The following is a 70,466-nucleotide window of genomic DNA, read 5'->3' on the forward strand; positions in this document are numbered from 1 at the left end:
TCTGTTTTTTCCAAGAGCTCTTGCTTCAGCAAATCTGTCGGGAGAAACGCGCTTACTGCTCAGTGACAAAATGCATTCTTGAGATGGAAAAAGCTCTTTTCAAGGAAAACATGACATTTCGATGGAAAAGTTACTTTGCGTGCTGTTTCTAATTTTAAAGTTCTGCCTTGGAATGCTCCCTTGGACTTTGAAATCAGAGCTGGCTCTTATGCTTTCCAGGTTTTATCCACCTTTCACATATAATTTCAAATTGCTCCCTCTGTTAACGAGACAATATTAATTCTGCCTTGGTGGATTTTGCATAGATCACTTCCAAAGCGCATTTTCCCTTATCCCATCCCTTTTTTCTGTCTCCCCCTCTCCAGCTCTAGGCTATAAATACCTTTAGGCCAGACTCTGGGAACTGCTCAAAGCCCAGTACCTGGCTGATGCCTTCTGAATGGAAGAATGAATGAACGTGTTTCCCGGTATCGCTCCGTACTAAGATTAACTCTTACAGCCGCATGCTTCAAATTAACGCATCTGCTCATTCGTAAAGCATTTCATCTCTATTAAAGGTGCTAGCATTAATTTCCCCCTGTTAATCTGACCTGTGGCGTGAGGGAGAAATGCTGATGGGGGTTTTTTCCGCCTGGATTTTGCACAGTCCCGGTTTGGCCTCGCTGTGCTCTAACCTCTAAAGCAGAGGAGCAAACCCGGGTGTGAGTCAAGTGCTGCAGCTGGCTGGAGCCAGCAGAGGGGAGGCGAGAGCAGAGATTCCGCTTTTCTCCACTTCGCAATAAATTTCAGGAGAGGGGAAAAAATGGCTATTGGCTTATTTTTTTTTTTATTATTATTTCCCCAAATAAGAGTGATCTGGTTAAGCCGATAAAACCAGTGACCCCGTGTCATCCCAAGCGCAGCCCCCAAACCCCCGCAGCCCGCTCCTTGTCTCTCGGAGGGCGAATGGGGCAGACGCAGCGTTAAACCGTTGCGCCGGCGGCTGAACCTTCCCGGCTTGTGCGGGGGCCCAAGGCCGCATCCTTCCTGTCCCCTGTGGGACCACTGGCCCCGGCACCCCTCTCCTTGGCGGAGGTGCTGCTGGCGAGGTCCTGCGCTCCGGGAGAGCGGGGGAATATTTACACTGGAAGATGGTATCTTGGTGCTGCTCGAGCTGTCCTTTGAGGTGAAGCACAAACAGGTTCGTTTAAACAAGGTCATCCCTTTAACAGGTTTAAGTGGATTTCATTGTAAAATGAATTTATTTCAACAAACCCTTTTTTGATAAATTAAACCAGCACCGCTCTGTATATAATTTCTATAAACAATCTTCTCCAATGTTTACCTAACCTGGGCATGCAGAAACTCTCACACATTAAATATTAGATGAAAAGGGACTATGAAAGCTTCAATTTTTTTTTTTTTTTTTTTTTTTTAAAGCAAGAAAGCCAGTATGCCATGGGAAAAGACTTTGCTGCTTTGAGCTGGGGCTCTCCCAGCTCCTGGTGAAGATGAAGGGAGGGAGGCAGCCCCTCGTGTTGCCGTGGCTTCGTGTTGGGGTTTATTCGCAGGGCTGGAGCACGGGGCTTGCTGGGTGCCAGCACCCATCCACACACACTCTTGTGTAGCAGGAGGTTGGCGGTGCAATGGCTTATCTCTTCCTGCGTCACGTTTGCGGGGTCCTGGGAAGCCTGGGACTCTCGTTACTTTGTGAATTAATGGTAGATAATTCATTCATTAAAGGGCTGCAGCCCAGCCCTGCTCCAGGCACTGGTTTGGGAGAGCTGCGAACTGTGCGCGATTTGAAGCACTGCGGTGTTTCGGGCTGCGCTGCGTCCTCTGGCGAGCGATTCGGACACTTTCCCTCGATCACCCTGATTGCAGAGCACCGCTGGAAAAGATGGACATGACTTCAGCGAGAACAAACTGTCCGGCTCATAAAACATAGCTCTGGTGAGTGAGAGATCTTCTGCCTGCAACGAGACTGAAATTTGCCTGATAGGTTTGAGTGAGTTTGGGTGAATTGGTGCTGTTTGTCTCCAGAAAACAGGAAGGGGCGAGTGGGTCAGATGCGTTCCTGCTGAAAGCCCCAGCCTGGACAAAGCGGCTCCCTTCCAGCTTTGTTCCTCCAGGGCAGATCACTCCAGTGCCTCACCTCCTTCTTGAGCTGGACTCTTGGACTTGTAGGAAAAAATCATAATCTGAAGCAAAGTCCTCGCTGCAGCCGACTCCTTCCTAAGGCATCGCCGAACCAAGTCCCAGGTCCCACTGTTACGTTAAAATACGGGGAGCGTGCTTTGCGATTAAGCGTGTAGCATAACTGGATTGGAGGGAGGACAGTAGAAACATATCTGCTGAATAATTCAGTGTTTAGAGATGCCCTCACAACACATCCTGCTCAGCTGTTCAGATCCTTATCTCGAGTCTGCTAAGTCAATGATTTCATCATGAGGTACATTATTCAGTAATATATAGACTAAATCAGGCTCCTTTAGAGGTGCCAGAGTATTAATCCGTGCTGCACCATGGGGCTGTTTACTGAGCCATCGGCAGCTGCAGTGGCTCCTGTGGAGACCTGATGCCCTCAGGGGAGCACCCACCCCAAAACCAGCCCCTCTGCTCCGCTGGCACCCCTGAGCCAGTGACCCCCCAGCTGGGATGCCCGCAGCTCCATAGCGTTTTCTATTGCCTGCCAGTAAAAGTTTCCAAAAATGTTTTTTTGGGGCTATTGAGATGGTTTCCCATAGTCTGCTCTGGCAGGTGACAAATAACCTGAAACAATCGGTGAGATCGGCGCTGCTGTTCGGAGCATTAACGGTAGTGGCGGTGCGATGTACTGCGAGGCACGACTGCCTGCAGGAGAGAGGAGGGGTATAAAACGCCACGGGAGATAGGAACGATACAAAGCAGGTCCTGGCTGCAGGACTCGTGACCTGGGTGAAGTCCCCATCTCCTGGGGACAGGGTGGGACCCTGCACCCCCCCCCCCCCCCAGCCAGTGCTGGGACTTGGACGGGCTCAGAGTGGCTTTTGTGACCGTCTTCAGTGAAGGTGGGTCGAAACGCTTTCTCCTGCGGGCAGGGAGAGCCTGCAATGAGCTCATGTGTTTCTTCAAGGCTTTGTGGATACTGGGATTGCAGGATCTAAAACGTGTGTTAAAAATCAGCTTATCTTCCAAATAAACTCTCAGAAATTCCAGTATCTCCAAGATGTGCTTGGAAGCCATTTATTCTTTTTGCTTTTGGTGTTTCCCTGACACTTTGCAGCATTATTTTTAATGACACTGTGTTACTAGCGATCACTTTTGGTGGATAACACAATATTTATGGAGAAACCAACAGCTAAATCTGGTTATCATTGACGTTGCTTATAAAATATACATAGCAATCAAGATACTGACCATGGCAGTAAATTGAAAATATATTGAAAACATAAAGCATTTTTTCAATTTATTAGTAATATAAAAAATATTTGGGCATTTTTTTTCCCCTTGTTAAAAAGAAAGATATAGAAGCTGTTGTAAGGAAATCTGCAGTAGTGTTGGTCCAAATGCCGGCGTGGTGCGGAGGGTGAGCGGTGTGCTGGGTTTTGTGGGCTTTCAGATCGCAAACAGCCTGCTCCGGACACGCTACGGCAGCACCTGGGACGTGGTCCCGTCTATCAAAGGGCTGGTGGAGGGAGCCCAGTCCGGAGCAAATGCTGACTCGGGTTTAATGCTGACTGCCCCGGTCCTAAGGGCTCCTGGGAACAGGTTTAGGAGCTACTGGAAGGCTGGTGGCTTTGCAGCGGTGGCATTAAAATACGTGACTTTCCTTCCCCTGGCTGCAGCCCCCCTGTGCTGGATCAGGTCACCCGTCCTGCCCCCACTGCACAGCACAATTTGGGCACGTTGTTGAAGGGTTAACCCCGGCAACTGCTGGGTAAGTGTAAAAATATTAATAAGGCTGCTGCGGGTCGCCCTAAAATGGGAATTTACGGTGGTAGTCAAAGCTAATGTTTTGGATCAATGCAACATCCCTTCTCAGAATGAAAAAATAAATTAAACAGACTGTCATACGGAGGGTATGTAACCAAATCAATCATATTTATTGCATTTAATCAAAACTTGATTCAGTTAAATTTATTCCATATGATAGCATCGCGTGATGCACACCTAGCTGAGGTTGCTGATGTGGCTCAGCGAGCTCTGCGCCGCTCACCGGAGGGAGGGCTCAACCCCCCGTGTCGTTGCACGTTAATGAGATTAGGGGTATTAATTTGTGTACCGTGCTCTGAGCAACGGATGGGGGGTGGGGGCGTGTATATGTACCCGGGGCAACGATCACAGGGACTTTACTGTGGATAAATAATACGTATTTAGTAACTGATATAATTCCTGCTCCCTCTGCACTGCCCTGTTCGCTGCTGGCTGCACCTAGAGGGCGAGATGCAATGCCGCCGGTCTCACGCGCAACAGCCGCCCAGCGCACGCTGGCACCGTCTGGCACGGCCTTGCAGGTAGGTGTGATGGGGCAAAACCTGCCGAAAACCCCAGGTGGGACCAGAGGGGGGCTGAGGGACGCGGTGCGGGCACGCCGGTTTATGCTGTGCTAATATCCAGGCAATAGAAAGGGCAGCACGCGCGGCCGGCCTTCCCGCCCCAGCAGAGCCCCCTGCCCCTCGGCAGAGGTGTCCGTGCCTTCGGGAAGGCTCTTGCCGCCATCCCGGAGAAGCGGGTCCCTGGGAGCGAGGGGTGCTCGTACCTCCTCTGCCTGCCCGTACCCGCCAGGTGCTGCGTTCCCATCCTGGAAGGAGGATTCGATCACACAAACCTTCCTTCTCCTCCTGGAAGTTAAATATTAGAATGCTTCCTAGCTGCATATATAATTCACTACATTAATCTTCCCTTAAAACATGCTCCTTCCACAAAGCCCCTCTGTATTGATCCAACAAAGACAATTATATATTATGGGGGGAGGGGGAAACAGCTGAAATATTTGAGATTGGCCCTTCAGCGGGATTTATTACGTGTCTGAACTATAGTGTCTGCCTATTTTTTATTCTAAGCCTCTATGACAGGGGTCATGTCTTCCTCCATATACTGTACAGCGCTGTGCACTCCGATGGGGCTATATTAAATACTCAGGATGATTAATCACACTGTATAAATAACACACTTCTGTTGCGTTTGGAGGCGTGTACGCGTGGGTACATCAGCGGAACCTCTACACCGCGCAGCCGGAGCACCGTCTCCAGCGACAGGTACTGCTGCCCCACGCATGAAGCAGTTGTAGGGTCCTGAGCAGCATGGTCTGACTCTGAAGTGCTCCTTGGTGTGTGCAGAGGGTTGGTCTGGAGAACCCCAAGGTCCTTCCCAACCCAGCTTTCTTCTGGTTCTGTGTTTTTTCCCAGCTCAGTCGCTTGCAGTGACCTTTCCAAGCGGGATGCAGTCCTGAGGCATCTCCCGAAGGCGATGCAGAGCACGAGCCCAGGGGCTTTTCTGGTACCCTGCCTTGGGGTGCAGAGCCCCAGGTTGTGAGGGTGCAGGGTAGATGCCCTTTAGGAAAGGGATCATGTATTATCTCCATCCGTACCCCAAAATAAGGAGGCAAAGCAGACAAGCTGAGAGCATCTGCGAGCCTGACTGTGTAGGGAATGAGAAAATAATGAATTACCAGGATCGACTGTTTGTAAATGTGCGTGAGATTAATGAGCAAAGGCTTCTCCATAACACAGAAGGCATGAAATCAATCCCGCGCTCCGAGAATAATGAGGGAATCAATAGGATTACGAGGTTAAGGCTGGAGTAAACCTGAATGACAGCTGCAAAATAAATTTTATTTGGAGGACGTGGCTGGGGTTAAATGAAACATAATAAATAATGTAAAGCATTTAAGGGGTGGGGAAATGGTCCAGAGATGTAAGGAAGAACAGAAGGCCCCACAGTCGCTAAATCTGTCCAGTTTATATCCACGGCGTGTTTTTGCAGGCGTGCGATGAGGGTGACATACACCATGCCTGCGGCTGGGCTAGTGGCACTGCGAGGTTGTGCCCTCTCCCCTCGCTGTCTGGGGCAGGGGCAGGAGCGGGGTGGTGGCAGCAGGGACATCAGGCTGGAGCTGTGGCACCAAGGCAGGACAGCAACGGGCGTGTGTGAGCGGTGCATCGCGTATGAGCTGCAGGTCCGTGCATCCCTTTCCCCGTGCCTCTGGTGCCCTCACTCTGGGAAACTGTACTTCTCCTCTGGTGTCCGGAAAAGGGCTATTTCACATTAAAAAAAGCCAGCGTTGCCACCATCCCATTTCCCACTGGTCACAGACTGGCACGGAGACCTCCATCTGCAGAGCCCACAGCTGTACTCAGGGCTCACGCGTACCCCGCCACGCACCCATCCTCCCCGCTTGCGGGGGTGCGGACCCTCCTGGCCGCGAGCATCTGAAGCTGCTCTGCCTTCCCACCCGCAGTGGGGACATCCCGTTCTGCCCTGCGCTCCTCCAGGCACAGGGCAACGGGGAACCACGGGACCGCGACTGGAGGGCTTTGGTGTCCTGCTGACCTTGGCTTTGGGGATAAAGGCTGTGCAGGTGGGTGGAGGGCTGGGATTGCGGGTGCTCAACACCTTCTCCTGTGTGGCTTTGGTGGGACCGCTGTGGAAAAGCTCGGCATGGAGTCTGCTGCTCTTCGATTGCTCAGAGACTTTCAGTGCCTCAGTGAAAATTGAGCCGCTCTGAAAAACTGGCCGCAGGGGTGGGTGCCAAACTGGGCTGAACCCTGACGCTCAACTGGTTACACTGATTTTTCTAACGTGATTAACTCCCGGTCCTGCTCCACCCTGCTAGGAGTTCTGAGGGAAGGAGATCTGGAGTTCCTGGGACATGCTTGATGCCCAGCCCAGAGAGATGTCACCCACTTCTGTCCCCGAGGAAACACATTTCCCACTCCGGGAGGAGCAGCTCTGAGTCGGGACGGGACAGCAGACACTTTGCTCTTGAATCTCCGTGTAAAAAACCCTCCCGCTTCCTTCTGGGGCCAGTCCCACGGGAGCCCACAGGCCACTACTTGCCCCGGATGCTTTTCCATCAGGTTACCCTGCGCCGTGAGGGCTTGTCCTCCTGGAGCGGACCGTGCGCGTGCGGCTCAGCCCTGCTAATAACGGCTGCGTGTGTTTTTCCAGTCATTAAGTGTATGACTAATAGAGCTGTCCTGGCTGCATAATGCACGCTGACAACGAGGAGCCTCAGGGGAGGCATATATCCCCCGTCCAGTAGATGTGTTTTCCCTGTAGGTGTTATGTCCCGGCCGCGCTGGGGCGGGAGGCTGGGGAGCAGAGAGTTGCCTTCTGCCGCCCTTCCTGTTGGAGCTGCCTGGGGCCCTCTGTGTCCCTCTGTCCATCCCATTCGAGGCAGCACAGCAGCACTCCGTGCTGTGATCTGCCCCCCGAGCGGGGCATGCCGTGGGCTCGTCCCCGTGGGTGATGTCTGTGTGCGTCCTCCATCATGTGTTTGCTTTGGCTCCGGTGTCACCGGCACAGGCTGTCAATGGCAACACTGGCTGTCGGCAATTTATCCCGCTGCTGCGTGCTGAGCGTGTACAAGGAAGGGTTTGCAAACCTCTGCCTGCACAGGCAGGTCCCCGCTGCCTGCCTGCTGCCTGTGCCTTGCTGTGTGTCCCTGCACACACGTGCCTGGTCTGGGGCAGCACATCCCCACGGGGGTCCTGCAGACCCACCTGCCTCCCACATGAGACCTCTCTGCAACAGGATGCAGAAAAATGCCTTTAAGTTTCCTTTTAATGGCTCCTGTAAATCTTATTTTATGCTAAAGCTAAAGACACATTTATTATTGTCATAAAGGAGGAAGAACCAGTCAGTGCCTGGCTGGCCCCAGAGCGGGTGACTTGGGAAGAGCAGAGGCAGCACGTCGAGCGCCACGGTTATCCCTTGCCGTTTGGCACATTTGGGGCTGCATCAATGACACCAGGTGAAAACCTCCGGCTGCTTGTGGGGTGCAGTCCCCCATGCCCAGGATGGGCTCGAGGAGCCGAGGGACCTCAGCTGCAGCACGTGGAGCTGTGGGTCAGGGCTCGGGGACCAGGCAGGGGATGCACGTGTCCAAGCTCCTAGGCACTGGTTTTGCTCCAGCACCTTTTGTGCCATAGGAAGCCATGCAGGATATATTTCGGTTTTAATGGGTTTATTTAATATTTTTAAGCCATTGCACAGGCAATCTCTATCCCAAAGCCCAGCCCAGAGGTCAGTTGAGAATTGGCCCTGCACCTGCAACCTGAAACCAGCGCTGCCTGGCTGGCGAACCTCACGCTGCGCCGCTAATTGAAGGGTTCGGGGGGTTGTTTTTCTTTTCGGTTTTATTTTGAGACGCTGTTTTGAAGAGCATGGCCAAGAATGAGAATTTCATACGGTAAACAGAAGAGCTGTTCTGAAGTTATTTATTGGTTCTGTTTTCCAGCGCGTGGACTAGTATTGATTTGTTTTGCAGTGTCTCTAGAGGCTTCTTCAAGGTTAAAATGTAGACATCGCATGTTAGGCTGGACTAAATACTGGCAGGAAAATGCATTTGGCTCTTTTAATTGGAAAAACATACTCCTTTTATCACCCTGAGGCCAAGACTCTACCACAGCAGCACGGCGCAGCACACAGAGAGCGGGGGAACATATACAAGTGCGAGATGCTCTGCTTTATGCCTGCTCGGGGGATTTGGTGGGAGCACAGAGGTCCCCACAACCGCAGCTGGCTCTGGGGTCCTGCTGGGCCCCGAGAATAATTCTCGGGGGGGTGTTGGGGGCCAGCAGCTGTCCCAGGCGGGGAGGTTGGGTGTGAGCATCCTGCTGAATGCACGGGGTTTGGGAGCTGTCATGGCCAAGCTTGGTGCTGGCTCCATTTTTGCTGCTGTGAGCTCATCCCAATCGCCTTTGGGGGGACCGGGCTCCCACAGCCTGACGGGGATGGCTCGGTGCGGGTCCCCAGCAGTTGATGGCAGGGGCTCGTCTCAAGCAGAGATGCTGTGCACTGAGGAGGAGACACCCACACATGCCCACCTCGGGCCCCGCTGCCCCCCGTTTTCAATCCATACAGTTGCAATCATCATTCAGCTGGAGAAGGTGATGGGAAGAGAATTATTCATCCCTAAGAAGCACTCGATAGCCCCTTGTATCCTCAAAGTGCTTTCCAGCCCCCGTGCTGCTCCTGTACTGCTTGTGCCTCTTTCTTTGGCAAGGTAAGGGACTCGCTCTGGGCCATCGAAGGAGGCGGTGTCAGAGACAGGATGGCTGCTGCTGCCGCGGGTCCCCCCTTCTCCGTTGCTCCCGAGCCGGCGGTGAGCGCATGCGCCCGGGGCGGAGTTGGGGAGCTCTGCTGGGAAGGTACGAGCTGAGGTTTAGAAATCATGATGTGTGAATTGAAATGGGAAGCAACGGATCTCGGGAATCACCGCAACTGCTACAAGGTGTTCCTGAAGCTGTCAGCAAGCCATCTGCCCGCTCGCCCTAGGTAAACACCGCACCACGGCCAGCCTCCTTGGGAAGCCGTGGAGCAGAGGGGTCCCATGGGGTGAACCCTGCCGGGGCGGCAGTGCGGTCCCGAGCGGGAACGGGAGGAAAAGGGCTCTGGCGCGTGCATACACAGAGGGAGCCGTGCTGCCTCGCTCGTGTTGGGCTCTGGAGCAAAGCCCTGGCTCCGGCGCTCGCTCCTCGTAACTCATCCCAGGGACACCCGCGGTGGGGAAGCAGTGGGCGACCGCGCGAGGGCCGCCGGCCCCGGCATGCAATTTATGGCTCCGGGGGAGAAATAGCAGCCGGTTTGGGAGCAGAGCAGCGTGCAGGCGGAGCATGCCTGGGGTCAGGCTGCTGCCCGGTTTCTCTCATTCAGAGCTCGTTATTCAAGCGTTGACTCTGCCCGTCGCTCCCCTGCGTATGCCACAGCCACCCTGGCTGCACGGTGGGTGCAGCAGGGAAGGTGAGGAGCACGCGTGCAGCTCAGAGCACCGGGTGGAAAGCCTGCCATGCTCCTGTCCCACCGCACGTCACGGCTCCCAGCACAGCGTGGGCAGTGGGGATGTCACACCTCCCCCAGCCATGGGGACAGCTGATGCCCTTCACCGTTAAGCACCTGCGTGCACGGGTGCATGTGGTGAGCCAGCTCAGAGGCCACATGGAGCGATGACACGGCCATGGGCTGGCCCTGTCCTCAGCCCCGACGCAGCGAGGCAGGCAGGCGGCCCTGAAACAGCTGATCAAAAAGAGCTGGGTGACCTGGGACGACGCAGGCGGCTGGCGAGTCAGAAACGCACCCGATGGGTCGGGACTGCAGCATCACTGCCAGCCCCAAGGGCAGGAGCAGAAGGAAGGGCCCATGGCTGGTGCAGGAGGCCTGAGGGGGCTGCTCGTGCTTCCCCGCGGGGTTGGGGTGCAGCCCCGGCCAGTGCCCCCAGCCCTGTGCCTGCTGCATGCCCAGGACTGTTAGTCACGTCGTGCCTCAGTTTCCCCACTGCACGGGGGACAGCGGTGCCCCTGTCCCTGGGTGCTCAGTGTGGTGCGCTGAGCTTTGGTAAGTTCTGGGGCTAAGTGAGCTGGTGAAAAGCAAAACTGGGAAAGAACGAGTATTTTTGCAAAACTGGGCAAACAGATGCCAAGGTCCATGTGCGCCTGGCACAGCCACGCAGGGAGGAGTGCAGAAGGTCGTGATTTCGGGGCTGAGCCCCCTTGCCGAGGACGCCGGGGTCTGCATTAGCCTGAGGCTCCCCGCAGTGCCAGCAAGCACTCTGAGTCCTCCCATTCACTCACAATTCAAAATAAATACAGGGAGCGAACATGACCTTGAGTGTATGGTTTGAAGCTTTTAAAACTCTCTTCTAATTCTTTTAACTTCCCGCACATCTATCCTCTGCACCAACCTCCTCATTTCTCTTTCTCTACAGTAAACTTATACCCTTTCTAAAGTGCCCGGAGAGGACGCCATAGATGAAATGTTGCTTTAGTTTAATTTCCTATTCCTAACATACGCTTTAATTAATGTCATTTGCTTTGATTTGCTGCCAGCATGCCAGCGCGGCACTTCCTTCGTTTCCCAACCTTTACCATAACCTTGTGGGAATGAGTATCAGGTGTTCCCGGCTGATTTCATCTGTTTCAGGGCATTTATCTTGAGCTCCATGACTTTTCTGCGCTGCTTCGGTGGCACCAGCACAGAGGCAAAACCGCAGCGTCCTCCTTCGCTGGCAGTGCTGAGTACGTGTAGTACACCGGGAAGGATGCTTGTACATGGAGCACTGACCAACATTCCTTATCCATGCTTTTTACGCTTTCTAGGGCTGAAGGTTCAATCCAGAGCAGCGAGGAACCTGGCAAAGCAGAGGAGAAGAAGGATGGGACCGCCGGCTCCTGCTTTCTCTGCATCAGGATCAGAGAGGTGCCCCCGCCACCAGACCGGGCGCAGGCTCGTGGTGGTTGGGGTCCAGGGCAAAGTCTCCTTTGCCCCTTCCCGGAGCTGGCTCCCACCTAAGTGCAGGGAACAGCAGGGGCAGAAGCCCCTGGTCTCCCTCCGCAGCAGTGGTTGTGCTGAAGCTCGGTGATGCAAACCTTCTCTGTCCTGCTGCACCGAGCAAGAGGGCTCCATGGGCGAGAGCGGCATCATCCCACTGCTCCTGCTTCTCCCCACATTTCATCCTATTGGTTTACGATAGGTGCAGATGGACCAGGAGGACCAAGAAGTCCCTTTTCCATCCCTCTTGTTGTCCCCACTGCATGGTGAGCCGTGTGTGCCCACATCATTCAACGTGGCTGCGGACGTGCGATGCGCTCCCTCCGGCTGGAGCTGCCCCGGCCTCACTGCCCCGCCAGGTCAGTGCCCTGAGCTGCTGTCTGAGAAAGAAAACTGGGGATCTTTTTCCTTCCGTGCTCCTGATGGAGCCGGCTTGGTCTCCCATCCCAGGCAGAAAAGCACCATTGAGCTCCCCACGACTTTCTGTAACTTAAGCGTACGCTTGAGACCAGCTCCCTGCACAGCAGAGCCCAGAGGAATATTTAGCAATTGTCTGGTCTGGCACTCGCCTCCAGCAGGCCTGAAATGGCCCCTTTCCCAGACAGCTCCTTAAGCAAGTTTTCCTGTCTCTTTATTTAATGAATCTCAGCCATCCTTTCCCTCCTCGCTGGAGCCAGGGGCAGATGCAGGAGAGGGAGCGCACTCCGCTCCAGCACTTCATCTCTCCCCTCTCTCCAGTTTCCCCTCCTTCTACCTGCAGCATTTGGGGTCCGCAGTGAGTCATGTCCCACGAGGAGGAAATTCCCACCTTCCGGGCCCCATCCCAGTTGGCTATCGTTTGTCTTCCCATCTGGTCCTATTGAGAACCTCGCCCAGGAACAGAAGCGTGATGTCTTTTTGCAGCTCTTCCCCCCTTACTACGGGGGGCAGAGCCACCCCGAAGGCTGAACCCCGCTTTCAGAGCAACCCTGCTCGCTGGGTGAGGAGGAAAATGCCCAAAATGGAGAACAGCATTTGTCCCAAGCCTGGCCCTGCCCCGCTGCAGCCTGAGGAATGCGTTTCATCGCAGCATCCCGGGAGTGGGACGGAGGCGTGGGAGGGATATGACTGAGCAGGGATCAAGCCGCCACATCCCGGAGGCCGGCTGGCGATGCCGGGTGGCTTCCTGGTGAGCAGAATTACTGCGAACCAAACCCGGCCCGAGGGTTTGCCTCTTGATGGGAGATGCTCAGGGGAAATCCCATCCCAGCGTGTCCTGACAGCAGAGGGATGCGGTGGCGAATTTTGACGGGCTTTGCTGACCTGTTTCCTAGGAAGGACCTTTCATTCCCCTTTCCCTCCCTCCCCACTGCTAGCTCCCCAGCGGCTCCGCAGCCTCCCAGGGATGGGGCTGGCCCTACTCCCCCCGCATCTGCGGGGCAGAAACCTGAGGCCAGTGCACAAAGCAAAACCCCTCCCCGACGCAGCCCCTTCCCACCGCAGCCTCCTGCTCCCCAGACCCCCGAGCAGCTCTCTTCCTCCCCGCTCTCATCTGCCTCTCACCTCGCCTTCCTCCATCCCGTCTGGCCGCCTCCTCACCAGCAGCTCCACATCCGGATGCATGTTTGTGCCTCTCCGCTCCGGCCCGTGAGCCCCTACACTCAGAGGCCGGCTGCTCGCACTGCTCTGCTCCCCTCCACCCTTTTAAATCACAGCTGCCTTCCCGTGCCCCGAAAGCCTCACGCCCCTTAAATCTGCCCTGGGTGATTTAGCAAGGACCCAGGACGGGACTGACCCCCGGGAGCATGATCCACGGCTATTGCAGGCATCTGGCAAGTGTTTAAATCCCCAGGGTCCCTGTTTGCTCCCGGCTTAGTGTTTCCCGTGAGCCCAAAAGAGGGGGGTGTCCCCCCGCCTGTAGCTACAGTGCCGAGCCCTGCTTCGACCCGCTGCCGTGCGGCAGGGTCTGGCCCCAGCCCCGGGAGAAGGAGGAGGTTTCCCTCTGGGCAGCACCGTGGCGGAAAGGCACTGGTCAAGAAGAGCCGGGGGCTCTGGCGAGGAGCAAGGGCTTGTGTGCACGCGTCTGGGAGGTGGTGGCTTTGCCGATGGCTGAGATGACGCTTTTGGTTAAGTAGCAGCTGGGACGCTAAGGTAAAGAGCGAGAGCGTGGGCTGCAGCCTCCGTCCCAAAGCATGGCGGTGCTCGCCAGGCACTACTCGCACACGCTTGTGTGTTGCTGTTCTGCTTTGCTCGGGCTGTTGGTCAGCGGGGTCTGGCCCAGAGGTGAGGGTCCACATTGGGGTGTAACGTTTCAACGTGGCTGTTTGACCTGCCGTGGCGGAGCGGCGCGCTGTGCCACGTCGGGGGCTCGGACAGGGTCTGCGCCCAGCTGCAGGGCACAGACAGTGCTGGCAGCTGGCTGCCTTCATCCCTCCTGCTGGGAATTTCTCACCTAGACTATCATTTTCCTCTTCACCCTGGAGAACAGCGATTTCCCATAGCAGTAACCTCCTCCTCCTCCCCAGCACAAATTAAATAATCGCTTTGGGTAGGACTCGCCCTGAGCCCCTCATCCCCTGCGCAGTGATGGAAGGATGATGCCAAGTATGCCGTGCAGAGCCACGACGCATTGCTCTGAGAGCGCGCTGGTCTGATTTTGCAATACCTTAAGGCAATTTCTTGCTGTGTTGCAAGGCTTCTGAGACAAGCCTCTCCTCTTTTCTTCCTGCCTGGTGAGAAGTGACTTGCAGTGTTGTCACTTGGTGGATTTATGTGCGTCTCATTTTTGCTCGTAGCCTATGTGCTCCAGAGCAGCTTACCCAGGAGGTTCCATGAGTCCTCCTCCCACTCCACCAAGGTCCCCGCAAGACGCTGAGCTGCCCCGGGGCTGCTCTCCCCTCTCCACGCACACATCGGGCTGCCACCCTGACCCACGCCGCTGCCTGAGTCCCTTCTCTCCCAGGCTGTCGTCCAGGTCTTGGCCAAGGTTACCCCGCGGTGCCGGTGACCGCAGCACATCTAACCGGAGCCTTGTGCGACCAGAAGCACTGACCCGCTGACCTGCCGTAAATGGCGGCGGCGGCGTGCAGAGCGGTGATGGCAGGGCCTGCTCGGACCCCGTCCCGCCAGCACCATTTTGGCTTGGTGCAGGAAGCAGAGCGGAGCTGCGGCCGCCGTGGCGCTTGCAGCCAGGCTGCGTAAAAATCACAATGCGCTGAGTGCTGGGCATTGTTCTGCATTTATTTTTTAAAGCATTATTTCCATTTCGGCGTGGCCCCCTTTGCCTGCTCCTGTGCTCCTGCACGCTGTAGCTTTAGGCTTCTTTTCATTAAAAACCAAAAAAGTAATTGCAAAGCAAGTGGAGCAGTTTGTTTTTTGGTTTTTTTGTGGTTTTTTTTTTTTTTTTTTTTTTAATATATTGCAGTTAAATCAGACCTTTGGCTAGGAAAGACCATTGGGGACTATCTCAGTCTGACATTCGCCAGGGCAGTGATCTCTGGACTATTCGTTCCTACGCAGAGTGTTGCCGAGCTCACCGTTAAAGTCTCTTCCGTACAAAATGCGCGATGGACTTGAAATGTTATTTTTCTAGATGCTACTTTAAAAAAAAGCAAGGCAGCATATTCAAAAAATAAAAATCCAGAGCATGTAGAAAAAATTAGTGTTAGTTTTAAAAAATAAAACAATTCTATAATTGTCTGCTTTTGTTTGTAAAATACTTAAGTTTTCAAAAAACACCTAGATACATGAATATTCGTTCATAGTTTAATTATATTACTGGTTCCGTGGTGAACATTGCCTGTTTGCATCCTACGTAGCTTTGCTTGAAATTACGAGGGGTAAGTAACCTTGATAGGCTGGGACAAAATTATCAAATATCCCCGAAATATTTAAAAACAAATCGGAAGATGGTTGGTTGTTTGATTTTCCCAGTTTCGCTGGAGCTTGGTGCAAGACTGCGTAACGCATTAGTTTACAACGTTTTAAAACATTCGTTAAAATATTTACATAATCGTCTAAAACAAAGCCTTAGAGCCTACAAACGTGCCCAGGTCAGGCAAATTCATGCGGATAATTCGACTGAACGATTTAGAAGCAGAGAATCACTTGCATTTAAAACCGTGCATATTTTCGATACCCCCTTAGTCCATCTATTTTAGGCAGATGCTTAAGATTAAAGGGCCGCATGTCAGCCTGTATCTTACCCATGCTTCCTGTCATCGTTTCTTTGCAATTTAATTTTGTGTTTTCCTTTCAGCCTAGAAGTGTTTGGTACCAGTCTCTTGGCAAAAGAGCCTGAGGAATGGAAGGGTAAAGAAATATGACCCAGCTGCTATGCACAATGAGGTTTGTAAGTCCTTGTATGGTATAAATAAGCATATTACACAGTTATTAGAAATTTGGCACTGTCCCTGTTTAGAAGCCCGAATCTGATGCTGTGTAATTCCTCCCGAGTACATGCATAATTCGGTTTTAGCGCTCCGTTCCTCCAGCCTTATTACCGGCCAAATTCGGCAACTTTTGCTCAGTCCTCATCCATTCAAACCCTCCTCGGCAGCGTAAACCGGTGAGTTTCCGCTCAAGCCAATAAATCTATGCCAACCCAAGCGGCCGAAGCTCGGTCCTGACTTCACGGGAGCCGGGGCGGGAGCGGGGCCGGACCCCGCAGGGTTTCCCCCCCCCGCCGCCCTCCGCCTCGCACGGGGGCTCCGAGCCGCGGCCGCCGTCGGGGCCGCCCGGCCGCCGGGAACCGTCGGGTGCTTCTCCCCTCGTCTCCGGCGTGGCTGGCAGGTTTTCTTTGGGGAAGAGGAGCAGCTTTTCTTAGGGGGGGGAAGAAGAGGAGCGAGCCAAAGGGAAAAGCGCTGCCCGCCGCGGCTGGAAAAGCGGTGGAGCATCCCCGCAGATCTGAGCCCGCTGGGTTTTTTTTTTCCCGGCCCGCAGACTGAGTGTAATTATTGGAGAAAAGCGACAGTAAACTTTTATTAATCGCCGGTGTTTAGGGCCAAGGCATGAGCGAGCTCGGTGACAGTGATGAGTGGTTTGGAGCGCCGGTCCCTGAAAGCGGGGCTTATCCTCCCCCTGCCTGCTCCTTTGACTCGGCGATGATGAGCCGTGAATAGGAGCCACCCTGCCGTCGGGGATCCGGCCGTTTATCTACCGGGTGATGACAGTCGGGCTGGTTTCGAGCCTCGCCGTGAATTGCCGGAGCCTCCGGGAAACGCACGGCGATGCCGCAGCCGGGGGGGGGGGGCTCCGGCCGGCCGGAACGCTTCGCCCCTCGGCGATGATGAAACCGGCCGCAGCTTCCCCCGGCCCCGGCCGAGCCCCACCGGCACCGACCCCGCCGTCTCGGTGCGGGTGGTGGCTGGGGGGGGCCCCGGGCACCCCGCGGGCAGGTGCCGGTCGGTGTGCCGCCGAGCGCGGACAGCCTCAGCCGGGGCCACACGGCACGGAAAGGGCCCGACACCGCCGCTCCTCATAGACGGGGAGGGCCGCGGGCTGGCGGGAGGAGGGGGGAGGTTTCGGCTTTGCTTTAATTAAATCCTCCCCACCTGGGGCTCGTCCCCTCCACCCTGTTTTTTTGTTCAAGGCGGGGGGAAAATTGCACTTAATGGAGGGAAGCGCTGGCAGCGTCCGTGATTCCCGCTGTCCGCGATTCCCGCTGTCCGCGGCTGCGGGAGGAAGGGGTGGAGGGAGACTCACCCAAACAAAGCCGAGGGACCGGCACCAGCCGCAGAGTAAATACAAAAATTCACCTTGCCGTGCAGTCCGGCCCTCGGCAGCCGCCCTGGGCCCCGCAGCCTGCGGGGAGAGCCCGGCCCGCAGGTGGGAACTGCCGGCGGGACGGAGCGGCCCAAGCGGGGGGGGCGGCTGCGCGCAACCTCCGCGGCTCTGCGCGGGTTCTCCCCTCCCGCGGCGGTGGAGTTGGGGTACGGGGCTAGCCCGTGGCTCAGAGGCAGCTGCAACCCGCGGAAACCACCGCGGCCGCGCACGGGGCCGAGCGCAGCAGGTCAGTGGCGGGGAGCGGCGCTCCGGGACCCCCCCCCCCCCCCGGCCGAGCCGGGCCTCCCCGCTCCCACCGAGGCTCCACCGGGACGGCTCCTCACCCCTAGGCCGTCCTCAGCCCCCTGCTCCGTCTGTGCGGGAGCAGGACGGGCGCGGGTCCGTCCCCCTTCGCCCCGGCCTCGCAGGCGCACGTCGGGGCCCGCCGCCGGCCCGGTCTCACCTGCCGCCAGCCCCGGTCCCGGCCCGTCGGCTCCTGCGGGAATTGCTCGCCGCTCCCTCGCTCGCATAACCCGGCCCGCCCGGGCCTCTTTTCCCCCCCCCCCCCCCTTTTTTTTTTTTTTTTTTTTTTTTTTTTTGTTAGGAGTGGGGAAAATGTTCATTAAGAGGTTGACCCCAGTTTACTTTTTATTCTGCTCCTGTTCCCAATTTCGGCACCACGTGACGGTGGGAGTGAGTTTGGGTTTAAATTCACTTTCAAGAAAACCCCGATAAAAATCCTGCCCCGTGAAGCCCCGCCGGCTCATGGCGGTGTCCCTGTGAGCCCGGGGCTGCGGGAGGCGAGCGGCACCTCGGCGTCCGCCCGGGACCGCCCGGCTCGGGTAAGCGGCTCCCGCCCGCCGCCCCCTCCCCGCGGGTGCGGAGCGGGGCGCAGCCCGGCGGAGGGGTTGCGCGGGGACGCGGAGGGCGCGATGTAGAGCAGAGCAGAGCCAGGCGGGGCTGTCGCGATATAGGGCGATGAGCAGCAGCGGGGCTGTCGCGATAGGCATAACCACAGGGGGTAGCGCGGAAGCCTGGGCGCGTTTCTGCCGCGGGTGGATGCGAGGGCCCGTTCAGCAAAGGTCGGGCAGCACCGACAGCAGCCCTGCGGGTGTGTGTGTGTGTGTGTGTGGCGGGGTGTGTGTCTTGATAATCGCGACAGCAGAGCTCAAGCGGCCCGTTCAGTCGTGACAATACTCGGTGACTCTCCCGAGGGGGTGCTCCCCCTGATTTGGGAGTTTGGCTTGGCGGTGGGAGCCCCGAGCCGTGCCCGGAGGGTGCGGGGCCGGCAGCGTTTCTCCCCCCCGCCGCGCTCACCTCGGGGCGGCTCCGGTGGGGCTGGCCCCGGCGGCCCGGTCTCGCCGCCGCTTTGTTTGCAAAACCAAACAAGCTCCCTCCGCGACCGAGGGAGCACGGGGAGCCCTGTTCCCCTCCCCGGGCGCTCGGGCAGACCCGCACCCGACGACCGGCTCCAGGCCGGCGGGACGCGGGCGGTTTGGCTGCCGGTGCAGCAGGGCCGGGGAAGCCGCGGAGGCTGCGGACCCCTCCCGAAGCGTGACCCCGGCCCGGGCCCAGCCTTTTCCCATCGCCTTTCCCGGGCGGCCCCGGCTCCTGCGGCGGGGTCCCGCCGCCCCGCACCGCCCGGCCCGCCGAGCCAAGGGCCTTTCCAGCGCGGCCTGTGCCCGCCGCGGCCTTCCTGCCCCCCGCTTCGGCCCCGGGCCCGACCCTGCTCCCCGGCGGGCAGTGGGGAGCGCCAGGACCATCGGGGCTGGGAGGGGGCGGCGGAGCTGGGGGTGTTCCCCATCACCGGGCTCCCCCCCGAGCAGCGAGCGGCTCCGCTCGCCGCCAGGCCCGGCGTAGCGCCGAGGCAGGCAGGGCAGGCCGGGGAAGGCCGCGACCGGGCCCGGTGCGCGGGGGCCGGGCGGTCGCTGCCCCCGGCCGGTGCCCCCCCCCCGGTGCAGGCCGTCGGGCGGGCGCGGGGCCGGGGCCGGGGCGAACGGGCCGGGCCGGGCGGAGCGGGCCAGAGCCGGTCTGTGGGGACGTGATTGACAGCGGCAACGTCAGCAACAGGAGGGGAAGGGAAAAGGGAGGGGGGAGACAAAGAGGGAGGGAGTCGAAAGGCCCCAAACTGGATCTTTATGGAACATTTTCCGCCAAGATCAAGGGAAAGTGAATCCGCGCAGCGGGGGATGCCCCGCACGCCGCTGCCATCGGGGGCCGCGGAGCCGCGCCCGGCCTGAGCGCCCCGCGCAGCCGCCGCGCTGCCCCGCGGATGCCCTTCATGCCGCAGCCGCCCCCAGGAGAAGCCCGGAGCCCCCCGCTGCGCCTCCTGCCCCCCGGCCGGCCGTGTGAGTTCCCGGGGTGAGGAGGGAAGGAAGGGAGGGAGCAGGGCTCCACGGGTGCGGGGCTCCCTGCAGCCCGCCGAGCTCCCGGCCTGTGCCGAGGCTGCCGCCGCCAGCCTGCTCCGCTGCTCCCCCGGCCTGCGACCCTGCTCCGTCCCCGGGAGCACCGGGGTCCCCGCCGCGGGCAAGAGCCGGGCCCTCGGGGGTCACCGCCGCCGCCTCCCACCTGTGCTCCCCCGGGTCACCCGGCCCCGCGGTGCGGGTTGGCCGCCGGGAACATCCGCGCCTCGGCCGGGCTGGGGCCGCCCCGTCCCGTCCCCCGAGCCGGGCGGGGGGGGGGGGGACCGGTGGTGCTCTCGGGGCACCGTGCGAGCCGCTGCGGCCGGGGGGCTGCCCGGGCGCTCCCTGCCCGGGGGCCGCGGCGCGTACGGTGCGGCTGTGCCCGGCAGTGCGTGTGCCCGTTCGCACAGAGCCGGGCCGGCTGTCCGTCTCCATGGCTGGAGCTCTCCCTGAAGCTCGGCTGGGGCTGGGGGTCTCAGCCCCGCTCTCCCCTCCACCTCTGCCGTCCCGGGAGGGGCGGCTCAGCCTTGGCGGCGCGGGGCCGGGAGTCTCCCTGGGCCGGGGGAGAGGCGCGCTTCGTCGGGGGCTGCGAGTCCGGGTGCCGTCAGCGTTTCCCCGTGGGGAGCGCCGGTTTCGGTTCCCGAGGCCGGTACCCCGCAGCCTCCTCGGGGCCGTTCCCCCTCCGCGCCGGCGCTGCCCGTCCGTCTGTCCGTCCGTCCGTCGAGCGGGGAGCGGGGCGGGCGGCCGCGTCCCTCCGCGCTGTAAAAGTCGGGGTTGATGCGCGGCAGCCCCGGCGGAGCTGTCAGACCTTATCTTTATTGGCTTTTCCCAGTCTCCGTCCAAGTTTAAGAGGAGCCCTTTTATCTCGGAGCCCAGCACTCCGCCTGTTTACGCCGCCCGGCTCCGCCGCAGCGCATCGCCGCGGCCCCGAGCGCCGTCGCGAAGTCCCCGAAGCTTTCGCAGCCTCGACGGGACGGGGCAGAGCGACCGGCCGGGCCGGACTGCCCTTCCCGAGGGGTACCGGCCCCGCACGGGGGCAAAAAGCGAGGGGGAGAGGAGAAAGGGTCGGGGCTCGGGGGGGGGGGGGGATGCGGTCACATCTGAGATGAGCTGTCCGGGCCTCAAGCGGGAGCGCAGCCACGCGTGGGCGGCTCCCCCACGGGGACAGGCGGGTCCGGCCCGGCTCTCCCGGGCACAGCGGCTTTCCCCCGGGGCCGGGGGTGTCACGTCCCAGTCTCGCCGAGTGCCGCCGCCTGAGGAAGAACCGCGGGCCGGGCCGGGAGGGCCTGACCCCGCAGGTGGCCGTGCCCGGGGCTGCGGGGGGGGGGGGGGCAGGGGCTGGACGTGACCCCCGGTGCTGCGAGCTAACGGTGCGCCTCTCTCCCTCCAAGGAAATGCTCCAGGAGAAAAGCCTGTCTGAAACCGAGGAAGGGTTTCCAACAGCCCCCGCGCCCGGCCATGCGGACTCCTCCGCCGGCTCCCCCGTCCTCGGCGTAGCCGGGGGGAGCAGCACGCCGCTCAGCAGCCCGCAGCTCCCCGACCCCGAGCAGGTACGCACCGCCCGACCCCGCGTCCTGCCCGACGGCTTCGCCCCTCGCTCTCCCCGCCAGCCCGGCCGGAGCGCGGGTGGCGGGGCCGGAGCCAGGCCTCCCGCGGCCGTGCATCTCCCTCGCTCACGACCCGGGAGCGAGAATTGCGAGGAAATAGCATTTTTCTTTACTTTTTTTTTTCCTTTTTTATTATTAGTATTTATTTTTACCTTCTGCAAAACAGGCCGCCCCACGCCCCCGTCGGGGCTCGTCGGGTGGCGGAGCCGCGGCCGCTCCCCCGAGCAGGATCCGGCCCGGCGGTGGGTTTCGTTGGGTTTTATTTTTTTTTTTTTTTCCCCTCCGTTAAATACAACGCCGGGTCCGCCCGCGGTCTCTCGGCACATCGCGGCTTCTCTGCCTTCGCTCCCCGCGCCCGGCCGGCGCCTCCGTGTTGCCCCCGGCATCCCGCGGAAAGGAACGGGTCCGCTCGGAAACCGCGGCCCTGGACGCGCTCATTGCTCAGCGGATCCGCGGGTCTCCGCCGGTGTCCCCGCGGATGCTCCTGCCCCCGGTTTTTGAGAGCGCCAGGGTGACAGCGGGGTCCGTCTGCCCCATCGAGGCACGGAAACCCCAAACAAAAAAAAAAAAAAAAAAAAAGGAAAAAAAGGATAAAAAAAAAAAAAAAGGGAAAAAACCCCCTTTGGCCGCAGTGCCCTGCTTGGATGTGAAAGTCTGCAATTAAAACCAGCCTCAGTTTGTTTCTCTTATTTTTGGCAAAGGGCAGTGGAATTTTTGGGACTCCATCCTCCTCCCGCACAGGCAGGACCGAGCCTGGTGTGGCTTCGCCCGGCGCCTCGGCTGCGGCGCTGGTCCTGGGTGCACAGCCACCGAGCCCCGCTGCCCTTCCCGCGGCCCTCCCCAGCCCCTCTCCTAGGTTTTCTCAGTTATTTCTTGCTCTTCTCATTATCTTTATTTTTCCAGACAATAGAAAATATCAAAGTCTATCTCCATGAAAAGGAGCTATGGAAGAAATTTCATGAAGCTGGCACCGAAATGATAATAACCAAAGCAGGCAGGTTAGTGAAAATTCCCCGTGAAAATGTATTGCTTCTGATCAGTATGAAATGTCCCTGTTTGCCGAGACTGGGTTTTGCAGAGCTACTGCAATCAGTGTAATTTTAAAAATTTATTATTGTGATTGCAGATTTCAGTAAGATCATTTTTTTTTTTTCAGTGTAAACTGTGCATGTGTTTGAGTGTGACAACGAGATTGTGGATGCAAAAAAGAATTGCGGAGTCATTTGCTACATTTAGTCTCGATTCTCTTCGGGAACTCTGCGTTTTATTATTTGGGATTTTAAGATGTTAGCATGATTTTGGCTCTACTTTTGGTTTTTGTTTTCCCCAGAGCAAACCCCACTCCCCTTTTCTGCACAGTGCACTAATACCTGTGCTGGCATACTTTGCACCAAAGTTTTAGCAATACGAAGGCTTAGGCTATGCTTTTAATCTCAAAACTGAGAGAGGGACAGCTACCACTTTTATCCTGTTAGGTGTGGAAAAAATTTCTGCCTTTCTTTGGAAACAAACCCTGGTTTTTACCAAACAAGAGCCCCCTCAGCATGCACACCCAGGCCCAGGCGGGAGGGAGCCCAGTGGCTTGCAGGGACTTCGCTTCCCCAGGGAGGCCATCCCTGTGTCTGCTAAGGGCTCCCTTTCCAGCCGGGGCTGCTCAGGTGGGGGATGACAGAATTAATTTCAGAAAATTAAACATCGGAATTAAACCTCAGACCATCACCAGCCTGGGAGTCAGATGGTTCCCAACAAAACTAGTCAGCTCCCACTGTGGGCACTGAAATAGCTGTCCTTGGCTTCTGCGGCAGCGAGCTCATATTCCTGCTGCTGGAAAAGAAAAATCACCAGGTTTTAGGTGATTTAAAATCCATTTAATTCTCATACAGCTGTGTGGTTCTGCCATGCCCTGTGATTGCTGATTTTACACCATGCTACAGAGCTGTGGGGGAGAATACTCAAATAATGGGGAGAAAGTAGAAAAAAAATAATCCCACAATCAATATCTATGCAGTCTTTTTTCCCTGTGGTCCCTGATCCTTCATACAGGGCAGCTGGGGGGCTCGGGGCAGAGGCGTCTTCTCCCCTCTTTGCTGCTCACACTGCAAAACCCAGACCCAAACCTCTGGCTTTGGATTTGGGGGTTGATGAGCGGTTTCCTTCTCCTTTCCCCCCATCCCCGGCGGTGCTGCTCTGTGCAGCAGCTGGCCAGTGCGGGGAAGCTTTAGTCTAATAACCAAGATATTCCCATTAGTCCCCCCGGAGAGGGGGTGTATGTGCCGGGGATCTTCAATTTGTTTGCTATTTGGCCTATTTATGAAGTGATTGTGCAGGTAACTCTGTCCTTATCACACTACATTTTAGTGTATAAAATCTTAGGACTTGTTCTGTAGTGTCTACTGATGTGAAGAGCCGGATTCATTTTGATAGGTCTGCTACCTAAGTCAGCTAAGACTAGGGGATCAAGACCTCAAATATTTCACCCTTAATTTATAGTATCTGAGTGTGTCTGTGCGGGACGTGTAATATCTTTACCAAATTCTAGACCCTAAGCATCCCAAATGTGCATGTTATCTCTTTGTAAGTCTTAACGTGGATTGTTTAAACAAATCCATATGTATAGGGCTCAGTCCCACATTCTTTGTCCGGTGGAGCTGGCGGTGCACACGTAGTCACCTTTCAGGAGCATGTGGTTGGGACTGAGGGGATGGGGGGGGAGTGACCCCGAGATGTACAAAACTTTGGTTTTTAAGTTATCTAAGCCAAATTCTTCATTTGTGAAAATCAGCGCAGCACCATCAGGCATTTTTATTTTTTTAGCTATAGTTTTTAATTTAAAAAAAAATGGCCGAAACGCTGATGAATAACATGAAATAGTCACTTCATTTCTTTCCTCTGCGTCCAACTGCAAATGGCGTCAAAATAAAGGGCAACATTTTTATCAGTGTTAGCAGTGAGTCCAAAGACTACCCAGCCCCGGAGCCCGTTCCGCGGGAGCGCAGCCCGCCGGCCAGGAGCGATGCTCCCGGGGCCGGGGCTGAGCGGAGCCGCCGCCGGGGACGCGCCGGTGCCAGGACCCGGTTCTGTCCCGCCCTGTCCCCGGGTCGGGTTCTCCAGCAGCAGCGAAAGCAAAAATGCACTAAATAATTAGCGTGAGGACGGCAGAAAAATCGAGCCATTTAAATGCCGTGATCGTTTAAGTCTCTTCGTTCCTACCGAGTGCCAGGCTGAGCCACTCGTGTCCGTGCCCAGACCAGGGCAGCCCCAGAGCAGGACTATACCGTGAAGCGTAATGCAAACGACGAAACGAAAAGTATTACTTCATGCAGATTTTCTTTTAGCCGAGCTATTTAAATAAAGAATAGCAATAATAAACCTCCTCTTGACCCAATTAAAAAAATGATGGTTAATGGAGATTTGTATGCACTTACATTTAGTAGCGGGGGGGGGGGGGGGGGAGAGGGAAAACGGCTAATTGCAGGCATTAATTAGGACTCTAATCCCCCTCCCAGCAGGCACAGAGATGCCCCTGAATGCAGTTAGTTGAAATCACTTAAATGTCGGTCTGTCTGACCTCAAGGGGCACAAACGAAAAGAAATTGAAGCCTGATTTTAAAATTTCAAACAACAAAAAAAGTGACTTTAATGACAAGTTCACTCAATGGAGAGGAAATGTAAAGCTCAGCGGAAGCGTTAATTCCATGGCAATGGTGTAAAATAGCCTTTTTTGTATAAACAAGGCAAATATTGATAACTTAGTGGGGGGGGGAGAGGGGGAGTCATTTGTTTCATTCTTTGTAGAGCGCCACAGAACGAGGCAACTATAAATTATCGAGAATTTAGGGCTGAGAATTACTTTGGGGGATTATTACTCCCTCTTAGGGCTGATCTGTAGGAGACATTAGGAGAACACAGCAAGCTCAGCATTGAAATAGAAATCATGTTGTTGCCAAGAAAGCTTGATTTATAAAGTGGAAACATCTTTAAAATGCACTCGCTATCTTTTTAATGTTCGACTGCTTCATTGTGGGAGGGAAAAAAAAAAGAGGTTATTTTATATTAAAAGGATCATCAAAAGATAAAAAGTTTATGTTAGCAAAGTTCCCTGAACTTTGCATAAAACCGCTTGCCTCCTTCAAACATAAAATCCTGCCCATCGCAGCGCCCAGAGGACGGGACGCTGGGCTCCATAAATCAGAACCTTTCCTTGTTCCTCCTATTTGAGGTTTGTTCTAATTACGAATTTCTACTCCAGAGGATTTGCTGTTGCTGGGTTTTAAAGGCTGAGTTACATGTAGTGCAAAAATCGCCCCGTCTTTGCCGTTGCCTGGAGCCGTAGGTACCCACGGGCTGCCTGAACCGGAGGGAGACGAGAAGAAAACGGGCCACGCGTGATTTCTTTAAGCGCTGACCATCGCGAGTGGCGTTTTACAGAGCAGGGTTTTGGGGGGGTTTCCCGGAAGGCAGCGTGGCTCGGGCGCTGCTGCCGTTTGCAGATGAAAGCCCCTTGTTCGGGTGGCTGCGAGCCCGGCTCCCTCCTCCGAGAAGCCTCTCACCGCTGAGCGCCGGCGGGGCGGCTCCAGCCGCTGCCCGTTCCCCGCTGCCCGTTCCCCGCTGCCCCTTGCCCGCTGCCCGTTCCCCGCTCCCCGCTGCCCCTTGCCCGCTGCCCGTTCCCCGCTCCCCGCTGCCCGCTGCCCGCTGCCCGCTGCCCGCTGCCCGTTCCCCGCTCCCCGCTGCCCCTTGCCCGCTGCCCGTTCCCCGCTCCCCGCTCCCCGTTCCCCGCTCCCCGCTGCCCGCTCCCCGCTGCCCGTTCCCCGCTGCCCGCTGCCGGCGCGGCTGGGTCGCCTTCCCTGGACGGAGGAATGAGCCCGGCATCCACATCGGGCTGTGCATGCCTGTGTTTATAAACAAGGTTATAATTTTTCAAAAATCCTCCAATTTATTAAAAAAACCCCCAACCAACCAACATTTTCCAGGCGGTGAGAGCCTATTAAATCAATGTAATAAATTCGATTTAATAAAATCAATTTAGATGGTAATAAAGGGGTATATTGGAGGATGGAGGTGCAGATATACATCTGAATTCCTTCCTTCTCACAGCCCTGCTGTGCGGGGCATCGCTCTGGACGTGCCTGTCGGGCTTTGCGCAGCCTGAGCCTGTCCTAGCAAGGCGCGCACCTTTCCTCTCGAGTTCAGGCATTCCGTAGTGATGAAGTTGTACGAGGGGTAGGTAAAGCAGAAAGCAAACCGCAGACTTCATTATAAATCTTGCTTTCCAATTTCATCTTCTCATTCCTACGTGCTGTTATTTAACTGAACAATTGTAGGGGTTTGGTTTTTTTTTTTTTTTTAAACCTTGTGGCAAACCCCACTTTGTCTCTCGTAATTCTTTGTGAAATCTCATCTTCCAGACCTTATTTCTGCAGGAAGTTCATCTTTGCAGTCTTCATGGCTCAGGATTTCTTTTTTGCAGTTAGTTTTTATTTAACTCTAGCTGTTCCCTAGTTTTTTCCAAGGTGCCAGTCTTTGCAGCATTGTAGTTTCTGTCCAGATATTGCCAGGGACAAACAATTTGATGCAGCTTATGGCTAATCAGTAAAAAAATACCGTTTCACAGGATGTCTGGTCACATTTTCATGAACAGTTACTGAAGAGAAAATACTATGTAATTCCTCTATGGCAGCGCAACCATCCAAGGGATGTGAGGAGGAGACTTGGAATGCTGAAATTCAGTTTTGGCTGGAGTGCAGGATGTGCACAGGTACAAAGATAGCTTCAGTCTTTATGGTAGCAAGTTTTAAGAAGCATATGTAGGAAAATATTGCACAGGAAAAAAAAAATCTATAAAGCAGCTTGCATGTGTGGAAAAGACGCAAACCCCCTTTAGATGTTCAAGTTTCATTTTAAAAGTGGCTTATTTCAGTTTAAAAAAATCTGTTCCTAATCAACTTTAGTAAACCAAAATAAGACTAGTTTTTAGGACATCAAGGTCTGAAGAAGTATAAATGCTTTGGCTAAGCTGGTGCAGCTTTCCTCTGTGAATAATCCTTTAAAAGTTAAATTTTCCATGGCTCTGTAGGGCATATGGATGCCCAGTTCTCATTACAATTAAAGGGAAATATTTGTCCAGAATCTTTTGAGGCAGTTACAAGAATCTCTGCTAAAGGTTTTTGATCCAAAAGCAAACCTTAATATCCGAGATCAGCAATGGAATGTGAGCCATCAATTTAAAACTTGGAAATAAAGTAGATATTTAAGGAATGTTTGATCTGCTTAGTCCTAAATTTGGGGTCCTGGAATTACCCTGTTCGGGCAAACTCCTGCTTTCAGAGAAAGGAGCAGGAGCAAACTCCAATGGCTCTTGGCCGTGCTGCTAAAGATGTCGACAGCTTTGGCAAGGAAGGCAGAGCTTGTGCACGCCGAGTAGGGCAGGGATGGGATTTTAGTTTTTAATACGCATCCCTCTTCAAACAGCAATCCTTGCTTTTAGTTTGTTAAAGACATGGGATGCTCATGGTTATGGGTGTTCCCAAAACTTTCTCCGCTTGTCCTTAGACTGGAGCTGTGGCAGTGCTGGCCAGGGTTGCAGGGAAGGGTTTGGTCAAGCCCAAACCGTCTGGGGAAGATCCCCACCATTGTTCGGGCTCTGTCTTTGCATCGAAGGCCCGTGGGCACAGGGACTGCGGATCATCTCCTGCTCTGCACCGATGCGCCGGCACACGGCCTGGCACCAACGCCAAGGCTGCCCATGGCTCCTCCAAAAGCCCCCGTGGAGCCAACGGAGCTGGAGGAGCTGCACCGTGGAGGGAGCCAGGCTGGTAAGGGAGCAAACCTGCCCTGAAATGCTGCGGCGCCAGGTCATGGACCATGCCCTTGCACAGCTTCTCTCTGAGGTACCTCTGTGCTGTGCTGCTGGTGCTGTCGGAGGCTGCCGGCACCCACCTCTCCCATCCTCCGGTATGTTGGGATCTTTTCTGCTCAACTTCAGTTACGGCAAAACGAAAGCACCGGAGAAGCGTCCCGCAGCAAGAAGCCTGCCCGTGTTTCAAGTTACCATGGGGCAAAGAGAGGAAATGTTTCTAGACCACAAAAGCAGCCATCCAGCTAACCAAGTTCTCAAGTATGTGAGAAACAATGTTTTATTTAAAAATTAGATGCGCTAGCCAGAAGAAAAAAATACAACCTCGCCATTCCAAAATATAAAAATCCCTTAACTGTCTGACCTTCTCATCACTAGGTCATGGTCCTGCCACCAGATAAATCTCTCCTATCTGTCCATAGACTGAGAGTTCAATGTTGCTTGTGTTAGTGACAGTGAATTTGGAGCTGAAAAATGAACTACTGATGAGAACTCCTGTTGAACCTGTATTGTTTGTTATTCTGAGGCAAGGATCTGGCATGGGCTAATCCAGCACTTCAAAGTTAACTGCTCTTACTTTGTATACAGAGCGTCATAGCGGAGTGGCGTGGGTGATAAGAGAAATAAGGGACTGAGGGTTAGGATACACTGGGAAAATGGGACCCTGTTGAAAAACTCTTTGATCTCTTTAAAGTATTTTCTGAAAGCAAGAATCTATCAAAAAGGAAATGCCATTTAAAAGGCTAAAAGAAACAGCTGACATCCCCAAATTTGTTTTAATCTGCCCCGGAGAATATTATTTTTAAAGATGCGTTAAGTCAATGGAAGAAATGCTTGTCAAAAGAAGGGAAATTAGAAAAAAGAAGAAAGGTCATCTGAATGGAAGCATGGCTCCTGAAGCCTCTGCACACCATTCCTCTCCATCCTAACAATGAAGATGAGGAGAAGCATCGTTAAGCAGCCATGGCCAATTCTAAAGAAGAATTTTGGGGCCACATTAGTCATTATCAGGGATGTAGGCGTGTCATCTGCCTCAGTGCTTTGAAACCATCACTGGAGGCATCTCTGCATGCCCAGCAGCTTCTGAGGAGGTGGCCTTTCAGCCACGATAGGGCTTGTTAGCTAACACATCCAGTGATTTCTTGTTTTCCTGATCCTTTCACAACCTAATATGCCATAAGCATCACCTTTCCGGACAGCACCGAGCAGGAGCTTCCGAAAATCCAGTCATCGCTTTACATGACAACCCCAAAATAGAGGATTGTAAAATCACTGTCTGTCTTTGGAAATCTTTGTCTTATCAAAACTCCTTTTGAAAACAGGACTTCAGCTGCTGAGCTACTGCAGGGCTGGGGGACATTTTTACCCCCTAAAGAACAGAAGGAAGCACTCGATAGTATCTCAAGCACCATCCACACCACGGGGACATGCAGCGACCACCAGTCCACACATTCCCATGGGCTTCAGAGAGCGCTGACAGCCTTTGGTGAGGACATGACTCGGGTTGTTCCAACAGGACTCAGGTGTCTTGTTTCCACACAGTTTTCTCTATGGAAATACCAGTTGAGTTCCTCATGGCTTCCTTGCTTACCGTGTGCTGGTCAGAGAAACCCTTTCCTAGCTAATGGGTCAGTAGGAGCATCAGAAATGATGTTTGCGTCTAAGCGAGGAAGGTCAGATCAAATCCTTGTGAGCAGGAGGGTGGGGAGGGCTGAGGGGTTTGCAGAGGTCACCTCATCGCCCAGCAGTACCGTGACATGAGCCGGTGTCCCTGGGACACGCAGGTCCTGGCGTGCAGCATGGCGTGGGGCGGTCGGTGCTCGGATGAGTGCTTTGAGCTCTTTGATCAGCTCTGCTACTCTTGGCTTTTCTGGCTGTGATGGGTTGCTGTCCCTTACCTAAAAATAAGACTTTCTTGAACCTGGGAGCCTTGCAGTCACCCATGTCTCCAGGACCAACCAGGCCTGCTTGTGTGGGGATTCAAACACAAGAAAGATGCCCACGAAGTGGCCAAGCCTGGGGAGCCTGAAAGGCTGGGAATTGCTGCTCCAAATGAAACCAAAGCTTTCCTCTTATCGCTCGCTTCCAAATCCAACCAGCCAATTACACATTAATTAAACTTTGTTTGAACATAATAGAAGCTTTGGCTCCATGTCAGTAACTGCTCCATGGTTAAGGGGATTGGATAGTAATAGAATAAATAAATAAACAAGAGATGCTTATTCTAACAGTTCATTTTAAAACAATTTGTGAATATCATGTAGAGATAAAATGTGCCTAGCATAAACTTAGCTAAGCAATGACTGCTTCATTATCAGAACAAATAATTCACTCGCACATCATCTTTGAAGCTTGGGAGGGCCACAGAGTTGTGCTGCTTGTTTATTTTCCTGGCTTTTACTGTTTTTGCTACATTTCATCTGCACAGAGCTGCGGGGAAGGGTTTAGCCGGGGCTGTGGCAATGCGGTGCCGAGCCCCGGCGACGCCGGCCCTGCTCCTGCTGCCCGCGGTCCCCAGAGTCAGGCTCAGCCCCTCTGCCCTCCCCAGGGCGTCATCCTGCACCTCAGCCCCCAGTGACCAGGTGCCAGACCGTGGCATTTTAATGCCGTATCAGATGTCCCGCCCGCACAGGAGCGGGGCACCGCAGCCTTTCTCCCGTCTCCTTTCTGCCTGTCACAGCCACTAAACCCGGCAGAGAGCTTTGAGGGACAGAGGAGACCATCAGGATGGTGCTGAGGAGTCTGGATGGTCCCTTCTTCGCTGGTTTGAGCTGGTGGGAGGGAGAAGTGGGTTTTGAACATGTCCAAAATTGGGGTCTACTGACCCGGTGTTTTGCAGAAGAAGAGACCGTGGGGGCTGATGCTCGGCTGCTTGTGCCGCACCCACCTGCGCATCGCCGGCTGTCGCACAGGCACGCCGTGGGCTCGTGGCCGGTCCCTGGGCAGGCAGGGGAGCTGTGGGGCTGGTGGTGGCTTTGTGGCTCCCACTCACCGAGCAGCCCCGCTGGTTGCCCTGTGTTGGCTGGGAGCATCCATCACACCTAACGTGTGCTGGTGGGTTAGACACACACCTTGTGTGGCTTTCAAAACAATGAGCACAAAGGGGAAGGAGTCCGGTCCTGGACTCCCCCACCCCTGGATGGCGGCGGCATTTGCGCATGCAGCCCTGGGACGCCATGTTCGACCCAGCTTTGGGTCTGAACAAAAGAGGACGATGTCGGGAATTGCTGCTCTTAATCTGATTACTGGTGGCTTGAACTTCCCCTCGTAGTTGGTTTATCCTGTGCTGCGCATGTGCCCAGCCCTTAAACTCGCTGAGCTTCCCCGTTTGCACAGCCACAGCAGGGCTGCAGCTGCCTCCAAATGCAGGAGGTGTCACTGAGGGTCAGCTGCCACCTACTTGGACACACTCCCTAGGAAGTCCCAAATTCACAATTTCTGTAACCGGTTTCCGTGCGGCGAAGCTTTCACCCGTTTTGGAGTCGTGCAAAGCGGCGGGAAGGAGGGTGGGTAAAACGCGGCTCTGCTGGGATCTTCCTTCAGACCTCCCACCAAAGTCAGGCTGAGCTTTCCCAGAGCTTGGCAAGACGTTGGCAAGTTTTTATTGCAGCGCTGGGTTATTCTTCTGCCGCTGCTGGTCCCTGGGCAATAGATGATGAAGCAAACTATTGTCAAGGAAAGCTGGCCGAAGCGAAGCATCCTCTGCGGAAACGCCCATCCGCCCGAGAGCTCCTGCCTGCAGAGATTTGGCAGAGGGGCCGGTTATGCAAAGCTACTACTGAGCGTAGAGCCCATGGCTGTGAGTAGCTCCATTGACCTGGAGTAGATTTGGGGAAGCAGGCAGGTTTTTGGCCCCTTCCCAGGGCTGACGGGAAGCTGTATAGACCCACTGTAGGCACGGCCCCGCTGCAGGGCAGGGCTGGTGCAGCCCGGTGCCTCTGCCGTGGTTTTCTGCTCCTCTTTTTCAAACAGGACATTTAATAAGGGCCAGGACATGATATTAGGTGCTCTCTCTTGCTTTTTTTTTTTTTTTTTTTTTTTTTTTTTAAAATTGAAACTCTATGACTGCATTTTCTTGGACCCAGCTCTTCGGCTTGTCATGCCTTCCCACCAGAAATGCACAACCCATGTTTGTATCGTATTGCAAAGAGATATTTACTAAATGAGTCTCTGCCAAGGGGTTGAGAAATATGTTTTCATTAAGAAAATTAAACTGACAAGTCCCTGGACAGCACATTAGTTGCATTTTTTTTTTAAGGCCAAAATGCAGCAGCTAATAATAATGATGAAATATCCGTGCACAGCCAAATTACTAAAATCTACCCCATGTTTTCCTGGAAAAGAATGCGGAGAGTTGGCAAACTTGGTTGTAGCTGGGTCTGTCGACTGCTGAGTACAATGCTACCACTGCAAGATACCGAGCGGTTTGCAAGTTAAGCAACACCTTCAATCAGATGTGAGTCCCCATTTGTTATCCTTAAAGAATTTCAGCTGTATATATTATAGTAGTACTTTGGCTCTTTGTATTTATTTTAGAGGGCTATACTAAAGAACATTATAAACTCAGGCATGTCCATGCTATATGAACTCCATATGCTGAAGCTTAATTTTAAATGCCATTAAAAAAGCACTTAACATTTACAATATATCAGTCCGGCTACTTTAGCAGCTTGGATGTACTACAGTAAGTGAAATGATTGAGAAAAAAAAGAAATTCAGAAGCTAGATGTTATAAAAATCCCCGATGCAGGACGTTTGCCTAGTACGACACAGTAACTGTCAAATCGTAGAATTTCTGTTTTTTAATCAAATTCTCCTCTTTTTTGTTTCATTTTAAAAATGTCATTTTAAGGCCTAATTTAAAAAAAAAAAAAAAATCTTGGCATTCAGATTGGATTCCTTATGCAATTTTTTTCAACGTGTGAATTGGGCTGTGTATTCGCAAATTGAAATGTCCTACTGTATTTATCCAGGTGCTTACCTGTAGGAGGACAAGGTTAAGAGGAGTGCAGAGTTTATGAATGAAAATCAAATATGGACATTGGTAAACCACCCCTTTTTAGTCCTGGCTAATTACATGGTAAACATCTGGAATTTATGCAGGGTGGTTAAAAGAGTCAATTGAAATGATTTCGAACAGGGCCCATTTTGTTGCCTTCTCCCCACGCAGCGACAAAATGGTGCTGCAGATCTGGGCTAAAACTCGGTTGGGGAAGGAGGGATGAAAGGAGGGGGCAAAGCGGCCTCAATGTCCGATGGAGAAACGACATCAGAATTTGGGCCCTTATTAATTAGGGTAATTAGAATGTCTCCAGGATGTAGCAGTTCTCATCCTCTGTCCCCTTACGGCAGTGGAAAGGGGAATTTTCTGTTCTGGCTGGTTGCTTGAAGGCTGTGGTGAGCCAGTTTGCTCAATTGACTTGGGTTTTTACTGGATGAAGAGGAGGTTGGGAAGATGGAGCCAAGAAAATAGTTGCTCAGAGGATGTAAAGCGCCTGATCCTGCAAATCCCGGCTCCTGATGCCGTCTCGAGGGCTCGGGAAGCCCATAGCAGTGCTCGTACCCATCAGGGCCATCTCTTTTGGACCACAAGACCAAACTGTGATGGTATATACTGGTTTCACGGCCATAGCTTTATAAAAATACCCTTTAATATTGCATAAAGATTCTTTAGATACGTAAGGTGTATATATAAATGTTCTTTAATGATAAACTGGTTTATGTGATGTTCCCCGTTTGGTGTTGGTTGCCACGTGTCTGCTAAAGTCAATGGTAAATCAGTGGGACGGGTGCATTTTCAGCAGGGAGCTCTGCGGTGCTCCTGGCTCAAACAGGGTTTAACGGCAACGCCGTGGATTTGGGAAATTCGGGAAGGCCAGAGGAGCGGTGGCTGTTTGCACCACCGCAGGGTTTAACCCTTAGTCATCTTCCCAGGCTTTGCCAATCCTCAGTTTTCAGCCTGTGGCAGGGAACGCAGGTTCGGCTGCTGTGTTAGGATGTGCAGTGGGATGCGGTGTTGTGGCTGCCGGGAATGTGTGAACGAGAAAGCCGTGTGTGCTTTGTTTCTTCTGAAGTGTAGTTAGGGCTCATGACTTTTCATGCACGTGTCTCTGGAAAGGGTGAGTTTAATTCAGGTGACGTATAAGCAGCAATAATGTTTTGTAGCTCATTTGTCCTAGCGTGAATTCATCACACGGTGGATCTGCCTTTTGGGGTGCTGCTCCAAGTTTCCGTCGGTTCCAGCACTGCTCCAGGTTGCTCACTAACGTGTTAACCCTTTGCTTTTCCTAAGGAGGATGTTTCCTAGTTACAAGGTTAAAGTGACCGGAATGAACCCCAAGACCAAGTACATCCTGTTGATTGACATCGTCCCAGCTGATGACCACCGGTATAAATTCTGTGACAATAAATGGTAAGAGAACATTTCTGTTTGCCGCCTTTTCTGTCATAAAATTGCAATTGGATCAACCGTTTGCTGTGCAAACTCAGAAACCAACATAAATACCTTCCCACGGGAGGGATGCCAACATCCCAGAGCTCTCTTTCTTGGAGCCGCAATAGATACAAGAGCCAATGGCTGGAAGTTAAAGACAGGCAAATATAAAATAAAATATTCTTAACAGGCTGGGCGATTAACTACTGGCACAAACTGCTAATGGAGGTGGTGGATTGTTCATTTCCGAAGTGCTCAAGATGGGATGTCTTCAGAGGAGATGCTTTAGGCCAAGCATAGGTTATCTGGCCATGTGCAGGTGTGAGAGGGTAAAGGCACAGCCTGCACTATACCAGGGGCTGGACTAGATGATCTAATGGTCCACTTTGACCTTAAAAATTAGGAATCTACATGAGTCAAGAAAAGTTTTAAATTCCTTTCTTCTATAGTAATATTTTGCTTTTAGGCAATCAGCTGTGAAGCAAACCGTGGAGTGGTTTACTCAAAGCCCTGGTTCAGCCACGCTGATCCGGCAGATGAAGGGAGCAGCGATTTCCCCTGTCGCAGTCCAATGTCAGATCCAGTTTAGAGTTTTTTTTTCTTTTAATTCATTCTTCCTCTGGACTTTCTTTCTCTTCTGTAATTCTTCCCTTCCCTGTGCCTTTGAAGGTAAAGTTACTCACCCGAGAGGCAGCTACGATTTTTGCTTTCTGACGAAGGAAGCGTGTTGTTTTCTCTTTTGATTTTTACCCCAAATACGCCCCGCAGCCTCCCTCACCGCGACTCTTCGCTCTGCTTTTCCCAAACCCTTCCACCGACTGCTGCCTGCTGAAAAGATGAGCGATGGAAAACTTCATAGTCATCTTAATGGGAACGAGTCTGGTGACATCCTATAAAACTGTAATAATTTACTTGCACATTAGGGTTGCTCTAGTTTTAAAAAAAAATAATCCCTTTTCCACTCGCTTTTGTCCTGGAGTGCCGCTGGGTAAGAGGAGCGGACTAAGGGCCTCCATGGCGCGGCGGCCACTTTGTGTTTTAACCATTATGCCCTAGATGATGGATAGTTGTTAACTCTGTTTAATTTAGCTTTTGCCAACCCTAGAGCTGTTTCCCCTTTTCATTTTATTGCTGCTGGAAAGTCTCTGTTGGTTTTGGTAATATTGCTTTTATTGGTGTTTTATAAGAGGAGAACAATGCACAGTAAGGGGGGAGTTGCCATTAAGTGATGTCTCATGGCTGGGTCTTGGGTCCGTGAGAGTTGGTGGTGGTGTGGGAGCAAGGGGAGCCGGCAGAAGGGTACGAGGGGCAGCACCGTGTGCCAGCGCGCAGCTCCGCAGTGGGGAGCAGCCCCTTCCCAACAAAGCTGCCGCTGGGCCGGGGGCTGCGGGAGCCCTGCATGGCTGTGGTGGGTGCACCCATGTCGGTACCCACTCCCGCTCGCAGATACCCTCTCCTGGGGAAGTGTGTGAGACCATCTCCCCTTGCGGAACGGCCTTTGAAGGCTTCATCCTCTCCAAAAACCCAGACGAGATTTCCCCCTCGACCAATGCCAACAGAATTGCCCTGTAGAGACACTGTTCTAAGGGAATACCACGCGGGAGCAGAGACAGGGTTACTGTGCCAGCCTACGCTGCTGAAACGAGGAGCCCTGAACCCCCCATGAGCAGCAGGAGCCTCTCTGAGCCCCCGTGCCCCCCGCGCGTCCTCCCGAGGCTGGCGGGAGGGTTGCTGGGTTGAGTTCGAGGACAAAACGCTCTCTTACATGCGGGCTGGTGACCGCTGTCGAGGTGATGCAATCTGTATCTGCTGTGTTTGCAGGATGGTGGCCGGGAAGGCAGAGCCGGCCATGCCGGGGCGGCTGTACGTGCACCCCGACTCACCGGCCACGGGAGCGCACTGGATGCGGCAGCTGGTGTCCTTTCAGAAGCTAAAACTCACCAACAACCACCTGGATCCCTTCGGACATGTAAGAGAGACATTCTGCGAGGGTTTTGGTCAGAGGTGGGCCCGTGATGCCGAATTTGTGTCTGGGCTGGGATGCTCGGTTGGGATGTCACAGTTAATTTAGTAATGAGGAGCAGCATTCATTTTGTGCTGGCAGTGCAGCTGGCTGGGGAGTGTTTAATGCTGAGGGAGGTGGGCTGCCGTTGCTGCCTGCGTGCGTCCCCTGCTCTTGGAAATGCAGCCTCTGACTTGCTCAGTCGTGTCCGGCCGGATGCCACCGACCTTTTATTTTCTGCCCAGGAACTTTCCAGGCAGCACTGTGGGATTTTTCAGCCCGGCTGTTGCTGTGCACGGTACATACAACTTGCAGAAACAGGTTGCATAAGCCCATTAGGTTTCCAAGCTGGCTTTGGCAGCCCTATAAAAGATGAAGTATTTTATTTGGAAAATCTTAATTCATGTGTATTGCGAATGCAGAAGTGGGAAGTACACAGTTGTCTACCACAGTGCATTTAATAACTCGGAACAAGGGCCCTTCCAGCCTGCCAGGCAAACGAGTGCTCGGATAATACGTATAAAAATACGGACCTGGCTGGTTTGCACTGTCCGAGCTGAAAGTCACATAAAAATAAACAAACCTGGCTGCAGGAAGGGAAGATAGAGTTTAAAATCCTTTTAGGTTTAGTGCCATCAGCTCCTCCTAGTTCCACAGGTAAGAGAACCTACTTTGTATCATCCAATGTGGTTTTTAACCTGCCAGTCTTTTAAGCAGCAGCATTTTCGGGGGGGGTGGTGAGGGGGGCTGTGAATAGGTCCTGAAGAAGGGTGCAGAGAGGGAAGGGGTGTATCTGTCTTGATCAAAATGATCATGCATCAAGCCTCTAAAGAGCAGGTTTTCACGTGGAGCCAACTGTCCTGATGCCACCTAAAAGCCGTACGGAAAGTACGATTCTGACCCAGCTATATCAGACGGAGCTTTATGAGGTTGACTCTAGCGGCAGGGTGACCCTACTAGCTTAAAACCCTGCGAAAAATTCAGAGTTTTTGCTGCGTTCATCATTTTCTGCAGATTTCGAACTTTAAAAAGCAAGCGTGCCGATCCCGCGCGTCGCCGCCGCGGTGCCGCGGCAGAGCTGGGCTCTGGCAGGGTGACGCGGTGATAACCCAGCCCTGCGCAAAGCCATCAGCAGCGCCGGGAACTGACCCTCTTCCCCAACCTACTGACCCCAATGAAACATGTGTGAACTTCAAAGGCTAATCAGGACCATTTAATGCTGACGTTATTAATCACAGGCGATCTCGCCCCTTCACTCTTCTTCAAGGGGGGAAGCACCACAGAAATGAAATGAAAACAACTGCGTTAAGGGTTGCACAGTGAAAATTACATAAAGCCCACAAATGCCGACTTTTCGGTGTCAGCAGCCGTACCAACCTGCTTGCTTCGCACGTGGCATTTTTTTACTCCCGTGTTTTTCCCTTGGTTAACTGTGTAGCTTAATATATGACTGTTGACGTTGTAAAACGTAAACCATAAAATATACAGGATGTTCGATGTGGCCGTAAAACAAACAGGATGTGCAGCGTTGGTTTTGAAACTTCAAACGTTTGCTTTTCCTGACTTTGTCATTTTTTAACTGTGATTTTAACACTGCATTTTAACAGGGAAGATCCACCCCAGCCCCTGCCCTTTTAACAAACAGCCCGTTTGTCCGCCCACAAAGCTTCCCTAGTGACACAGAGGGGACTCCAGTTTGCATTTTGGGGCAGTAGCTGTAGCAGTGGTCACGCTCCGAGTGAGCCCTGCTCAGTCCCCTTGTGCCATGCGAACTGTCCTGCCTCGTACCGCAGCCCAGCAAATTCTGTCTCACGCTGCTGGGAAAACGCCTCCAATAATCTATTTTCAGTGCCCAGGTCGCTGACAGCCTGCCTGGCTAGATGGGATTTAGCCCCTTCTCAGACAGTTCCTCGTTAGGCTTCTAAATTAATCATCTGCTTTAGAGAAGCGGTACTCTACTTGCTGCTGTGCATACGGAGGAGACCTGGACTCTGTACCAGGCGAGCGTGAGTTTTCCTGTCAGCTCATCCCGAAAACTCTTCTCCGGCTGTTGCACGGGTGGCCGATGTCGCCGGGACAGGCAGTGCCTGCGAGGTGTCTGCCCGGCACGGCACAGTCCTCCCAGCCCGCCTGCAAAGGCATTACATTATGAATAATAACAACTTCTCATTTCTAGGAATTTGTTCCCAGCGATTGCAAACGCTGTCTTAAAGCTCCCTAAGAAAAACAAGTCCGAAAACCCACAGGGTTTGTTTGCCTTCTCGTGCTCCAGCGAAGCCTGCCTGCCATTTCCTTTTGTCTTTGATTTTCTCCAAACCTCAAAACCACCCGGAACGATGATTTCTGCAGGCTCGCCGCTGGTGCTTTTTTTTGGCGTGCGGGCAGCTGCCCAGCCAGAGCCGCGCCAGCTCGCCCGCCCCGGTACCCTCGGCCGCTGCGGGTACCCGCAGGTGTCGCAGCACCGGGCTCCCTACCTGGCTCCCACCGTCCTGGGCTCCAGCTCCTCCCGGCAGCCCAAAATCCCGCAGATCCCGGCCCTGCCCGCAGCTCTTTGCTGCGTGTGAGCGATCCCCTCCAGCCCCTGCCGTGCTCCGATGCGCAGGGCTCGGTCAGAAACTGCTTGCTGCTTGGGAGCAGGAGGAGCAAGGAGGCAGGGGACAGGCACACAGCAAAATATCTTTGCGCTAAATATTCCTTTTTCTGCATTAACCATTTTTTTGGTAGACACTTATTTGGGGGGAAAAAAGAACAGAGCTCTTCCAGCTCCCCTGACCGTTCACCTGCCGATTAACACCGAGCGTGGGGAGCTGATCCTGGGGGGCAGGCTGGGGCGTGCGTGGTGTTACAGGGGTCCCGCAAGAAGGACGTGGTGGATTTTATGGGCTGGCGGTCGCAGACGCGGTTGGAGCACGACAGGCTGCTGGGCTCCGTCCCCATCCGCAGCTGCCCTGTGTGGCGTGCGGGGGACCCAAGTTTGAAGGGCGAACGCGTCGCGGCGTGGGGCGCAGCTCCTCTGAGCCTGGCTCCGGGGCACCTGGGACCTCACCTGGAAAACGGACGGGCGGCAATTTCACGTTATTTCAATGAATTTGTTGGTAAATGAATCCATGCCCTGGCTGCGTGCGCTCTAATAGCTGCTTAACATCAGGGACGAGCAGCCCCACAGAGTTCATAAAGAGAAGTGTAGGTACATTTGAGGCTTAAAATAAGTAAGTTAAAGGGCTTAATTAATAAGCCGTGGAGCTGAAGCCCTTGCTGCAATCCATGGAATTAGACTGAAGATTATTTACTGTGCTGGCGGGAGGGGATGCCTTACCGGCGGCGCTGGAAAGCCTCGCTTTCTGACACCGAGCCCATAAAACCCAGTCACCAACCGTTCCTCTTCAGTCTCGAACCCCACGCTCCGGCTTCTTCCACTGGCCAGTTATCTATTACGGTAAATTATTAGTTACAGTCAGAGGCGTGGGAGGCATTTTGCAATGCAGACACATAAACCCGTGTGGATTTTAAATAAGAAATTAAGTGCAGAGCTCTGTAATCTGCCTGCAAACCCCTCTGGTTGAGCAGGTTTTGCGGCAGGTAAGCCTGTGCCCAGCTCATGCACCACGGCCTGAAAATGTGGGCTGTATATTTTCCTCTTGGGGGATTTTTCGACCATGAAAGGCTTCTTTCACACCAGGCTTAACAACTGAGAAATGCTCATGTTGAGAATGGATTAAGAAATCAGCAGCCACTGTAATGTTTAGCTATGGCGAGGTCTATCTGATCCTAAAGAAAGCATTGTAAGCCACCTATGCTTAGAGTAAAAATCTTAATTTATGTATTTTCAAATCTTTACATGCAGAGATAATCAGCCTGATAGAGCCTCTGATTTACGCGGGGCTGGTGAGTGACAGGGTTAGTGATTCTGGCAGAGCCGATGCTTCGCTCTCTAATGCCACGGGAACAACAGGCACTTGCCTTTAGTCTGTCTGCGGAGACGAAGATCCGCTCTCAGGTGCCAGCAAGCTGCGCAGGGGTGGCACATCCCCTGCCCATTCCCAGGGCATTCTGCCTGGGAAGCACCCAGCTGTGTTTTCCAGGTGAAAAACGGGAATGACTCCTTCATCATGAACCAGGTTATATCATTGCAAGTACTAACAGATCAGTTGGCTGACAGCAGCCGTAGAGGATGCAGAAAAATAACCTCTCCATCAGCAAGGATAACATACTACCCCCATTTCTTTCAGAAGGTTAGTTCAGGGCATATGGGGAAATGTTGAGCGAGTCCTGACAAGTATCTCTGTAGTGATAAATGCTCCTGAATGGAATTCCACTTTCTTCAGAGGTTTAAAGTATGTAAACAGCGGGGTGGAGGGCGCCCGTGAGACGGTCCTTATGGCCGACGAGCTGTGGAGCAGCGCGGGCGGCTCCGGCTCCTGGCCCCGGCAGGTGAAGGATGCTCAGCGCGGGTGTGAAGCCGCCGAAGGGACGGGGGGTGTGTGGGTTTGCTGGGGGGCTTTGGCTCAGGCCCGTGGTGGGGTTGTTCTCCTGTGCAGCTCGTTCCAGTTAATCAGGCGTTTTTGTTATTTCGCTCTTCAGACTTTACTTCATCTCCTGACTCAAGGTGTTGTTTAAGCTGCTGAGACTGGCAGCTCTTTGGAGCGAAAATCATCTCTTTTCTGCTTGCAGTGCTGGGCACGAGTGCCTGGGGCACCGATACTGTAATAACCTCACAGCACACTCGAGCCCTCAGCCCTGGCTCCCTCGAACCCCTGCAAGTGGTCCCCGGGGCTGGAGCAGCGGGCAGAGCTGGCGAGGGTGCCAGGAAGGGTCCCTGCTCCCACGGGGTTGCCTGGGGCACGGGGGCCATCTGCCCCGCGGTGCCCGCAGCACCGGGCGGCACGTCATGCCGGACAGCCAGCAGCCTCGCGGCACAGCCAGCCCTCCTGCTAGTGGTACATAATAATGTATGTAAAGGCACATCATAATGTACGTAAAGGTACATACTAATGTGTGTAAAGGTACTCAATGTACCTTGAGGGGCGGTGAGGATGAGCAGCCAGGGCTAGAAACCGCCCAGCAAGGGTCGAGCAGTGTCCTTAAACACGAGGGCTGCTGCAAAGCAGCAGCAGCTGTTAATTAGGGCAGACTTTAATTTGGTTTTACACTCTGTACACTAGTGATAGGGAGGACATGAGGATGCCGTTCAGGCATCGGCCAGAGGACTGGCCATGAGGAGTGCCGGCTTTCGGTGCAGCGCTGGGGCGGGCTGCGGGTCGGCGGCTCCTGAGCTGTCTCCAGGGATGTGCTGGCAGCTCCAGAGCCCAGCTTTGCTTGGATCTTTCTCCTGAGAACCCTTTGAAGGGGGTTTTCAGTCTCCAGAGGAGTTACCGATGAGCTGGATGGCAGCTCCGAGGGAAGCCCCACTCACCAGATGCGATGTATCTGGAAGAAAACCCGATCCCCTGATTTTAGGCAGGCTGTGAACACGCAGAGCCACGTAAGGCCAGCGCTCGTAGGTGTGGAGTAACGCTGGAAAACGGCAGAGGAGCAAGCAGATCACATCAGGGGTTTCTGCTTTGGTTGTTGCTGTTGTTGTTAATGACTCCACTGAAATTAAACCTCTGCCAGAGGACTCTGCCTTTCTCATGGGCTTCTGCAGCCAGGTCAGCTTGGCCAGGGCGATAGCATCACATCAGTATTTCTGGCAGGCTTCAGCTGGGACCGAATCAATTGGAAATTATTTTCTATTTTTTTACAGAATATATAAAGATATTCCTGCAAGGGAAAAAAAAAAAAAAAAGACAAGTAATAAATGAAGATTACAAGTGGAGGTTGTGACAAATAACAGAATAACAGCAGAGATTTAATTTAACCCCCCCCGACACTGTACTGCTGAGCTTGGTTATGTTCCTGGACCTACCTCGTTCCTTGGCTGCTGATGGAGCATCTAATTGCCATAATGGTCTTTGTCTGCTTTTAAAGTGTGAGGTTATTTTAGTTTCTGAGATGTAACCTACTGAGGTTTAAAGGTACAGGATATTATAGATTGTCTGTCACCTGTGATGATGTTTTAAGTGATATTCCCAGTTTTCTTGACTCAAATCTGCTATTTACTGGCTTTACTCTTTAATGTTGATGAGCTGGTTATTTCTCTCCAGATTTATTATTTGCACACTTGGTTTTATCTGATTATCACTGAAAGACTTAATTTTTCCCCTAGTCTTGGGGTTTCCCTCTCATTTTTGTATTAATTCACTTTTAGGGTTTTTCTGTCTTTGCTCATCAGGCGCACTCAGGCACTTTAACTAGGTTAATGTCCCAGTAATCTTATGAAACCCTAAATCTTATTTAGAATTTTTTTTTATTTGTTTGCTTTTATGACTTGCGGCCAAGCAGTTTCCTCGCTGCGCGCTGGTATGAGGTTTACGTGCCGCCTCGGCGGCAGCGTCCCCGCAGCCCTGGATCGCCTGCGGCCGAAGGGACGGGGCTGCGGCAGCTCCCAGGCAAAGTCCTGGCTGGTGGGAAGAGCCGCGGCCTCGCTGGCTGCACCCCGCTTGTCCTCGCTTGGAGCAGTGCTGTAGTATCTCTGTAGCAAGAGAGCAGTTGCACATTCTTATTCTCAGCCAAAAATTTCTTTTATGTATATATAAGATTATATATATATATGTATGGTATTTTCTATATATATATGGTTTCTTATATATATGATTTCTTTTATATATATATATAAAAAAAAGAATTTTATATATATGAGAAATATATAAGAATTTCATAGAGAGATATGTATGTGTCCCATTAGTAAACTAACTTTTTTCTCAGTCCATTTAAAACTTGAAAAAAACCCTTTTGTCTGGCTCTAAATTTGAAGTGAATTTTTTTGGAGCATCACTAAGTCTTCTGCTGAAAGAATATCCATGAAAAGGTTGGTGGTTTTTTTTTTTTTTTTTTAACCGTTTATTTTAGGAAATGTCTTACAGCTAATCTGAGAGATAGTGGTGCCCAATTAAATTATACAGCCGGATGTGAAGTTTTACATTGTCTGCTTTGTTCCTGGAAAAAAAAATAAAAATAGGAGTGGCGCTGTGTGCCGCTGGGGATGGCATGTGTTTCGCAGGGATGAACAGATCCGAGTGCGCAATTTGAATAGCTGGGTAAGGACCGACCAGCGGAGTTCTTAGTTGAACAAAAGATTTACATCTTTTGTGTTAAATCTCTTTGTTGTTACGTTACTGGTTTCTGTGAGTCAAATGCAGTGGATTTTTGTAAAGTTTAACTAGAATCAGATCCTGAGACTGTCTTCCAGTCTCGGGTGGGGAGCTGGCCTGGAGAAGGGCAAGCGAAGATGTCACGGCTTGCCAAAGGCCTCTCGCGTCCATGGGTGACACGGGGCCGCGCGGCAGCGTGAGGCGGTGCTTGGGATGGCACCCAGCGGGTGTGCCAGGGTCACACACCTGGGCTCTGCCCCGTCCTGCCCGGTCAGAAACGTGTGGAAGGAAAGGGCTTCTCACAGCAGAGCTGTATCGAGCCTCCAGGAAATACTACCACGAATTTCAGCTGACATTAGATGAAAAAAGACTGAGAAAAAAAATTTAAAATAAAATAATAAAAAAAAAAATCCCAGCTTTGGCCCTCTCGTAAGGAACAATTTGTCTGAGCTCATGTTGAATCTTTTCCCAGGATTTTCCAGCCTTTCTTTTTTTTTTTCCCCATTGTGCGGATTGCCAGGACAAACGTGTGGGTTTGGGAGGCTCCTCCTCCGGCAGCGCTGCGGGGAGCAGCCCCGCTGGCTTCGGGGCTGGGGCCGGCTGGGAAGAGCCCGTTCCCGCCGTCGGCTGGGGCACTGCCGCCCAGCCCAGCCCCGGCCCGCTCTGTGGGGTGGCCTGGCTTGGAGCAGAGCAAGGTGAACCGGTTCCTGGAGGTGACCGAAAATAAAGAGCGTGAGGTTTAGGTCATTTTAGAGCTAGCTTTTTAGCTGCTGTAGAGATCGTCTGAGTATAGTGTTTTATTTGGTTGAACTCGGTGATCTTAAGGGGCTTTTCCAACCTAAATGACTCTAGGATTTTCGCTGCTTGCTTTGGGGTGATGCATCTCTGCAAGCTGTCCCGGGGCGGCGGCACTGCGCTCCCATCATCGCTCCCTGCAGACATCCCGTTCATCCCGGGCAGCGCAGCTGGGGCGACTCCCGGTCGGATGCTCTGCGACATCGCTGAACCGTTTACTCGTAAAGAAAAGTAAGGTTTGGGATTGCTTATACCATCAGATGCTCTAAATATTAATCGAGGCAAACTGCAGCGGTGGTTGAGGTTCTGGAAGAGCCCCGTTGATTAATGCGTCCTTTTTTCCACGCGGGAGACTGAATCGTCAGGTTTTTGTTCGGGTCCTTCGCGTCCCGGCTCAGTGTCCTGGTGTGGGACAGGGGCCAGCCTCAGCTCAAAGGCTTTTTTACTATAAAAAGAATAGAAGGAAGGAAGAAAGAAGCAGAAAATATATTAAAATGAGAGATTTTATATTAGTTATGTGATCCCCTGGGAGCAACCATAAAATTATGTGGCTTTTTCGTAGCCATTTACTATTCAATATAAAAAGGGTAGTTGCCATAACAACCACTGCATCATATGACATCCGATACCTTGGCGAAACAGGGAGCGCTCTTAAATCAACTCCCCAAATTTCATATGAAAGTAAATACATTTTACTGGTGATTTCAAGGCAAGTTTGCATCGCGACAAGCAACGCGGCACCATTACCCCGCTAAGCTTCTGGCCTCTGGGCCCGATCCTGCAAACTAGCAAACGTCTTCGAGCCCTGAAGCTGACATTACTCAGCAGCGTGCAAGATTAGATGCTAAAGGAGTATGTTTTCCTAAGTGAAATTAAATGGAAGGAGCAAATGACACCATTTTTTTTTTGACATTTGTTGCTGACTGGGGAATGCCAAAAAAATAAAGAAGTTGGGCTATATTACAGCTTAAGTTCCAGCTGCCAACTGTGTGATCAGCACAAAGGAGGGAGACGGGGAGGGAGCGGGGAGAGATGTTTGTGTAAGCTCACATTGACTTTGGAGTTTGTCTCTCTCGCAATCTGGTCCGCACGTGCAACGTCGAGGGGGTAGAAGTGACATCACCCTCGAGATCCGCTTTGGCTCCTCTCCGGCCAGCAATAAAGGAGTTACGCGGTGACGCGGTGGGGGGTGCATCCCTGCGAGCTTCAGGCTGTGTGTCGCGGTGACCGCCTCGGAAGGCCGGAGATGTAAAATGTTTCTCAAGTGACCGAGGAGCTGGTCGGGTCGCACCCGGCGCAGCCCGGGGAAGGTCCCCACCGTTGGGTCCCCGCAGCAGTGCAGGTGGTTCATGACAGCGTTTTGGTGCCACCCACACTGATGCTCTTGAAGATGAAGGTTGCCATTACCCACATGGGTATTTTTTAGCAGACTTTTTTTTTTCCGGAAAACGTGTATTTTCCAGGCACAGAGAGTGCTTGTATGGAGGTGGTGGGAGATGGTATCTCCACGGGGCCCATGTCGGGATGTCAAGCCAATACTCACTTCCTAAACTTGGGGTCGTCCATCTAATTTGAGGATTCCAGTAGGGATATCTGTTTGATTTTCCTTTTGTTGGGTCACTTGGTTGTGGGTTTTTTTTTTAATACAGAAAAAAAGTTACATTTATTAGGCTCTTAAATATGCCCCCATTTCATGTAAGCTGAGCTGTGTCTTTCGTAGGCAAATAGACACGATCCCGAGATGCAGAGAGAGATGTTCAGTTACTGAGCCAGCCTGCTCCAGTGCTGCTCAAGAAACACTGTTTTCCAGTTTCCCTTCCTAACTTTGTACCCTCGTCCTCCATCACGTTAAAATTCCCCCCCAACCCATACACCAGTAACCATTTTTCCATGGCAAGACAAGACAAACACCGTTTCTTTTTTAGAAGCTAACCTACTTCAAACTACCTACATATTGTACCAAAAACAATATTAAAATGTACGTGCCAGTGTCTGACACTGATTTAATCTTCCCGTGCCCTCGCAACGAAAAAGATAAGCGCAGGAAAATCTAAAGTTATTGTTTTAGCATCACCTTGGATGCTGAGAGCTCCTACATCCCCTGCTGTCCTGCTCGGTGCTGCTGCTGAAGCCCTTCCTGCCCAGCACCGACCAGCAGCAGTCGTGCTCTGTCCCATCAGTTAAAATACCTCTCATTTTTGACACAATTCTTTAAGTTAATCTTTCCACTGATGTTCGTCATCGGAGTGGAATTTACATTTGTTTTGTGTATTTTTAGCAAGTGACCAGTTTTCCACAGCAGCCTTGAAAACTATTTAGCCTGAATTGTTGGCATTTCACTTTGCACAGGCACGCTGTTTCGCAGCCTTTGGGAGGGTTTTTTGAATGATTTCTAGGGTTTTTGAATGCACAAGGCTTGTACCAAGCGGAAGTAGGGAGGGTGCGTGTGCAGACACAGCCTCTGTACACGAGTTCTTGTTTTCAAGCCCGGGAAATGTTGGCTGTGAGTATGCAGAGTGGTCGCTGCCCCCTCCAAAGATGTGAGCGGTGACCCACGCAGCAGGCACGGGCCATCCAAAACAGCACCGCGACTTCCCGTTTTCATCCCCAATCTGACGTGCTGACCGCTCTGCCAAATAGCTGAAGGGTTTGTTCTTCGTCATATGAGAATGGCGCATTTTTATTTGCTTTGCTGGAAGCTGTTCCCCATCCACGTCTGTGGACACTGACTCGATGGAGTTAACCTCAGCACTCTGCGGTTCTCGCGTCTATTAATCACGTTTCACGGCCAGTGATGACTGTTAGGCTTTGATCTGGCACATCTCAAGGAGATCTCCTTTCACGGTCTGCGCACTCGAAGAAATTCGGCACTTTCTAACGGGCACTTACAGTGAGACGCGTGGGCAAATAGTCACTTTGGTGCGAGGGCCAGAAATGCCCAACCTTGTAAATGCACTGGGCTAAATTAAGCCATTTAGGATTTGGTTGGGTTTTTTTTCCCCACAAACACCCCACAGATACCAAGCAGGTCACGATGAACATCCGGCAGGTTTGCAGCCACAACTCTAACCCTGAGCATCTGTTAAAAATCCTTTCCTGAATCCTTCTATCAGGCTCCAGAAAGTAAGCTCTTGTTCATTTTGGGAATTGTTTGGACACCTTAGGTTTAAAGAGATTATAAAAAAAAATAAAAAAATTTTAAAGGTGTCGTTATAGCCCAGTGGATACTACTTTGGAGGGGGAATACAGACTGTTCATCCAGAGTGTATTGAAACTTGGGCTCCTACATTTCCCTTTGGAAATCTCAGTTTAAGATTATTTTCTTCATCCTGCTGTTGACTTGCTCTGACTCTGGGGACAAGTCACCCGTCCTTGCTAGACCTGGGCAGGCAGGGACAGGCGGTGAGGAGAGCTTAGCACACCTCAGCTTCTGCTCCAGAAAACCATTATTTATCAGCTTGGCTCAACTCTTCATTATTGAAAATTAAAATGCCCCTTCCTATGAGAGCCTCGGCCCTCTGGCGTTATTCGTCTCGGCTTTGTTTTACGAGTGGCCGATACATGAAAGCAGAGAAAAGGCTCCAAACCCAAACCTGAGCCGACCCTCTCAGATCTACACCCTGCACATCAACAGCCGCAAAGTGGTTAAGAGACTTGATGCAAAGCTGATAAAATGCCAAAAATTCCTCGTTCTCTCTTGGGGAGCAGGGAGGGTTGTCTGGAACATGTCAACAATAAAAATTGCATTTAAGTGGTATATAATGCAGCCAGCTACTGTGGGCAGAGTTACGTGCAGCCAGACGAGGGGTTTAAAGAGCACAAGCTCCCTAAGCTACCTCCCGTCCCAGCTGGAGCGCACAGAGCAGCGCCGCCGCTGCGAGCTCTCCTCAGCACGGACGGGCATGAAATCGAAAGGGTTCCTGGACACAAGTGCTGATTGTGGAGCAAATGTCTTCTGTTTCTTGATAATTCTCATTTAAAATTGGGTAAATCCACCATTAGTGTAAACTGATGCTGCTCTGCTGTGTTGTGTACATCCATCCATCCATCCATCCATCCATCCGTCCATCCATCCGTCCATCCGTCCATCCATCCATCCATCTCCCCATTTATCTACCACCAGCTGAAGACACCACCCATTGCGGTCTTCCCTGCCTGGCCCTTTGCCTGTGTCTCCGTCCGGGCTGGACATGTCCTCGCTAGCTGCTTTGGGCACCCCAGTGAGGTCTCAGCCTGGCTGGACATCCCCTCGCCTCTAGGGCGAAGGGGGGCACAGACTGAATGAGCCAGTTTGGGAGAGGGAAGAAGAGATTGAAAAGCATTATGCCAAGAAAACAAGAAGAAAGCAGTATTTCTTCTCTGCCCAGTAAAAGGAATAAAAGCTTTTTGTAAAGCCGTTCCATTTCTTAAAAGAAATTCCATCTCTTAAAACCATTTTCTTCCGTAGCATCTGGGCACATCCCTTCTTTGTGGAAGAACAATGCTGTGGGGCTGGGCTGGGTGGCACGGCCGGCGCTCGGGCCAGCCGCTCCCTGCTTCGGCAGCCCCGCTCGGCCGCTAACGCTCCGTCAGAGGAGCCCTGCGCTGGCCCAGCCGGGGCCGTGCGATCCCCGCTGGATCTCACCATCCTTAGCCCCCGCCGTGAAAAAGCGCTTGGCCGGCTCCTGCCTCGCACTCGCAGAGGCTCGAGAAGGCGGCAGAAGCTGCGGGGTGGCTGCGAGAGGTGCCCGTGACCCAGCCACCCGCCCCGAGCCGCTCCACAAACAGGAGAGGAAAAAATAAATCTCCTCTTTTGTAGTTTTCTTTTACCAGCAGATAAAAGAAAAACAGCTTGCTTCCCCCCGCTCCCTGTGGTTTGTCTGATTTTTTTTTTTTTTTGCCTCTGCTAAACTGTGTATTTTTCAGCTCAGTCAAGTATTTATTAGGAATCTTTATGGACCAGTCTGCTGGTGAATTATATATATTGTACAGCTTCAGCATGAGCTGGGAAAAAAAAAATTTATGACTTTTTTTCCACCCAGACTGACTCTATCCAATAGCAATAAGAACATGAGGGTTTACCAGGAAAGCTTTAAGTTCAATTCTGCTTGCCAGAGCAGCAGATACCTTTTCTGTCTTGGTTCATGTACATTTATATAGAGTAATTTTCCCCTCTAATCTGAAAGCAAAGCTAAAGCTGAGCACTAGTGGGCTTTTGTGTCCTGCTAGTAAAGTCTGTTGAATAGCTATGGCTTGTCTCTTTCTTTATTTTTTTTTTAATTGGATTTCTCACTTTAGCATCAATTGTTTTTCAGATCATTCTTAATTCAATGCATAAATACCAACCACGACTGCATATTGTGAAGGCAGATGAGAACAACGCTTTCGGGTCAAAGAACACAGCCTTCTGCACCCACGTTTTTCCAGAGACGTCCTTTATATCGGTGACCTCCTACCAGAATCACAAGGTAGGCTGCTCTTCTGGCTAAAGGAGCTTAATTGCTGCTGCTGGGCTTTTGCAGCTCGCAGCCCTCCGCTGCCGACGGCTGCGAAACCATCTGCCGAATTGCAGCGGCACGGCGATGTCGCTGCGGTGCGGTGCTGTGCTGAGCAGGATCTGTTTGCTCCGAGGGAGGGGGAGAGCCTATTATGCTGCTATTGTGCAGCAGAAAATGCCTGCTTTAAAAGACAAGTTTCCATCCCAGCCCTGCGAGCATTAAGCCAGAGTGACGAGCCAGAGGACGCAGCTAAGGAGCAGCATGAACATCGCTGGGCAACAATATTTTGGCAAACCCCGCGAGTCCGGACGCTAATGAATCGGCGTGCTCATAACCGCTAAGATGTCATTCAAAACAGCAAGCAAATCTAATAATGACTAGTAAAGCTTGCTCATAAATCTACAGTGAAAAGTAATTATAGTATGTGTATTTAGTGAGACACACGAGGAATGTAATCATAAAAACCCAGCTAAGAGCCTGCTCTGTGGTTAGCACATGAAGGCGGGGGGGGGTTTGGGGGTTTGGGTTTGGTTTTGGGGGGTTATAAAGTACGAAGGGCTTGGTTCTGCGCTTGGGCGTGTGTCGCAGGTACCGTGTGCTCTAGGGTTCGGCTTCTCTTTGTTGAGCGGGTTGGTAGTGGCGGCAGCAGGTAGCGATCCTGTCTGAGGATTTTCCCAACCGGGTGACTAGCGGGATGGACAGCAATGTGACAGCTAATCGTCACCTGCCCGTGACAGCGGGTGCACAGTCCCCAGGGCAGGGAGAGGAGAGGACGGCAGGCTGGGCACGGGCAGGTTTCAATCCTGCCGCCCATTTACCTGCCTTTGCACGAGCTCCTTCGCCCCTGCGGTTTTCCTAACGGTAAAGTCGGACTGCAGGGTTGTATGAGGATTAATTGGAGTTTTTAAAGCACGATGGGATTCGTAAATAAAGGTGCAGAGTGAAGTAGCACCGCCGGAGCCCTCCTGTCACCCTGAATGTGACATCCGCCCTGTGGTACCGTAGCAGCTCCTTTTCCACACGTTCGTGGGAAAATACTACAGGAACAGGAACACATGTGAAATTCTTCCTCCCCAATAATCTGACCAGACCTTTTCCTCCCGAGCAGGGTGCCTGTATGCCCTTTGATGCTTGAAGCATAGAGCCCTTGCAAGATTTTGCAATTAGTGAGGCAGTTAAAAGACTCAGAGACTCAGAGCAGAAACATGGATGAGTGTGTTATGGTAAGACAGGGGAGGAAAAAAAAAAAAAAAAAGTCCCTATTTGGACACTGAAGTGAATCCTGTTTGAAAAATTGTAGCTGTTGGTGTAAAATGACCAGCTGCCCAAACATGGTTAACCAAAAAGGCTCAAAAGAGCTTATTTAATACCTACTTAAAATGTCTCGCGTGTCAATAGTGCCTTTCATCCCTAAGGTTCCCAAAGTGCTTCATAAACTTCGTACTTCCACTGTCACTGCTGGGGGAGGTCAGCACCCGGCTGAGCAGCAGCGCAGGGTTGGACCTGGCGGGTTTAGGGAAAATGCCCCAGACGAGCCCTCATTCTTTTGGGAAGATCCTGGAGGAGCCGCCCCGGTGCTGCCCAGCTCCGCGATCTGCAGGCTGGGGGTGGGGTTGGATGCCGCCCAGCGTGGGGACCACGGCGGTCTGCAGCGGAGGAGCGGGAGGCAGAAGGTCTTGCCACGACCTCACTGTGGTCTCGAGAAAAATCGCAACCTCAGAGAAATATCCGAATGGTTTTACTTATTCTCTTAGGCATTAAGAATTAAAAACCTGGGTGGGTATCTTTTAGAAAAAAACCAAAACCCACTGAACTATTTTTAGCTCAGAAATATCCTGCTAACAAGAAGTGTCCTTGCAAATAATTGTCTTTTGAAACAAAAAAAAAAAGAGTCTTGGTTACAGAGCTGACTGTGGGCTCCCAGAGATGGAAAGCTGATGATAGAGGCTGCCCCGGGTACGGATCAGTGAGGAAGATGTAGGTGTTTACCCAAAAACTCCCTCCTGGCTTGGATGAAGGCAGGGGAAGGTGACAAGGAGGGACTGAAGCACGGATTTGGCTCATGTCAGAGGAAAACCAGGGTCGCTAAATAACAAAATTAAATTCAGATGTACAAACCTGATGTCGGGCTGTGGATTAGGAAGGGCCCTGCGCTTCTCACGGTTCGTCAGCCGATTGGGAGCGACCCTAGAGCCACTGTGGGCTGCGGGAGCAGAGAGGAAAAGCTCGAGCCCTCGAGGCTGGTTAAATTCACGTGTCACCACCTTCCTTCTCCATCACGGACACTGGCCAGCTGTTTGCTCAGGAGTTTTTTTTGGTAAGGGCTATTTTTCAACATTGCTAAAAGCGTAGTCGTTAGTTATGGCACCACTCCTGCAAAATCAGCCGAACGCAGAACTCGCTTGTTATCCTCACCACTAAAAGCGGATGCAGGCTGGTGCAAAGCCCGCGGCCAGCTGGCGGGGTGGGACAGGGCTGCGCTGCCTCGGACAGAGAGGGGACCCGAGGGCAGTGGGTCTGCAGGGACATCCCTGTCCCCACCTCCAGCCAGTGTCCTGCCACGCTGTCACCTCGCCTCCTCCTGGAAAAGGTGATAACTGGGTGCCCAAGGAGGTGATCCCACCCAGCGGGGTCCCTTAGTAGGGAAGGATGTCGGTAAGACCCGTGTCTGACCAGCTCTGGCCGCGATGTGTGTTAGACCCGTCTACAACCTTACTGTAAAGCGCCTTAGGCGTATGTTTGTGCACAGACACGCGTACATCTCTTTGGGAGGTGGGCAAGGGATGCTTTTAGGAGCTCCTGTGTCCCTCCAAATGTCCTGGTGCTGTTCTGGCACTTCGCAGCTGCTGAAACCTGCTCAGATGATTTTGGTCACTACCTGTTGGTCTTTCCAAAATCCTTTGTTAAAGAGGTGGATTATTTTCATTTTTCACTGGACAACCGAGTACCCCTTCCCGGCATTCCTGGCTGTTGTATGGCTTTGGTTTGTACCTCCCTCCTAAAGGGAAGGGAATCTGGTGGCGGGGTTGGCAAGGGAAAACTGTATTCACCGCGGCTGTGAGACGGATGAACTACTGAATGTTTTTAAAGGAAATTTCACACATAATTTTTTTCCACACAATTTTCATGAAATGGCAGAGCTTTCACAGTTCTCTTACAAAAGCTGAGCATTAAGCCTAGTCTAAGTCAATTCTAAGGTATTTGGACCCTTTTAATACCCTGTAGCTCTTGGGGGGAAAGGCAGTTCTTGGAAAAGCGCAGCAGCTTTGTCTCGCCCGAAGACAAAGCACTATTTGAGTTATGGTTCTTTTCATAGAGGAAATATGACTGAATGATGGACGTAGAGATATAAAAATTGTTATGGAAATGAGGGAGAGCCACGCCGTAAGGAACAGGGCTCTCTAACATGGAAACATCAGAAACCTTTTCAGTCAGACAAATGTATTCTCTCTAACGTGAGCCCAGAATAAGAACACACTAAGACCCAGACTCAAGGAAATTTGCGTTCCTCATTCATAACTGACAATTTTGTCAGCTTTAAAAGCTGCTTCCGCAAGACCCAGCACTGACCTTCACAGCTCAGGCTCTCTCTCTCGGCGCTGAACGCGGAGACGCCGTCTCTGCCGCCACGGCTTTCAGCGGCTGAGACTCGTGGGCTGCATTTCCCGGGGCGTCACGTAGGACAGGGCACCCAGAGACCTACAGCCTCAGAGCTGCGTACGGTGCCGATCCCTTTTCAAATGCTTTCTGGTTTCGTTCTTTTAAAGATAACCCAGCTGAAAATTGAAAACAACCCCTTTGCCAAGGGATTCAGGGGGAGCGACGACAGCGACCTGCGCGTGGCACGACTGCAAAGGTACGGCCGAGCGGCGCGAGGAGGGACGGCGGCGAGGAGGTGCTCAGCGGGGCGGCCTCCTGCCCGGCTCGTCGGGGTCGGGGAGGTGCTGCAGCGTGCGCGTGTGTGCACATGCGTGTGCAAGGGTCCACTGAGCCCGGGCAGCGTCTATGGGCAGTGGCCGACACGCAGCCGGGCGGCACACCCTCCAGATCCGTGCCCGGTGCCGAAATAAGCCTTACAGCCGGGCTTTAATCCTCATTCTGCTGCTGATGTGCTGCACCTCTGTGGAGAAGAAGAACTTAAAAGGTGCCTACGCGGTGGGGGCATCGCATTTTCCTGTGTTTGAGGGCATTAGGGCTTTTAATGCCATTTATACCCCTGAAAAGCTCTTCCTGTAATTCAGTGACGCACTCAGTGTGTTGTTGTAATGCTTGCCCACACCCAGCCGAGTGTGACGAGTATGAGTTCATTGAGTTTGGCAAAGGGCGTTGAAGTCGTTGGATGGAGATGTTCTAGGGAAGCCAAACTAATATTTCATCCTCCTGTTAATGCTGATCGCTGTCTAACTGGTAATAATTTTTCTCATCTCCTTTAGCAAAGAATATCCAGTAATTTCCAAAAGCATCATGAGGCAGAGGTTGGTGTCCAGTCACGGCCAGCTTTCAACAAAGCCAGACGTTAACCCACTTCACGGGAATCACCAGACCCTTCAACATTATCAGTATGAGAACGGTGCTCACATGCAGTTTGCAGCTTCAGATACTCAAGATCTGCCACTCAACACCTTCACAGCACAGAGAGATTCAGGGCTCTTCTATCATTGCCTAAAAAGAAGAGGTAACTCGAGTTTACAGCTAGAAAAATATCACGGCAAATAAACCTAAGAGCATTGAAAGACTCATGACTAATTCCAGTTAGTTTTGGATCGGTCGCTTAGGCCTATCTTCAAAGATACTGATGCGATCAACATGTTTTAGAGGGTCGGGGCCGATGAGCTGGGTTTTTGGGCAGTTATTAGTGGTTTTGTCCCGTAGAAGGCAAATCCTGACTCTGAGTCAGAGCCGAAAAAAAATAATCAGAATGCGTAATTCAAATGGCATGAAGCTACACTGGAAAATTATCCATTGTTAGAATCCACTGGATTAATAATTGCTTGGAGGAGGGCTTATCTATGCTGAGATGTTCTGACACTGCCGTTAGCAGCAAGGAAATTACACACATTCAGCACTTTTCCAGGATGAAGCCATTAGCAATTCTCTGGATGTCTGCAGATTAGTGGGACTGTGGTAGCTGTGTGCAAGCATCCCTTTCTTCTTATCCACTAGTTCTCAAGTTTAAGTGAGCTGTAACTGCATTCTCTTCCTTTTAGTCCAGCATCAGATGAAATCATGGCATGTTTTAAGTTAAATGGAAAAATTTTGTGCAGAAAAAAATCCTTCGATTTGCATGTCTCATTGGCCACTAATTTATTTAAGCTGTGAGAATCCTCTGATCATGGGCAAACGAAGAATCTAACAGCACCAGTAATGAGGACTGCAAGGCAAATGTGTAATTTTAGCAGATGTTGAATCTGCAGATGAAGTCACTAATTCATCCAGAGAATATTCCTAACAACTAACAGAAAGCTGATGGCAAACGCAGCCACGGTCATCGTAAGCTGTAGGAGAGGGGCTACAGCTCCTCAGCGGGAAGCTGAGGGGAAGGGCTGATGACTGGGAAAGGGCTCCTTTATCTGGAAATATTTCTGCAGCTTTTGACGTGAATATCTGGGAAATGTATAGTCATTTTTGTAATGACAGGAAGGCAGGCTGCGATAAGACCCTTTAAGAGACTTCTTGAATTTGTCAGGAGTAACACTGCAAGAGTGTCAGGGACCCCTGTTATCTGGATGAACGTGAAGTAATCGCTGATGTGAGAATAGTAGCCCAAGTCAGTCACTTAACCTGATAAAGGTCACCAGAATGCTTTGAGGCTGAGGGGATTAGCCTGACATTTCCAACACAATGTCTTTTTGATGTTGCACATTGTCCTTCCAAACTAAAATGGTTTAACTGGATTAATCTGAAAAAGAGCCCCAGTTTTTTTAGCGGAACAATCACAGATTGCATGCTCAGCTTCTGAGGGGACTCCATAACCCTCCCCCAGGCCCTTCCCAGGTTGCTGTCAAACGCCATCACTCGGGGAGCTGCTCCTGACCCTGCACTTTTTTTTTTTTTTGGTTTTGTTTGTTTGCAGAAAGTGCTCGGCACCTGGACCTGCCCTGCAAACGCTCCTACCTGGAAGCCTCCTCTTCTGTAGGAGAGGATCACTATTTCCGTTCCCCGCCTCCGTACGATCAGCAGATGCTAAGCCCTTCCTATTGCAGCGAGGTGACTCCGAGGGAAGCGTGCATGTACTCTAGTTCTGGGGCTGAAATTGCTGGTGTCTCAACGGTCGATGACTTGCCGCCTCCACCTCCCCCCTTGAGCTGCAATATGTGGACTTCTGTCGCACCTTACACCAGCTACAGTGTTCAGACAATGGAAACTGTCCCCTACCAGCCTTTCCCTGCTCATTTTACTGCCACCACCATGATGCCGCGGCTCCCGTCCATCACGGGTCAAGGCTCGCAGCCACCAGGTAACAGCCACTTCAGTGTCTACAACCAGCTGTCCCAGTCTCAGGTTCGGGAGCGCGTTCCTTCTTCATCTTTCCCGAGGGAAAGGGTGCACCCGTCTGTGTGCGAGAGAAAACCCCCCTCTCCGCACCTAAACGCGGCGAACGAATTCCTGTACTCACAAAGCTTTTCCTTGTCGAGGGAGTCGTCGCTGCAGTATCATTCAGGGATGGGGACTGTGGAGAACTGGACTGACGGATGACTCTGACGGCCAAGCGATGCCACAGCCAGTGTTACTGCTCCAGGACAGTGTTCAATCAGTGTTGATACCTGTGGGTAACTTGCACTTTGGTGAGACAAATGTGCATTTCCAGAGGGATTTGTGTGGGTGAAGAGCTTGTATCTTCAGACACACAGAGAATTACATCTCCTGTCTCGGTGGGCTGGATTCATCAGTCTCTTACTGATTCCCGAATAAATTAATTCTCGCGTCTTCATTACTGATCCAGTAGGAACCATCTTCATGACTAACAAGTGAAGTAGCTAGTCCTTTTCTTTTGCTTGTAATATTAAACATCCATGAGCAAATTTTGGCTATTTGGGAAAAAAATATGAGCTTCACTTTTACGGTACTTGGTTCGTGAAGTCACAGCATCCCAAAACTCAAAGGAAAAAACGATCTGTTCGGTTGCGTAGTTCAAGGACTGCTGTAGCAGCACTTCTTTAGCTCTTTTTAGCTGTAGAAATTCCTTCTTCCTCTGGAAGTGACGGAGCGGTAGGAGCGCAGGGGCCGGCGGGGAGGCTCGGCGGTGGGGTCAGGGAGCTGCGGTGCCGCTCCGGTACCTCCCCGGCGCAGCGCGGGGTTCGTGCCATGGCGCGGAGAGGAGAAGGCACCGATGCACAAATGTCTCTTCTTCCTCCCACGACACCATCGTTCATGGCTGTGGGAAACTAAGAAGTGAAGCGTTATGCCCGAGGCCAAACAGCAAATTAATTACAGCGCTAGGAACAGACCCAGTGTCTTCAGACTCCCATCCGTTGATTGAATCACACTTGCTTATTGCAATATATTTATGAAGTTTAAGCTTAAAAGTCGCTAATACTTTCCAGAAATGATTTCTGTATTTGCTGGTCCTTGATTTCTTTCGTATTCAGCTGAAACGTGCCTTTTGTGTTATGTTTTTTTTTTTTTTTCTTTTGCAACTAACTCGGAAAGAATTGTTTTCAACATAAAGGAGGCATAGAGGAATATTTTCTTAATTGTGGGGTGGGGTGGGATGAGTTCCCATTACCTGTCAGGCTTTACAGTGTACAAATATTTGTAGAACAGATAAAAATCTGTAACCGGTGTATACATTGCTACTATTGTTTACTGTGGAAGTATCTTGAACTGACTCCTTCAGCGCTGGCTTTGCCTACCGGAGCGTCCCTACGAGGTAAGGAGGGATCGCTCAGCCGCCAGCCACGGCGCGAAATGGCCTCGCGTGGGAAAGCAAGCTGCGCTCTTTCTGGAACGAAACTCCCACTGCCTTCAACTAAAAAAATCTCCTGAGCGGGGATGCGTCTTCCTCCGGTCTGCGGCGTGTCCATCCTGCCGAGCTCCCGGGCGATGCCGTCCCGAGGGACTGCGAAACAGAGGCGATGCTGGGAGTTTGGTTCCACTAAAAAGCGCAATATTTAAGCTCTAGTCATGCACAGCGGGGTTCCCCCCCCCCCCCCGCTTCCCAAATGGGCAAAGGCAAAAAGCTGAAATACAAATTTGGAAGTCGGGAGGTACTTCTGCGTTTTGATGAATCCATTCCAGTGAAGAGAGGCTGATGGATGAGGGCGGCTGCTTGCGGTGAGACAACCCTGAGGCCGCTAGAGCGGAGGTCACGTTTCAACCAGGACAATCTCATACACCCATTCAGCAGACTATGTGTGTGACCGGTGTGGATTTTGTAATCAGATTTTGGAAATCACTACAATTTTTGCATGCTGAATAGCTATTTATATACATATATATTATATATATATATATAAAAAAATATATATATATCACAAATGCAGGCCACGTGTCCAATTCAGCTTTGCTTTTTACGAATGAAATACCTAATAAAAATGAATGTTGCAAGTTTTTTTTTGGAAAGACATCTATTTAAGATTTTTTTTTTATTACACACCTTCGATGTAAAAACTAAGAATTGGTTAGATAAAAAACATATATGCTACAGATAAATCTTTATTAGAAACCACATTAGATACAGGTGGTATGGAATTTTTAAATGTTTGTTACATAGCATGGACATTTTATTTTACATATCAGAACATAAAGTCATTTTACTACTATAAGCTGTCTCTGGGTGCATTTCAATAATTAGTATAAAAATGGTCCGTGAGTTACCGGGTGCCTCGTCTCTCTTCTGTCTCCTACTGTCCGATTATACCACTCTCACACTTTCCCGAGATGCACACTTGACTCTTTTTTTAACCATCTCATAGCCACACTGCAAACTTTAACAGCCCACTGCAAGACCAAAGGGGTTTTGGTTTGTTTGTGATATCTTGTGGCTGATTTTTTTGTTTGTTTGTTTGTTTTTTTTTTTTTTTTTTTGTTTTGTTTGTTTTTTTTTTTTTAATGGCCACATGAATGGATCTGAGTCCAGCGAGCACTACCAGGCTGGGTTAAAAGCAGCCGCTGGCCTGGTAACGAGAGGACCAAAGCGATGGTCCTGTGCTCACCTGCAGCTCAGTTACAATGCCAACGGTGAAGAATTAAAGGCTGGAGGTGGGGGGAGAGGTCTGAGGGTGTCACTACCCAGAATTTGAAGTGCTCAGTTCATTTCTCAGGGTGACACTGAATCAACACTGGGCGAGACAAATGCTGGCACCGAAACCTAAAAATTAATGGGGTCAGCAGCCCAGAGTCCAAGTGACAAGCTAGGCTGGATCTTCTGCCTGTTTTACAAATACGATTAACAGAATAACAATGTAATTTGAAACGAATAATCATCGCTTCTATTTGAAACCATTTCTCATATACTTTCTGCTCATCAATGCAGTATTTATTGATTTAAGGCAGTTCAAAAAGTAACTCCTACAAGGATTGTTCCAGCAGCTTTCAGCTAACACAGGGGCTGCAGAGGAGACCTGAACACGTAATTAATCCAAGTTTTAACTTGCGAGCACAGAGCAGGCACTGCTCTCAGCCTTTGCAAAGGGCGCAGCCGAGGCTCAGTCCCAGGCCAGCCACGGGAGCTGAGCAAGTGCCCTGTGAAACCCCGTGGCAAATAACAAGCTTTTTGTCATAAAAATAGTACATGATATTTGCGAGCACAGGACCTGATTGTAAAAGGCTGAGTTAGCAGAGAAATGTGCAGAATTTGGATATATGCTAATCTGGTCATCTGGGCTCCTTTTATAGGCAATGGAGAGAGATCAGACACTCAGATTAAAATGGGATGAATCATTCTCTAGTGATGATCTTTTTCCACTCAGAGAGGAATCTAGCTCAGCCACTTAGACTAGATTTCCCATTTCTAAATAGGAAAGTTAAGTTAGTGGGATCCCACTTCTACGTGACATTTGTAACAGCTTTTAGATAGCATTAAATAGCGGTCAGCTTACAAATCGCATTCGACCTGAGCACAGATCCATAGCCAGCACATCCCTGAAGCGCATTCTGGCTGTATTAATTTATGGAATGGAAATGTGCTCTTCTTTTTTGTGTGGGTTTTTTTTTTTTTTTTTTTTTTTACTGCAAAATTTCTAACCTGTTTATGTATCCGATCCCAAGAGTGAGCTCATGGGCAAGGCGGGCACCCAGGTTCCACTTCATTCCTTCTGCGTTTCACGTCTGGGTAGGTTGGGCAGTTGGTGAGTGCGGCTCCCCGTCAAGCACCCGGCTAGGCAGCATCCTTCCTGGGGACACCTGCCTGGCAGTGTGCTGCCCGGCCGCGGGCGTTCAGAAACAGAGAGCGCAGCGACACCGAAGTATCCTTGAGGATTTGGGACCTGCCCATTTTGGAGGCAGAAAGTTAATGGTCTATTTGTTTTTCAAATCAGAAACACTAAACTGCGGACATCATTATAAAAAAATCCCTACAACCTGCACAGCATTAAAATAGATCAAGTATGCTTACTGTGTCCGGGCCTGATTTACTACAGTCTAAACAGCTTTTACTTCTCAAGAATGTGGAGAACTTCATGTGTGTGGAGGCTTTTTCAGCTCTAGCTCTTGTTGCATCGTAACAGGGAATGGCAATCCGAGTGCAGAAAAACTAGATCCATTTCAAAGGCAAAAATTAACAAGCGAGGAAAACTTGGATACACACAAGGTCTGTTTTCCATTGGTGTATTCTAATCTGTACCTAAAAGGCTAGAGGATTTTTTTATTCTGTTTTTCTTTAAGGTAGATGTCCAAATTTAATATTGGCGCAAGCAAGCGTAGTTCCACCGAGTCCAGCAGCACTTATGCCAGCACTGAGTTTGGACTTCACTCTAAATAGAACAAATATTTGTATCAGCTTGCTGAGTATGTGAGTAATACGAATATTTGCCAAAATTTAAACAAGCTAAACTTAAGTCATGCCAAAAGCCCCACCATTCAATTTGGTATCATTGGCAGCTCACAGGCTCAAGAGAGGCCTAAGTCTGGAAGAGCTGGGGTGTTTTTGGCAAACACTAATTTTTTTTTCTCTCTCTCCACATTTTGGAAAATTTGTGCCTCTCTGTATTAATTTATGATGTCATTAAATAATTCTTTTTGCAGCTTGTATAGAAAGAATGTTTCTTTTGAAGATGAGAACTCCCCTGAGGATGGTTATAGTGAAAAATTCCAGCAGGAGGAAAAAAACCTCCTCTTTCCTTGGCCACTCACGTTTCTGCAGTAGTGTTTGAACAGCAAAAAAATTACAATATTTTAATTTAAGGACCTGGTCCAAGGAGGTGCCATGCACTAGACTGTGACAAGAGGCAGCCTAAATTCTACGTGATTTGAGGAGTTTTATTGCTGTGATAGTACGCTGGAAGAGAAATCACGAGCTCGTGCCTTCCTGGTGGAGAGAATAAGGTTTTGAAATTATTTCCTTTCCATAAAGTACAGGATCAATATTAAAAACGAAAGAGAAGAAAATATTGGGACCAGTACAACAAAAGCAAAAAGCCTTGTCCAACATGAACTGTATTTTAATGTGAAAACACTGTCACGAGAGAAACTGCCCCTTGGGCTCTGCCTATAAAACAGTCACTGTAGGCATTGGCATTTGGACGGCAGCTTCATGCTCGGATTCACAGCCCCGCCTTGCACCAGCGCTGCGCCGTATAGACCAGCCTGTGTTGTATTTAGAGCGAAGTGAAGTTTAAAATTAAACTTGGCATGGACTGCTCAGCCCTGTTGAGAAACTCCTTGGGTAACGGCAAGGGAAGTTAATACCCTCGGAGCTTTGTGCCATGGTGCTGGGCGGTTGCGGCCGCCAAGCAAGCCCACATACCTGCCTTCTGTCAGAAAGACCATTATTCTGGTCACGACCAGCAAACGTACCCGTCTGGCTATTTTTGAGACTGACTTTTCAAATGTCACAGTGGATTTACGCAGGGTGTGCAGCAAGGCATCTCCGGGCTGGAAATTGCAGTCCTGAGCCTGAGTCCTCCTCTGGAACCGGGTCCTGAGAGAAGGAAATACAAATGGATATTAATTAGCGCAAAGTGCTGATAGTGCTAGTTTAATTAAAATCCGGATAATTTTGATTTCTGTTAGTTAGAAACTTATTTAACAAATGAAAAGCAAAAATCACTGGAATGAAAACAGGAGGAATAACTACAACAGGTCAAAAGGCTTTTGTTCCACAGAAAAATACTGATGGGTAAGAGGTTTGAATCAGTCTTCTGCAAATGCCAATATCTTTCATCTGGTTTTTTTGTTGCCGTTTTCCTTAGTTTTCACCAAAGACTAATTTTTGTCTTTGAGTCATACATTATTACAGTTTTGATGAATATTTTTACTGAGCTTGTATTTACAAACTGGAGGAAGTTGTGTTTTTTTTTTAAAAAGGAGAATTGTGTGGAATGTCGGCACCATCTACTTGGACACCAATGACTTTAACAACTTTGAAAGACAAGATTTGACAAATGTAGCTTCCAGTTGGGAGGTTTACACCGATAGCAGGGAACTGGGCCAAATTTGTGTACGAAGCCTTAGACACTGCCAGCAGGAATGGATGCATCCTTTAACAAGTATTTACTAGAGAACAACATGTGCAGAGAACAATATGTGCAAAACTACTCTTTCTCCTTAACAGCCTCTATCTTACGTAAGGCAGACAACAATGTGTGCTGGAGTTCAGCGCTCAGCAGAGATGAAAAAGAATATTTTCATATTTTCTTGCCAAAATCATAAGGCTCAGTCCTATTTCTGTTGAAGTCAATAGGAAAACTTTTATAGACTTCAGTATAGCAAGACCAGCCCTCTAATCTTTTCAACAAGCCCAGCTTTCAGCCTTGGCTGTGCAGTGTACAGTTTAGGCATGAGGCAGAGCGCATTTGAGTTTGATGGATGACACAGCCACACTCTCTAAGTTGTGGTTTACTCATGCCCAGTGCATCTGAGCAGCTACTGACAGAAGAATGAAATTTTGAATCTAATACATTGTGTTGTATTTAATATCAGTTGTGGATCTAATACACAAATGGATAGCTCAAAACATAAGAAGAATACAACTCGAACCATTGATTATCCCCACTAAATCCAAGCACTCATTTTAGCCTGGAACTTTAGAGCAGACTGCCCTGGACATGAGGAATCAATCATGAGACATCCTGGAAAGGTGATGAACTTGCTTTGTGCATCAGAAGTAATATAAAACAGTCAGCATGCAATGGATACCTAGACTGAAAGCAAAGGTGACGGCTACCGAGCAACTACGTGCAGGACAAAAATGGAAGTAGGAATAGGTAATGAATTCAATTTAAAGTAAAAAATAAAAGCAGAAACCACGTCTTACCTGATTAGACATCTGTGGGTAAGGATTTGGTCTAAGACTTACTGATGAGAACACCAAAGGTGACCAAGAGGAGGAACATACCAAAGATTTTAGCCATGTAAAAATCCTGTTTTAAATGAACCTGCATTCTTCCTTCCCATCCTCCTTAAGACACAACCAGTTCAAAGCTTCGATAGTTTTCTCCCCTCCCTCACCCTTTCCCTCCTACCATTTATCATTTTGAAGGCAAGTAGACAGGTTAGAGGCAGGAAAAACTTCCGCTGGGATTTCTGTCCAGTATCACGGAGAAGGACTAGATTTACACTCAGTGTTAGAATGAGCACATGCCTGTTACACAAATGTTTGGACGACCTGTGTTTTTTCTACATTTCTTCATCAATAGTAAATAAGGAGAAAGGGGTTTTAACTCTTTGTATAAACATCAGCCAGGCACTTCAAGAGTGTCAACGCAAGGAGACTGGAGGGGTGTGCTGGAAAAAGCAAGAGGGTAAATCTCGTACTTTAGCGTATACAGGATATTTAGAGTGAGGCAAGTGAGGGTTGGACTACTGATGTCTCGATGGATCCATTGACCATCCTCCCCAGCGTGATGCGGAAACTCGGGAGCAGCAGAGACATTAACTCAAGAACCTAGAAACAGAAATACGCTGAAGCTCTGAGAACCCAGGGGAAACGAGGACTGATCCTGCATGTTCCGTGCCAGGGCGCATCCCGCTAAAGCATAACAGTGCGTTCATAGTGTGACCGAATGGGCTGCCACTAGCTCACCAGGTGTTTTAATGTCTAGTGCGGACAGAGCTCACTTTCCTCCTAAAAAATACTAAGCTGAGTTATAGATACGAAGAAGCCACTACTAACTCTTCATTTAGACCAGCTACTAAGGCAAATCAGCACATGTGAAGCTAAAAATCTGTACTTACTTGTATTCCTCTTCACTGTGGTTTCAAAGGAGAAAATAGCTCTAGCTGCAGACTAAGAACTCCAGTGAAATTCAGGATTTACAAATACTAATATATTTGGCAATGATTCAGTCTGCAGCCATTAGTGAACTACTTAATTTGTGCTTTGCTTCCCTCATGCATAACATGAAAATAATATTCACTCATCTCTGAGAAGCAGTTAATTAGATTATTTGAAAATCAATTTTCATCCTATAAACAGCAAAAGAAAGGGAAGCAAGAAGTCCATAGCCAGGAACTAAATACAAGGAAAACGTGAGCTGGAAAACTAAAAAGAGGAGAGAAAGGAAGTAAATAAATACAAAACTCCTCTTCTTGCCAAAGAGCAAAAGCAACCGCCAACATGCACGCGCTGGTGAACGCATGCACGTGTGCTTACGGGCGCCCCCAGTGCAGTTACACGCGGTGCCTGAGGTGAGGTTGACAGTTGAATACAACTGAGGTTGGGACTCTAGTTTACCGCACTCGCAAAGTTTGGCAGCATTGGATAGACTATGGGTTGTATGCCCTGAGATATCACTTAGCGCGGAGTCAACCACTTTACTGTTATGGAGGGAGGTTTAGGTTGTTCTCTGAGTTTACTTGTTTTAACCACTTCTGTTCTCATAATATGTAAAGAGCTATGGATAACACAGCTATGCTTTTCATAGTTGGAAAAATAGGTCTCTGAAAATGTGCAAAAAGGAGAAAAGTAACTTTTATCCTATTTAAGACAGACTAAACATCCCCTTCCTCCTGGGATCTCTTGTTACTTGTTCAGTTAAGTTTCAATTTTACAGGTACATGGGCCAGTCCTGGTCATCACGTTGATGCTAATAAAAAAATTCCTATTAATTTCAAAATGACAGGGTATTCTCTTACCACACATACTGTATGACCGTTTCCTGACAGGCTAATATAGTAATAATTCCTTACTTGACTCCAACACTATGGTCAGATATTTCCTTGGAAATATTTTGTTCCTTTCTGTTGTTTCTTACTGCAGATTGAGGTTCTTTCTGTGGCAACGGTTCCTTGATTTGGTTTTCCACAGCTGCTTTAGTGTCCTTCCCAGTTTTCCTTTCCATAGATACCAAAGTGCACCATTTCAGTGAAGCATGCTTTCTTCTAATAAAATATTATCCAAGGTCAATGCCAAAGGCCAGATTTCTATAAAAGAGAGTCAGAATGAGCAATAAGCACAACAAAAATGATTTTTTGTTGTTCTGTGGTTTTTGTCCCCCTCATTTTTGGGGACTCAGAGACTCCTTAGATGACCAGTAGCATTAGAGGAACCGAGCAACTCATTGCCTCCATAATATTTTTTATCTTTTGTCTCATTGAAGAGCTACCTTTTCCACTGGAGGCCATTAGCTAAGTAGGCTAGGTATTGCTGTCTTCCTTACGCTCCCAGGCAGGGCCGTCAAGAGCTAGTTCAGTTCTTGGGTCAACAAAATATCTGTCCTCTTATTACTCTGACCTTTCCCACCCCCAGTTCCTAAAGCATACTGACAGGGAGCCCAGCGGCAGCTGCGAAGGGTCAGGGCAGAGGGGAAGGAGCAGGGGGCCCCCGGGGTAAAAGACTTTTCCTGAGCCCTTCAGGCCCGAGGGAAATCGTTCTCGTTATTCCTCTCACCCTCCCACCTCGTCTCTTGGCAAGAAGGCAACTCGGCACCCAGTAAAGCGTTCGACCAAATACTTGGGACAATTACGGCGCAGAGCAAAGCTGAGCCAGGCTTCCTGGCAGCACGCACGGAGAGCTTGGAATTTGGGATATGGTTACTGGCTTGGAATAGCCATTACCCAAGTACCTTCAGCGGAAGGATAAAAGTCAGCAGACAGTACAGTAAGGCTTTGCCTTATAAAAGTCACTATAACTTATCAACAGCGATACAAAAAGAGTTGCTGTGTATGACCCACCATGCCGGCAAGCCAAACAAAACTCATTTGTTCTGGTGTCCCACAGATGACTTGGCTGGCTGTGCAATGAGCTTTGGATACCCTACTGAAGATCTTCAGATCTTCAGGGCATCAACAGTGTCTTTCATGCGTTAGTACAATACCTTAGACAGGGGAACAACTGGGGATTACCAATATAAAATGATGATAATGGCTGTCCACACATTTAATTTAGTAGTAGGGTAGACTCCTTTTTGCAATATTACTGAAAAACACTAAAATATAAATGAAATAAAACCCGTCCTTTTACTTACTGCTAATAACAGCCAGTCAGACTGTCCTTGATAGTCACATAGAGTAACATTCAAGAAATATTTTAAAATGGTTTGCTCTATGGTAAAATACTACACTATAAATGAGACTTGTGGAGATGTTCCCTAAATCAGCCTTGTTCAAATGCCTTTGTGATATTTAATCATAACAATAAAAGTTAGAGTGCTTTTGCCTTTCCATCAGAAACTGGTCTTATATGTTTTGCTAGTCCCACTCTATACTGGCAACGTGGTGTCGTGGTGTATAATTTCATAGACACAAAGACACTTCGCTACCATAGCTCTCATTATTAAACAATATATTTTAATTGTCACCACCTTTCTCATATAGACATGGGCCAAATCTATCCTTATTGGTTTCAACTGAGCTACACAAGGGATGAATTTGGCTCAATACATATAAAAATACAGCAAGTCAAGTAATAAAAAGAAATGTTTGGGTTTCTTTTTTTATAGCAGTCAGTGCTTTTTGCCATAAGAACACACATGCCTGGCCAGTAAAATCCCATGATAAAGGACTAAAGTGTTTAAGACTTCATATGCAGAATAGCCCATGGTGTTTAATTACAATAGCAAAAGATGCCATGTTATAAAAGCATTTCTTACCTGGAGAAGGGATCCATGCTCTCCAATGAAGCTTAATTACCCAAGACATGCTGAGTTTTTCCCTCCTGGCAATAACCTCTAACACCAATAACTCGGCTATTCCTTTTGACATCTGAATAGCTGAATATTGTTAATTTTTGTTCTAATTTCCTTATTTGGATTATAGCTTTCTAGTGTTTTACTTCCGATGGAAGTTTTGAACATTATAAGAGCTTCATTCCTGGGACATTCCTCTTTCTTTCTTCCACTTTTCCCCTTGGAATTTCGCTCGCTCTCAGCCCTGCTCTGGCACTCCTGCTCCCCCATCTCTTTACGCCTTCCCAGCATACTTGGCTCCAGATGTAGATTTATGCATTTCCCCTCTTGTGATTCTTTCCTGCTCCACTAGAAAGGTTTCAGCTTCATCTCAGGCCCAGAAGATCCACTTTTCTGCAGCACAAATTTACTTCAGACATTAAAGAAAACGCTTTGCCTGACTGTAAGTCCCAAGCACTGCTGAGGCATCGGCTGTACAGCTCTCACACACGCAGGGCCCAGAGCACTAACTCCGAAAGGAGTAGCAGAGCTTATAGGGAGTCCTTCTTGTGCAAAAAAAATCACCCAACTGATATTATTTTGGGGAAACTGAGTCTTCATTATTTACTACTTTATATTAGATTTATAGCTTAGATTTGTGCTGATCTTTTATTAATTCATACGGAGAAGATTCATTTTCTATATAGAAAAACCTGCTTTTTTTTCGAGGTGGGGAGGAAACCTCTTCCTTGGAAAATGATGTGCTATTGAGCCATGATTTAGAATCATCACCTGCGTTATCCTCCGCATCCTCACGCCTGCATCCTCGGCTTTTGATGAAGTCAATTTCCTGAGTGCATGTGAAAGCCTGTGGCTGCAGCCTGGAACAATCCTACCTCAGTGCTTCCCTTATGTTGTTGATCCTTTAATTTCCTCCAGCCGACTCCTGCAGGGGACTAGTTCGAAGTTTTATGCTACTCTTTTGGACTAATCATTTACGACTGACTTAAAAAAAAAAAAAAAAAAAAAGAAAAAGAAAAAAAAGAAATCACTTGCATACTGCTACTGCTAGATAGAAGGGTTACTAATTGGGATGGACTTCTAGTCAAATGGTAATATAGGTTTAACATCAATTCACAGGAACCTAAAAATTCTGCCCAAAGCTTTATAACCAGACCAGTTATTTCGAATCTTGTTCCGAAATTATGGTTGCAATCCATAAAATACCTCTGCAGTGCAAATTTTCACACCTTGAAAAACCAGACTAGCAGAAAGTCATATAAAACTGATTAATAGACGAAATCACAATATCAAGCGAAAGATCTCCTGTTCTGATGGTTCCGAAAGTTACACACAGGGCTCTTAGCACGGGACCCAGTTCTATGTGGTAAAAACACAAAATTGAAGAGTATCTGGAATTACAGATCTGAAAGAAAGACGCATGCTGGATTAGAAGCTGAAAAATATGTGCCTTAGGGGCTAACTGTTGACTAATGACGAAACAGGAAACAGGATGAAATACAGAAGAGCCATACATTAATTTCTCCAGGATTATTGATGTTAGTACTCAGTAAAATGGAGATCAAAAGAGTAATTTTATTATAGAAGAAAACCAATATTCATTTAACAATACTTTTGTAATAAAATCTCTTCAATTTCAACTTAGAATCTGATGCTCATCTCTTAGCAGCCTTATTATTTTGGTTTGTCATGTTAATTACCTTATCACAATGTAATGTACATCACAAGGATGTACATACTTGCAAATATGTTCTTTTTGAATAGTGTAGCTTTTCTGACCTCTGTTAATGAGGAATATCACGACAGTTGTGACCCAGGCTTAAACACTCAGACATGAATGGTCAATTATAATTATTTTTGTATTTGTATACATTATAAGTGATAAAATTGTTCTTGAAGAATTTTTTTATTAAAGGATAAATTTATAGGGCAGTTTTTGATTTATTTTACACACCAGCTACCACTACAAACTGTTGTTCAATCTTAAAATCAGTACATTACGCAAGTGAAAGCAAAGTCATACTACGTTTTCAAGAACAGAAATGGGTTCTGCTGCTATTTCTGGCTGCATCTGTTAGCCTGGCTCAGATTCACTCGTACAGTGTGGCTAAAAGCTAGTAATTCAACCATTTCACACGGTCATGATAAAAATCTGAGATTCAATTAAAAAATTATTCTGGCATACTAAATCAAATCTATTTCAAAATACGTTAGGAACCAGAAAGAGGAGATAGAAAGGCTGAAGCGATCGTTTATATGAATGGTTATGTATGGCAGAACAGAAAAATCTCAAGCAGCAGCCGATTTATACGCTGCTAATTCCTTCCTTAGACGATCAGACTTAGACTGGTCTGATTTCAGCAGGAAAATCTCTGCATAGAGATCAACACTGGTCTCAAGCATAAGATCCTAATTATTTGAAAGGCATTTGTTTTCATAGCTTTTTTTTTATGTGTTCAAGTCGATGGCATTTTAATGCCTTATTAAATGGTTGTTTTACAGCAGCCCGTCTGTTCAGTCTCTGTGCCCATGTCTGTACTTTGTGCTGCAGGATTTTACCTTTCATGCTAGCCAAAAAATATTTTCCGAATTCCCTATAAAAGTTTTCGATATTTCCTAAGACAAATAGAGTGTTTTTTTACATACTCCAAAATGACATTGATATGGTAGATATGACATGTATGCCTCTCCATTTATGGTGTGCTTGCAAAAAAGGTGAAGGTTTGTGTTCATTAAAGGGATATGCTTGCTAGCTTGAGCCCAACTTTATACGACTTTTTTTTTAATTATATAAACAAATGCAAGTGTTTTCATTTCTGTTTTTCTTTAATTCCGTTTAAATCCCAGCAACACAAAATAGACGAATACTCCCCTACCATGCTTTTAGCCCAGACATTGCCATGTGGGGTCTCCAAATGCACGAGAAATAAAAAAAGTGAATCCAAAACCAACTTGCGCTAACATGAAATTGAGGAGAAATTTTTCTATCAAATTACTTTGAAGTGCATGTAAGGTAAACCAACATTCAACCGTGAAAAGGAAGGTGGATTTTAAAATTATACGTTTACCAGCATTCTGCCAATAGTCCCAGTGAAATATTTCTTTTAAACGTATGGTGAAGCCTTTGCTTTGTTGAAGTCAAATGGCAGAACCGCCACTGACTTCAGCGCGGCCAGAATTTGTAACCAGGTAGCCCTTGCCCATCACTCATACACAAAGATTGTCCCGCCTCGGCACTTGAGCTGAAGAATAGCTTTATTGGAGTTGGTGTTAAATACCAAAGTCCTTT

The 70,466-nt window shown here is 50.3% G+C and overlaps 1 protein-coding gene across 3 annotated transcripts; it reads left to right on the top strand.

Moving 5' to 3' along the window:
• Positions 1-17,960: 17,960 nt before the first annotated feature.
• TBX4 (T-box transcription factor 4) lies at positions 17,961-58,727 on the top strand. Of its 3 annotated transcripts, none has more exons than XM_075771583.1 (9): positions 17,961-18,035; positions 20,987-21,145; positions 22,106-22,200; positions 34,348-34,467; positions 36,310-36,457; positions 49,770-49,922; positions 53,720-53,808; positions 54,386-54,627; positions 56,026-58,727. In XM_075771583.1, the coding sequence occupies exons 2-9, from the start codon at positions 20,990-20,992 to the stop codon at positions 56,646-56,648; spliced, it is 1,626 nt and encodes a 541-aa protein (XP_075627698.1). In that variant the 5' UTR covers positions 17,961-18,035; positions 20,987-20,989; the 3' UTR covers positions 56,649-58,727. The 3 variants fall into 3 exon arrangements, with proteins under 3 accessions (XP_075627698.1, XP_075627697.1, XP_075627696.1); XM_075771582.1 differs by lacking the exon at positions 17,961-18,035 and adding an exon at positions 19,334-19,554; XM_075771581.1 differs by lacking the exon at positions 17,961-18,035 and adding an exon at positions 19,334-19,541.
• The last annotated feature ends 11,739 nt before the right edge of the window (positions 58,728-70,466 follow it).

The sequence above is a fragment of the Balearica regulorum genome, chromosome 19 (genome assembly GCF_011004875.1).
Source record: "Balearica regulorum gibbericeps isolate bBalReg1 chromosome 19, bBalReg1.pri, whole genome shotgun sequence".
NCBI classification, from domain to species: domain Eukaryota; kingdom Metazoa; phylum Chordata; class Aves; order Gruiformes; family Gruidae; genus Balearica; species Balearica regulorum.

Coding starts and splice junctions, on each gene's coding strand:
- TBX4 (XM_075771583.1), top strand. CDS start 20,990: ATGCTCCAGGAGAAAAGCCTGTCTGAAACCGAGGAAGGGTTTCCAACA. Junction 22,201..34,347: donor ATAATAACCAAAGCAGGCAG/GTTAGTGAAAAT, acceptor GCTTTTCCTAAG/GAGGATGTTTCCTAGTTACA. Junction 54,628..56,025: donor TCATTGCCTAAAAAGAAGAG/GTAACTCGAGTT, acceptor GTTTGTTTGCAG/AAAGTGCTCGGCACCTGGAC.